Below are 72089 nucleotides of genomic sequence, written 5' to 3' on the forward strand. Positions count from 1 at the left end.
GTGACTTACCAGAGTCACACAGCTCATAAGTATCAGTCAAGTTTTGAATTCAGGTCTTCTTGATGTTTAGTCTAAGATGGATTATCTTACAGTTTTGTTGGGGACAAGGGTGCTGTTTGCTCCCTGAGTGAACTAAAGTATGGCAATATTTCATTTTTCTTTTTACTATATTACTATATAATCATCTTGAAGTCAGCCAGATCTGCGTTTGTTTCCTGCCTCTGATTCTTCTAACCTGTATGACCATAGTTAAATCACCTAAACTCTCCACTTCCCTCATCTGTTACATGAGATGGTTGGACTCAATGACTTTAGAGGTCCTTTCCAGCTCTATAAGCATTATCCTGTAATCCTCTGTCATACCATTCTCTCCCTTACCCCTTCCATCTCTTTTTACTTCTGTTTTTTTTTTTTTTTGGTATTTTGAGTATTTAATTTTTCACCAGTTACATGTAGAAACAATTTTTTAACATTTGTTTTTTTTTTAAACTTTGAGTTCCAAATTCTCTCCCTTCCTCCCCCGTTGAGAAGGCAAGCAATTACATATAGGTTATATATGTGTAGTCATGCAAAAAAAAAATCCATAATAGGTTGTGAAAGAAAACATAGACAAAAAAAATCTCAAGAAAAATAGAGAAAGTTTTAAAAAAGGATTCTTCAATCTATATTCAGACACCATCAGTTCTTTCTCTGGGGATGGATAGCATTTTTCATTCTAAGTCCTTCAGAATTGTCTTGGATTGTTTTATTGCAAGAATACGTTGCTGATTGTCTTAGAATACTGTGGTTACTTTGTACCCAGTACATTTCACTTTGTATCAATCCATGCAAGTCTTTCCAGGTTTTTCTGAGAGCATCTTGTTCATCATTTCTTAGAGTACAATAGTATTCCTTCATAATTATATATTATAACTTGTTCAGTCATTCCCCAATTGATGGGTATCCCCTCAATTTCTAATTCTTTACCCCTAGACAAGCTGCTATAAATATTTTGTACATAAAGGTCCTTTTCCTTTTTTTTTTTTTATCTCTTTTGGGATACAGACCTAGTAGCGATGTTGCTAGATTAAAGAGTATGCATAGTTTTATAGTCCTTTGGGCACAGTTCCAAATTGCTCTACAGAATGGTTGAATCAGTTCACAATTCTACCAATAGTACATTAACAATTCATTTTTTTCCCACATCCCCTCCAACATTTGTCATTTACTTTTTCTTTCCTATTAGCCAAACTAAAAAGTATGAGGGAGTACGTCAGAATTGTTTTAATTTGCATTTCTTCAATCAATAGTGGGTTAGGTTAGAATATATATTTTTTTCCATATGGCTATATATAACTTTAATTTCTTCATCTGAAAATGGATTCTATCTTCTGATCATTTATCATTTGGGGAATGGCTCTTATTTTTATAAATTAGACACTGTTCTCTATATGCTAGAGAAATGAGGCCTTTGTCAGAGAAACTTGCTTCAATTTTTTTTCACAGTTAACTATTGCTAATTGTGTTTCCCTCCATCTTATTCCCCCTAAGCCCATTTATTCTATTCTCTCTCCTTTTACCCTGTCCCTCCTCAAAAGTATTTTGCTTCTGACTACCCCTTCCCCGAATCTGTTTTCCCTTCTATCACCTCCCCCTGCTTTCTCTCAACGCCTTCCCCTTCTACTTTGCCATTGGATAAGATAGATTTCTATACCCCCATTGCCTGTGTATCTTAATTCCCTCTTTGAGCCAATTCCAGTAAGAGTAAGGTTCACTAACTCCACCTCACTTCCCCCCCACTTCTCCTCCATTGTAGAAGCTTTTTCTTGCCTCTTTTAGGTGGCATAATTTACCCCATTCTATCTCTCCCTTTTTCTTTCTCCTAGTACATTCCTCTCTCACCCTTTAATTTCACTTTTTAGATATCATCTCTTCATATTCAACTCACACGTGTGCCCTCTGTTCATATATACTCCTTCTAACTGCCATAATAATGAGAAAGGTCTTATGAGTTATAAATAGCACATTCCCATGTAGGAATATAAACAATTTAACCTTATTAGGTTGGATCAGTTCACAGCTCCACCAGCAATGCATTAGTGTTCCAATTTTCCCACATCTTCTCCAGCATTTATCATTAGCCAATCTGATAAGTGTGATGCAGTGCCTCAGATTTGTTTTGATTTGCATTTCTCTAATCAATAGTGATTTAAAGCATTTTTCATATGACTACAGATAGCTTTAATTTCTTCATCTGAAAACTGCCTGTTCATATCCTCTGACCATTTATCAATCGGGGAATGACATGATAATTTCTTGAAAGATGATGTCTAGGCTCTTTTTAGTTTCCTAAAATATCAATTTCAATACAAAACAGAAGAGAATTATTCTCAGAAGAGTAAATGAATTCCATTGAATTTATTCACTCATGATAGAGGTTCTTAACTTGGGATCTACAGGATTCTCAGATAGATTTCAGAGGTTTCATGAACTTGTATAAGAAATAAATCACATCTTCATTTTCACTGATGTCCAATTGGAATTTAGCATTTCCTTCAACCTTAAGATATTATTCTGAGAAAGTGTCTGTAAGCATCACTAGACTGCCACAAAGTTCCAGGATACAAAAAAAAATTTAAGAGCTTCTCCCCTAGAAGGATTATTTGGAATCCTTCTGAAGGGGGCTTATCCAAATCCTCATTATTATGTAATCTATGATTTGATGTCAAATATAATTCCAGTTTGGCTTGTGTGGAGAATCATACCTGAGAACTCAGGGACCACAGGTGGACCACAGAATGGGAATAAGTATGTCTCCCAAACTTGGCAGCTATCCTTTATACTATAGCAATATCCAATATGATGGGAATATCCCATATCTTGTAAAAAGTCGGATAAGATACATTTTCACTCCTTGATGAAGATTTTTAGTGCTGTGGCTAAGGAAATCTTTTGGATTCTACCACCAGGCCATTATTACATAAGCAATTTTCAGGTCCATTTTCCCCACTAGAAAACTCTCACTGCGCTAGAGTTACTCTCATAAACTCCAGCCCCCCAAAATAAGTAAGATTTTCAATCACTTCATATCATCATCCTGTTTAGTAAATTCATGCTTTCCTTAGAGAAATCCTCTTCTTTTGTATCTAGATGAAACTGAATGGCAAAATCCTATCTTTTCTGGGAAACTACACTTATAGACTTTATTATTTTTTTTTCCAAAAGAAAAATGTACTTTCAATAATAGACAGTCAACACTGCTATCACAAACTGGACAAGTGCCTAAGCTCCTGTCCCACAGCCTATCAAGGATTATTTTGCTCTTCCTTCATGACTCATGAAATATCAGCATCCCCATAAAATGATTTCACAAACTGACAGTGATTGTACCTTCATCATCCTATACCCCGAGTCAGAACAGCTCACAGAAGACAGTGAATCATATTTCCTCATTTAACAGGGTAGGAAACAAGCCCACAAAAATCAGCAAGGAGGAGTACAATGGAAAGGATATTAGATTTTGAGCTGACGGTCCTAGGTTCAAATCCTAGCTCTTCCCTACTTGTGACCTTGGGTATACTTGTTAACTCTCTAAAGTTTCAGTTTTCTCATCTGTAAAGTGAGGGCCTTGGATTAAACAATCTATCAATTTGCTGCTAACTCTAAAATCTATGATCCTATAAGCTGGGTGATGTAGTGGATAGAACACCGGGCCTGGCATCAGGAAGGCTTGAGTTCATCAGACGTTTACTAGCTGTGTGACCCTAGGCAAGTCACTTACTCCTGTTTGGCTCAGTATCCTCATCTATAAAACGAGCTGGAGAAGGAAATGGCAAACCACTCCAGTATCTTTGCCAAAAAACCCCAAAATGGGGGACAGTAGGACATGACCGACATGACTGAATAACAACAAAGGTCAAATAGGCAGTGGAGGTAAAACTTTCACATATCCATCTTGATTATTCAATTGACATTTTTTTTCTTGCATTTGTCCTTTTTTTTTTTTCCAGTCTGTCTTACATTGTCGCAAGCCCCATGGTTACATGTCAAATAGACCATTACAGTGTAAATTTTAGGTAGGGCCAGGATTATGCCACTTTTAATTTTATATCCCCAGGACCACACATACTGTTAAATACGTAGGAGAGATTTACTAAATGTTTGTTAAATTGGTTATCTCAGGCAGTTAGGCTTAGTGATAGAGGACTGAGATCTGGATTCAAGTCCTTCCTTTTGACACATGGCTATGTAACCCTCAGTAAATCACGTATTCTCTAAGCGTTCTCAGCAACAACCTGAGATGATAAGTTACAGAGAAGATGCCAGTCCTCATTTTTATAGGGAATTTCTTCACTCTAAGCTCCCTATACCAATAAAATCACTCATACATTCCTTCCTATGTCAAAAAGGAATTACTACAGTAATAGTCTTAAAACATTGGTCCTGACTATATTATTCCCCTTTTCAAAGAACTGCAATGACTCCCTACTCACCCTAGTTTGACATTTAAAAGCCCACACAATCTGGTTCAAATAGAAATTAATGATTCCCTGAAATTCAATCTAGCCCAATCAGACTTAATGCATATTATACCCCTTTGTACACTCTGCAATCCAACCAAGTAGGTCTGCTTGCTATTTCTTTCTTCATTCACCAATTTTTACTGCTCCCATCCCGCAAAACTATTTTGTATTGCCTTTTACATACTTAGTATTTCTTTTTATATGAACGTTTTGTACAATTCACCTTCTGCACATTGTACATTTTACCTGATAACGTAAGGCCCTTGAGGGCAAGGAATATTGTTGGGTTTGGTCTTTATATTCCCAGTCTAGCATGGTATTCAGAACACAGGAGGCACTTGCTTGTGGTTTGAATAATAGGGAAACCTAAAACCATTTCAGATTGGAAGGAAATAATTTTCATCAGCTTCCAGATTATTGTTAGATTTTGGAAATTTCTATAATCTCTCTCTGTTGGGTGACTGATCAAGTCTCTCTTGATCTATTCAGTCCTTCCAACCTGTCTGATGTGATTGTAGGATACAAGGGTATGTGATAGGCAATAAGGTATTAAAGATATGGCCCCTTTCAGGTGAATAACAGTTGTTTCTTTCAGATTTTGAATAAATATTGCTAATTAAATGTGACTTTGATCTACTACCTTGATATCCATTTGGAAACCTTATTTTCTGAGATTTTGTAATGTATTTTATATCAGTTGGAGGACAGCAGGGTTAAAAGGGAAATGGCACTATGATTTCAAATTGATACTATGTTATATTGTTTATTCAAGTTTACTCATATTCTATCATTTAGGCTATTTTATGACAAGGAATAAGTAGCACATGTACTATTCATTTAGAGAATAAAGATTCTGCCTTCACATCCCATCTCAAATTCTTAAAAAAAAAAATGGCCCCTTCTTCAAATTCCCCTGGAGTTATTTTATATGTCTAATTGCCCCCAATCTCCCAATGACTCGTCACTCCCTGCTTGGAAGTATGGTTATTTAGTTATGCACAGAGTAGATTTTAAGCTCCTTGATAGCACCATTAAAAGAAAGGAAAACACTACACACACCCCAGACACTCAGTGTCCCACACATAGTAGGTATTCAATAAATATGAAATATGCATCAAATTGTTACATTGAAGGAAAAAAAACACAATTAAAAAAAAAACCTGGGATTATTTTGTTATCATCCTAAAATTGTGTTTCTGTATCTTGGAATAGCAATGTGGAAGAGAATTATTTATTTGGACCTAATTAAAAGGTGTCAGTTTTCTTTTAACCTTTGCTCCAACCAATCCTTCTGATGACACACTGGGAATAGATTTGGAAATGAGTCACATTTTGATAATCAGTCAGTTCTTGACTATTGAATTATATTTAAATGTACTTTTTAGCTTCATTTAATACAATTAGCAAGTTTGTGTCAGTAGGGTAGAATAGAATTCAGCGTATATGATGTTATGATTCATAGTAAACATGCTAAAGTGTAGATTATATATACATACATATATTTATACATATATGTGCCTATAACATTTGTATATAAACTTCTATACACATTCTTTCTTGAATATTGCAGGCAGTATGATAGAGTTTCTAGTATATTGGACTTAGAATCAGAAAAACCTAGCTTCTGATCCTTTTTCAGACTATGTTACTAGCGATGTATTAGCTATCCTGGGTAAACCATTTGATCATTTAGAACTCAGTTTCCTTATTTCCATCAATAAAATGAAGGAACAAATAATATGTATATCACAAAACTTTTATAAAGCTCACGTGAAACAATGTTTCACTAGCAATTGCAAATCAAAACATTTTCCCTGAAGTTTTATTCTGGAATGAATCAATTACCCCAAGACAGAATGTAAAACTTAATCCCTTCTTCTGGGTCAACTCCTCTCCCTGCCATGAAGATAGATCTGCATGAGTTTAGATCTAGAGTTTTTTGTGGGTAGAAGACATTTGGGTTGCATGTTGCATCTGTAAATGTGAGCTGTTATTATTAGGTATATGATATGCTTCTGACAAAGATATAGTGTGCCAAAGTCAAGGCAGAGTAGACTTTAGAGTGAGAAGATCTAGATTCAGATCCTGCCTCTGATACTTATATGTGTGTGTGTGTGTGTGTGTGTGTGTGTGTATGTGTGTGTATACACATAATATGTAAATACATTTAAATATAAAATAAATTTAAATATACACACATGTGTAGATGTGTCTCTGTGTGTACATACACACACATATGCAGAGTAAAAGGAATATAATTTTAGAAGGGGTAATTAGGTGTCACAGTAGATAGGGCTTGGAATCAGGAAAACTCATCTTCATGAGTTCAAATCTGGTCTCAGATGCTTACTAGCTTTGTGATCCTGGGCAAGTCCCCCGACTCTGTTCGCCTCAGTTCCTCATCTGTCAAAATGAGCTGGAGAAAGAAATGACAAACTACTCTAGTATCTTTGCCAAGAAAACTCACAAAAATTGAGTCACAAAGAGTTGGAGATGAAATGACTGACTGTCAGAAAAATCAGAAGAGGAGGCTCACATGGCAGGCCAAATAACAATGGCCTCTTGTAGAAGGTGGTCTTTGATTTTTTGTTTCTGTATCCTCCCGGAAGACCTAGGAATAAATGTCTCTAACACATACTGGCTTTATGACCCTGGGCCACATACTTTCAGAAGAGAAAAGGCCAATGTGAATTGGTAAAGGGACTTTCCTCATCTAGGAAGTTTCCTATCACAAGAAAATCAGAGGTATAGTCTCAGTCCTTATCCCTAACATTTAACACAGTGTCTGACAAAATAGCACGTGCTTAGTAAATATGTAGATTGATTGATCGGTAGATAATAGAGGTCTTAGGAGACCATGGGTTCTTAACCAGGGGTCTGTGAGCTAAGATGTGAAAAAAAATAATCTTTCTTTTCATTGAACTTCACTTTCCTTCACAATCTTATGCATGCTATCTTTATTCATTTAAAAACATTCTTCTGAGAAGAGTTCCATGGACTTCACTTGACTATCAGAGTGATTCATAGCATAAAGAAACTAGGTTAAGAATCCCTGAAGTAGACACATCTAAAGCTCCAGTATATCACCAAAGGCAGAGAAGAAGAGATGAGCAATGGGGCAAAGTTCAGAAGGATCATTTTTGTTATTGTTGTTCGTCCTTCATTATTGAAGAGGACCAGTCACATCAGCCAGGTGATGACTTGCAAGTGAATTGGATTTAAGTGAGGCAAGGCTGTGCAGAGTCATCAGCCTCACTCTCTCCTCCAGAGTCATCAGAATCCAGTGGCATGACACAGGTCAAGACAACTGGCAATGGTCCCAATGCAGTGGGAGCCCTTGGCCTTTTTAAGCTAAGGTCTTTCCTAGATCTCGGTTTGTCTGAGGCAATGCCAATTCAGTAGTTAAAGGCTAGGTAAGAACTGAGGTAGAAGATGGCCTCATTTACCTTCCCAAAAGAATCAGCTTGGGAAGGGAAGATCCTCAGAGTTTCTCAAAGATGGTCATTACAGCAACAGAGATCAGAGAAAATGAGGGAAAATAGGGGATAGGGGTAGAAAAAGGAGGCCAGGCCCAGACATAAAAGGGCTGAGCAATGTGACCAGCACTCAAACTCAGAATAGACAGAAGCAACTGACTCCAGGACCAGGGAAACTGAATTACATAGGACAGACAAATTATTGGTATGTCATATGGGTAGCAATAATAAAACTCATCAGGAAGAATAACTTTTATACTGAAAAACCTCTTATGACTCATCGACTCCTTGTATGTTCCCTGGATCAGGTCGGAAGTAGGGTCAGAGTGGGCAGAAAGAAGTCAGCGTCAAGTTGGTACACTGGATTGATGTTAAAAAGTTAAGGGGTGAATAGCCATGACACTCTTGCCTTCCAGTAGAAAAAAAATGAAAATACTTCTAACTCTGAAAAAGGGTGATGAAAAAACAACATCATCCAACAAAGATATAGGGCAAGACATGTCATTTCAATCTTTTGAGGATCCCGAATGTGAGATGGAGAAAAAAAGTCAACAGTCAGCTGTTAATTAAATTCTCAACATGACTTCTAGCTTTTTTTCCCCCTCAAAACAAGGAGAGTAGGCAAACACTCCAAGCCTGCCAATAGGCTATTGATGATTTTTCAAGTGACTCCACTCTCAACCATCCCAGAGTTTACATTTACAATGTATGTTCCTGTCCTTCAAGTACCCAAACCAAAACGATGGTTCTATTCAGTCCTATTCCACTTCATGCTATTAACATGGATTGAAAATATAATAAAAGATAACTGTTCCCAACTGGGTGGAATTCTTCCCTAGAATGCAAATTATATATCACCATCCACTAGTCTAATCATAGCATATTAACTATCTTTCCTGATAAGCAAGAAAATTACAGAGGAAGATTTAGATAGATATGATTAATAGACCATAGACATACCCAAAATGTATTTTCTATGGGCTTGTAATCATAGGGTATGTTTTTCTGCAAGCCTTTTTTTTTTAAGGAGATTAATTATTATGTGAAGAACACTTTCTTATCCATCATAATGAATGTTTGCAGCACGTGCATGCTGTTATTAGTGTAAATATCGGGGTGCTACAATGATCAGAAAAGAAACAAGTTTATTGTGGGAGTCCTAAGATGTAAACAGAATTTACATCCCACAGTTGCTGACAAATTCTTAAGAAACAGAAACTTTTACAACATTTCTAATGTCTATAGCTATTAATGGGAGGGATATTTCTGACCTAGAAGTTTGCAAGTATACTTCAAAGTACTTTGCTGCAAGTCTTCAAACCCATTTTTTCGACATCTTTTCGCTGGCACTATTTGCACTCAAACATTGCATGTCCCTACCCCCATTTAGTGAAACTCAAATAGTCTGTTGGGAGAAGCATTGTATTTGGTTAAAGGGAGGCAGCACGGTACAATGGGGAAAAACAATTGACTCAGGAATCAGAGGATACAGGTTCAAATACTACCTCTAATATTTATTGCCTGTGTGACCCTGGGCAAGTGGCTTAATCTCTGGACTTCAGTGAACCTGTCTGTAAAATGAGGGGGTTGGAATAGAAAGTTCTGAGGTCTTTTCCAGCTCCACATCTATGATTTTCTGATTCTGCCATTGCTTTGATGTAAAGGATAAAAAATTGTAACCTTCTTCAGATGTGAAGATGATCATTTGTTAGCCATTAGACAAGATTAAGACCAACCAGATGTGGATGACTTAAAGGCATTGCTGAAGAATTTTGTAAAAATCTAAATTATTTTCCCTCTTCTTCTTGAGCTTGTTATATCATTAATCATCAAAGGGAGGTAGGAAATTATGATGTCAATTAGGAGCACAGGGCAAGAGGTGGAGAGAGAGGAGTGTGAGAATTGCTGAAACTTTGAATAAAATTATCCTATTGTTTTTTTTTTAATAAGCCCTTAAAACATTTCTAAAAATGTTCTACTTTTCCTATGCCTATGTAACAGGCAAGGGACTCTGGTTAGAGACAAGGAAAATAGAATTATGTTTATTCCCTTTTCAAGCCTGATTTAAGTCTAATTGCTGGCATAACATCATAGCAAAACTAATATGCCTCTTGGTGTAATTCACAGCTACTTAGTGTAGGCCTGGAAGGGGATAAAGAATAAAGGCGTTTCATATTTTTTTTTAAATTTTGTTAATTAATTTGATTCTTCCCTATTAAAGGACAATGTTTAGATTTAAATTTTCACCCCTTGTGTTCTATGTTTATTGAAGTATGTTTTTTGTTGATGCTATGAAGTTCATAACAAAACATTTAAAACAACAATTTGCAAAATGAAATTGATATCAAATAAAATAGATCAATATTAAGAAAATAAGTCACAGGGATCAAAATACAGATTGAATAGATATGTATATCCATATATACACATATCTTTACAAATATATCTGACTGTTCCATGTACTGGCCATTCCCCCATCTCTGTCCCTCTCCTCAGGCACCCCTATTCCCTGAGATATAACAATATTAAATTAGGCCAATTAATAACCATACAATGGCTTCTAAGTGTTCAAATGAAAGGAAGATTCAACCGTTAGGCACACTTCATTGTGGTCTTATTTTAAGAAATTGCCACAGCCACCCCAACCTTCAGCAATCACCACTCTGATCAGTCAGAACAGCCATCAACATCTAGATAAACTCTCTACCAACAAAAAGATTATGACTCGCTGAAGGTTTGGATGATGGTTAGCATTTTTAAGCAAGAAAGTATTTTTTAATTAATTTGTTTTTGGTTTTCAATATTCACTTCCATACACTTTTAAGTTTTAAATTTTCTCCCTCTCCCTCCCCAACTCTTCCCCTGAGACAGCATGTAATCTGATATAGGCTCTACATATACATTCCTATTAAACATATTTTCAGATTAGTCATGTTGTAAAGAAGAATTAGAACCAATGAAAGGAACCACAAGAAAGAAGAGAGAGAGACAGAGAGAGAGAGAGAGAGAATAAGTAGTATGCTTCGATCTGCATTCAAACTCCATAGTTCTTTTTCTAGATGTGGATAGCATTTTTCATTATGCGACTTTTGGAGAAGTCTTAGATCCTTATGCATTGTTGAAAAGATCTAAGTCTATCAAAGTCATCAAACAATGTAGCTGTTACTGTGTACAATGTTCTTCTGGTTCTGCTCACTTCACTCAGTATCAGTCCATATGTGTCAAGAAAGTATTTTTTTTTAATTAAGGCATTTACATTGTTTTATTTTAGATATAATACTACTCTGTACTTAATAGACAGTAGAATAGTATAAACATAACTTTTAGATGCCCTGAGAAACAAAAATATCTGTGTGACTTGCTTTGTTAAGATATTTGCTTTATTGAGGAGGTCTGGAACCTCACCTGCAACATCTCTGAGATATGCCTGTACTTAGAATCATTGATTTAAAGCTGGAAAAGATCTCAGAGTTTATCAACAATAATTTTGTTATTGTACAAATGAGAAAATGAGTCACACAGAGATCTGAAATGACCTTCGTGAGGTCATCCAGGAAGCAAGTGGCCAAACAGAGGGACTCTACCTCTTAAGCCAATGTTCTTTTTACTGTGCCATAACACATCTTCAGATAGACATGTGTCATAGAGCCATTATGTGTGGAGATAAACATGTATTCAATTAGACTTGTTGCTGTATGTATCACCTGCATTTTTCACCAAAGAATAAGGCTATGTGCTGGACCTGTGATTTGTTGGGATGGGATCCAGAGGTGAAGGAATTCCCTCTATCAGTATAGGTCAGCATCTTCTAAGCAACTAATCATCAAACTAGTATTTAATTTGTACCTAGACAATTATTAGGGCAGTTAAAGGATAAAGTGCCAGGCTTGAAGTTAAGAAGACGTGAGTTCATATGCAGCCTCACTTACTAGCTGTGTGACCCTGTGCAAGTCACTTAACCCTGTTTGCCTCAGTTTCCTCATCTGTAAAATGAGCTGGAGAAGGAAGTAAAAAACCACTCCACTATCTTTGCCAAGAGAACTCCAAATGGGGACGTGAAGAGTCAGACGTGACTGAAATGACCCAACAACAACCACAACTGCAGATGAGTATTAGGATCAATAAATTTATTCTGAATTGTTATAGCAAACTTTTCAGTACCAGCGCAGCTATCAAAAGAAACCTGAACATCAATACAAAAAAAAAAACAAAAAACCCTTCATTTTAATCTCAGATCTATCAGGTCACTTATCATCTCTGGATCTCAGTTTCTTAATTCAGATGGTTAGATGGTATAATAGATAAGAACATTGGACCAGGAGGCAGGAAGCTCTTTGTTCAAATTTCACCTTAGTCACTTACTAGTTAAGTGACCATGGGTAAGTCACTTGACTTCTACCTGTCTCAGTTTCCTCATCTATAAAATGAGGGTAATAATAGAACCTACTTCCCAAGGTAATTGTGAGGATAATATGAGAAGTGCTTTGCAAACCTTAAAGTGCTATATAAATGTTAGTTATTATTGTCATTAATATTATCATTGTCATTATAACACATTAACATTATATAATATACATATTGAATAACATCACATATTATCTTATATATTACATATCACATATCAAAATATTACACATCTAAAGATATTAATATATAACATTATTATATATAATAATATCTAAAATGACAAGTCTCTAATCAGTTTTATATCTATAAGTACTGCTTTACATAATCCATTTGCTTGTTTTGTTTGTTCCCACTGTAAATTTGACATGCTCTTCTCTGGCATGACACCCGGCCAAATCAATGTATGCATTTGAATTTGATGTTGGATAAATGGTATGCATTTTAAATTCCCACAAATTTCTATACCTTGAATCTGCCATTTTTACTGGTGTACAGGTGTATATGGGGATCAAAGTTAGAATAATATTCAATTTTGCAGTAAGATAGCAATGATCATTATTCCAATGTTTTGATAATCTCGATTACCAAAACTAGAATTATCAATAATGGTTCCCTTAAAGCTGTTGAATTAATCTGATTCCTAAGCTCATTGCGATTTGATAATTACACTTTTTGAACTCTTTTTTCCCCTTGTTCATCTTTCATTTCTAAAATAATAAATCTCCTTTAGTCTTTCAAATTCATAAAATTAATAAAATTGCTTTTCCCTAAGGCTGAACTTCTATCATGTGGCACTTTCAGTCACGTTTTTAGGAATGACCAAATTGAAGGAATTCATGACTTGCGAATGATTTTAAGACAAAGGTTGCTTCACAAGGCCTATCGTGAAAGATTCGTGTTTTTTTTTTCCCCAGCTCATCTTTTTGAAAATGCAACTGTGACTTCACAATAGAATAAACAAGTTGTTTTGAGGCATAGAAGAGCTATTTTAAGGAAAGGATGTACTACTGTTTATTAGTCTATTATTTTGATTTATCAACAATCACTTCCATATGCTTTTGAGTTTAAAAATTTTCTCCCCCTTCCTCCTGACCACCCTCCCCAAGATGGCGCACAATCTGATATAGGCTATACATATACATTCCTATTAAACATAATTAAACACAAAATTATTGCTATTATTCTAACAATACGTCTGTGGATCATGTTGAATGTTGGACTGAAATTCAAGGCCCTGAACGTTTATTAAGTGTCCACCATATACTAATCACTGTTGTAGGCCCCAGAGATACAAAAATAAAAGCTAAACAGTCCTTGCTTTCAAACAATTTACATTTTACTAGAGTGAAACAACACACATACAGATGCATAAATACAAAGTATATACACAAGGCATACAACATAATTTCAAGAAATAAGTAAAAACTTACAAGTGGGGGAATCAGGCAAGTCTTCCTAAAAGAACTCACACTTGCAAGAGTATAGTAGAGTCTGGACCTGGAGTAAAACAAAACAAAACAAAACAAAACAAAACAAAACAAACAAATTAAAAAAACACAACTTTGGTTCAAATTAGAACTCAGACATTTACTAAGCTGTATAACCCTAAGGAAGTCACTTAACTGCTGCCTGCCTCAGTTGTAAAATGGGGATGCTAATAGCATTTTCTCTCACATGGTTGTGGTGAAGTTTAAAGGAGATTATATTTGTAAAGCATTGAGCACAGTGCCTAGCATATAGTAGAGGCTTAATATATGGTTTCCCCTTTCCCCCATCCCTGTAGATTATAGGAGGTAAAAAGGGAGAACATTATGTGTCTTGGGCTGTGCAAAGGCAACAGGGTAGGAGATAAAATGGAATGTCAACTTGACAGTTGTGTGGAGGAGGAATTGGATAGAGGAGAAGATGTATATCAAGAGTGGAAATTGGATGCAATATCTCAGATGAGATCAGGGACTGAACTACTATGGTAGCTGGGTGAGTACAGAACAGAATTGTGGAATGAATGAATGAATAATGAATTTTTTAAGAGCTTACTGTGTGCATTAGCCAATGTGCTAAATGCTTTGTTGTTATTGTTTAGTCATCCAGTCATATCCTACTCTTTATAACTCCGTGGACTTAACCATTTGGGGTTCTTTTGGCAAAGATAGTGGAGTGCTTTTTCATTTTGCAGATGAGGAAACTAAGGCAATCAGGATTAACTGATTTGCCACACAGCTAGTAAGTGTCTGAGGTTAGATTTGAACTCACAATGATGGGTCTCCCTGACTCTAGGTCCAGTACTCTATCCACTATGCCACCTAGCTGCCTTACCAAATTTTCGGTGTGAGTATTGACACTTCAAAAACTAGCATAAGCCATCTCCAAAGGCCTCGTGATGGAAAATGCTATCCACATTCAAAGAAAGAACTATGGAATTTGAATGCAGTTTGAAGCATACTATTTGCTATTTTTTTTTCTCTTCTGTTGAGTTCTGTTTCCTCTTTCTGGTGGTTCCTCCTATTGTTTCTAATTCTTACTTACAACATCACTAATGTGAAAATATGTTTAATAGGAATGTATATGTATAGCCTATATCAGACTGTGCACCATCTTGGGGAGGGTGGTGGGGAGAAGGGGGAGAAAATTTTTAAACTCAAAAGCATATGGAAGTGATTGTTGATAAATCAAAATAAATTAATAAAAAATTAGCAAACACTATATATCAGACCTTAATTTGCTGCTTTATTGCTTGTCAAGACTTAAGAAAATAATGAAGAAAATGTTAATAGTGCAAATTTAATTTTAAAAGTGTGTCTTGAATGAATTTTTTAGAGTAATTGTTAAAATACTTCAAAGCACACTTCATGGTATACTTTATTGACAGCATTTCTCTCATTTATTAGTTTAGTAATCCTGCAAAAACAGTAGATGATTATAACCTGAAATGACCTGTTCTTCAAGAAAAATAAGAAAAATACTTATAAAATAAATGGATTGCCATATACACTAGTAGAAATATGATATATTAAAATTAGCCATGTAATAATAGCTCTTTTGTTTGGGTAAATTTGTGTTTATCTTTTTTTTCTGAGCAGATAAAATGATTTATGGATGCTTTTTAAAAATATTTTTATTAGTGTCTTCTGTTTTTACATCACCCACATTCCTTTGCATACCCCTCCCTCCTGCCTCTTCCAGATAATGAGTCCTTATGATAAAAAATAAAAAGTAGAATAAAATTCAGGAAAACTAACCAACATGCAAAATATTTGACATTAAATGTGCTCTTCCTTACCCAGAGTTCCCCTGCACTGTAAAGAACTAGGGAGGGATGCCTTCTTTTATCTATTAATGCTCTTTTCCTCCTTACCTATCACTTTTTGGTAAGCCAATGCCACCAGCAACTCCCAAATAGAAATTTTCCAAGGCTAATAGGGATATGTCAACAAAATCTAACATTTTTTGGGTTCTATAAAGTCAGAATCATTTTGAGAAATTTTCCAAATAAGTCATAGATTCCAAAAAGAATGGAAATGATCATGAATAGTATTTTCAACTAGTGATCATGGATTTATAAAGTATGAGTAACTCATAAGCTATCTCATACTCATAACATCATTATGCCATGGGTATCCTTAATGAAAACAATCAAAGGCAAAAAGCAGGTTTTTACATATTTTTCATAAAGAAAGCAAAATCTTAATTGCTGGACAACTCATTGAGAAATAGAGATACTATAAAATCATAACTGTGTGTGTATAAGACACACATATATACATATATACTTACTAATACATATGTGAGTTTTATACAAATATATGTATGTATATATTTATGTAATTGTGTGTGTCTTCCACAGATACTTTAAGATCATATGATAATCTAACATAGTTGGTAAAAGTAGGTTTCTGCAGTGAATGAAGGGTTTCTTTATACGCTTCTCTTCAGGGATGAAAACATACTGATGACATCATGTTCCAGAATATCACATGATCCTTTATGAGAGACTGACTCAGCCATCTACACTCAAAAAACTGAAGTGGACAAAATTGCATATTACCCTGATTACAATATACAGTTATATAGGGCTACTATCTATCTATCTCTCTATCTCTCTATCTCTCTATCTATTTATCTATATCACACATACATACATGCATAGATATATATAGATATAGATATGATATGATACATATATATAGATAGATACATAGATTTAGATTTAGATATAGATAGTGCATGTGCATGTGTGTTTATGTGCATTGTTTTGTGTCCACCATTACATATACCTTGGGCAGAGACAGTAGAAGGAATATTCGCTAGATCCATAAATGAATAGAAGAAAGAGATTGAACTAGATTTTGACAAGTGGCCGAACATTTTCACCCCAAACTGTTCATTACCACAATATTCCATCTTTTTAAAACCAACATTTTTTGAATGATTCTGTATAGGAGCAAGTCATAGAATAGAAATTTCAGGTGATCCAAGGGCAATGGAAAAATGAATCATACGTGTTAGAAGACTGAAGCATATTGCCAGTATCTCTATCAAATAGAATATAATACAGCTTAAGAGTGAGGTAATGAAGTAAAACAGCAAAGTTTTGATTCAGCACCTCCTTATGCACATAATATTGTACTAGGTATTCTAGGAAACCCACCCCCCCCCAAAAAAATAAATTTTGGAAAGTAGTAAAAATTATTTTGATTAATTTCTACTGGTTTGCTCCATATCAATTTTGAAAGAACATATTTTTGTTTCATTTAATCATAATTAAACATTTAGGTAATTGAAAATATTAAAAATGTTTTAGTGAGCTTCATTTCTTAAGGTTAAGTAGTTACTCCACAATCATTGTCAGTATTTTAAAATATATGTCTTGCTTATAGGACAGGCTGATAAAACTGTCATGCTGCCTTGGTGATTTTCAGAATATATATAAAGTCTCATATCATAAATTCAGCTGTGTAATATGAAAGTTGCTGATGTAGTGTTAAAGTGTTACTAGTCATAAAAATCATGATTAGGTAAGGTTGTGGCTAGTATTTATTTAAAGATGGGGTAAATTCCTCTTTAGGCAATTTTCCATCTTATTTTTACAATTTTGTATTCCAATCACAATTCATCCTTCCCTAAGCCAAGAGTTCCCTTCAGTGTGGTTATGCTTACATTAGTGTTGATTTTGTAAGCCAACATTTTTTCCTTGTGACACATATAAAAACCAAATTGTATTTGTGTCCTCATCTGTAGATATACTTTAATGGTTTTATTTTATATTTTTAAAAATAACCATAATGTGTTTTTTTATTCATAGAAAAAAAACTTATGACGTCTATGAAATTTAAATGATTATTATGTGATTTTAAGATCATATCTAAATGATAATTTAGAGACAATCATCTTGTTTTATACATGGGGAAACTGAGGCCCAGAAATGGGAAGTGATTTCTTTAAAGGTCACATAAGCAGTAAGAATACCAGAACTAGAATTTGATCCTAGCTTCTCTGATATCAAATTTAGTTCCCTTACCACTATACTACAGTTGACTCATTTAATTAATTTTAGAAAAGTAATCATGAATAATGGAATGAACTCAAAAGCAAGCAGATAAGAATATGGATTAGCATTAGGATCACTAAGAACAGAAATCTGTGATCATTGGCATTATAACATCATATGTCTAGATCTGGAAGGGAGCTCAGAGTGTAATCCAACCCCCTCATTTTACAGATAAAGAAACTGAGGTCCGTGGAATTTAAGAAACTAACCCAATGTTACACAAGTACTAAGTATCAGAGGAAGAATTTGAAGCCAGAGTCAGAGCACTTTTCAGGGTGCTACTACTACTGTTACATCACCACCACCACCACCACCACCACCACCATCATCATCATCATCATCATTATGACTGCTATTGTCTCAATTTTGACAACATAAAAGTTGTTTTCATTATTTAATTACATTTGTATTGGTGAAATGTACTTTTTATACATGTAGTATACATATTATATAGTATAAATATTTTATAAGCATACAATATGCATATGTGTATATGTATAGTATCTGTAGTCAAATGTGCATATGATGTTAAAAACTGAAATACAATTATATAGAAAATATGTATGTGTATATTTATATATATATGCATACAACATATATATCTCAAACCTACTAACAGATGATTAATACTAGTAATATTATAATATATAACAATATAAATCATAAATATCATAATATATAGCATATATAACAATATAAATATTGTTATATGCATATGTATGAGGCTTTCATGTATCTATAGGTACTTGGGTATATGTGCGTGTGTGTGTGTGTGTGTGTATGTGTGTGTGTGTAAAACATAAGGTTTGCAAATCGCTTTACAAATATTATCTCATTTTATCCTTATAATAGCCCTGGAAGAGAGGAATTATTATTATCCTCATTTTACTGAAAGGGAAAGTGAGGCAGATAGAAGTTAAATGACTTAGCCAGGGTTACACTGCTAGTAAGCAGTGAATAAATAGAAAGCAAAGCATTTACACTATGTACCAGCCCTTGGTCAGCACATTTTTGGAAGACTGAGGGAGAAAAATGAAAGATTCATTTTTATCAACATTTATTAGGCACCTAACTTACAGTGTCAGGCACTGGAGATAGATTCTACCTCATGCAATTGTTGTGAGGATCAAATGAGATAATATATGTAAAGCTCTTTGCAAACCATAAAGACCTATATAAATGCTAACTATTACTATTATTAGAGGAAATAAAATACTCTCTCAAGGACTTACTTTGGAGGAGATTGGAATCTAAAAGTGATTTGAGCATATGTTTAATCTCCCAAAATTCAAGGCAAAGCGTATTGAGTACAAAGATGCAATCTAAGCAAAATACCCTGAGAAAATTAAAGACAGAAAGATCACTTCCTGGGGTAGCATAGCAATGTTTTCCAGGAGGAGGTGTTGCCTCTGAAAGACAGAGATAAGGGGAATCCATTCCAGGCATTTTGACACAGTAAAGGCAGGCACAAATACAGGAGATAGCTGGAGAATGGAAGATGGCCTGTAGTTCATTTTGTCTTGGATTTAGAGTACATCAATGTGAGTAATATAAAATATGACTGGAAGGGTAGATTGAAGTTTTACTAGAATAAGAAATTTACACTTCATTCAGGATGGAGTAACAGGATATTAAACTTTTTTCTCTTTTTAAGTAGAGGAATATTTAGATCCCATTGACTAATTAGAGGTGTTTTTGGACAACTCTATGAAAAATGGATTTGTAAAGGAAAAAAAAAACCAGAATGAGGAAGAGTGGCTAGAAGGCTATTGCAGTGGTGCAGCAAAAAGGTGAAGGGATTAAGTGTTGGAAAGAAGCAGAGAAAGAATGAGAAAGTATATGACCAATAATATTCCCAAAGCACAAGTCTGGACATGTCACTTCCCTGCTCAAAACCCTCTAAGACCACCCTTTTATCTTTAGGATAAAATATAAGCTTCTCTGGTTGACATTTAAACCCTTTCTAATCTGGTTTCAACTACAGAAGAAAACAAACAAAAATAAACCTTCTGTATATACAACATTTCAACAGCTGTTTGGGCCTTTGCACTGGCTGTCCCAAATGATTTTAATGTACTCCCTTCTTACCACCAACTCACAGAATTCCTAACTTCTTTCAAAGCTCAAATAAAGTTCTAATTATTAATAACATACCAACTACCGGTCTCTTCACCCCCGCACCTAAAAATGACTATGTATATATTTTATATTTACTTTTCTATTTTGTTGTATACCCCACCCCAGCTCCAGTAGATATGAGTTTCTTGAGTGTAGAGAGCTATTTATTTCTATCTTTGTATCCCTACTGCCTAACAATGTCTGAGGCAGAGAAGGCACTTAATAAATATTGCTGAATGAATAAATGAAATATTTGCTGAATGGCTGGACGGATATTATAGAGATCAAAGAAAGGAAACAGGGAAATGATTTATTATTTGGTGGGTGAGTAAGATTGAGAAGCCTAGGAAGTCTGAATGACCTAGAAGATGATGGTGGTAACAATATTAATGATGAAGTAAGGGGTAGGTGCAGAATTTTGAGGAAAGATAAGCTCAGCTATGTCTGAGATGCTGGAATTACATTCAAGAGAAATATTTAATAGTCAGTTAAAAATATAGAACTAGAGTTGAGGGTAAAGTTTTTTTTTTTTTTTTAGTTATCCAAATTAATGTGATAATTGAAGCCAGAGGAATAGATGAGATCATAAAAGGAGAAACCACAGAGAGTGAAGAAAATAGGGTCAAAGAAAGAGACTTGGGAGATATCTACATATTTTAAGTGGCTATAGGATCTGTGGGAAACAAAAAAGACTTTCTTAAAGAGGTGGGAGGAGGATTCACAGTATGTAGTGTCATGGAAATTAAGAGAGAAAAGATGATCAAAAGAGAGGGTTTGGTCAGTGGTATCAGATGGTATTAAATGGTGTATTGAAGTCAAAGAAGATAAGGTCTAAGAAAAGGTCTGTGGATTCCAAGACTAAGGAATCATTGTAATTGCAAAATTCACTAGGAGAAGCAAACAGTGGCCATCAGGATGCCCTGTCCCAGTAGGATAAGGAAAGACAAAATGATAAACTCTTCTCTGTTCAATCTAGAAAGGTTTCTTGGGGAGAGTTTCAAGAATTATTTGAATTGTTGGGAGCTAGTTTGACAGAAGAAGATAATTCTAAGCATATGATACTACTGCAAATTAAAACAACCACTTAGAGGTGGGCCTTACAGTGGTCAAAAGAGATGTTTATTAGTAGCTTTGTCTGAGATGAGAGAAAAGCATGAACTATGGGAGTCCAAAAATCAGAGTAATTTACAACTTAGTTAAGAACCTTCAAAATGAATGTGAGGATATGAATTTGAATTGTCAGATGGTAGGAAACAAATGTCATGTTTTAAGTGGATAGATAGCATGATAGAAAAAAATCTGAAGAATGCTTTGGTAGCAATAGAAGGATAAATGAGAGGGCAGGGCACTGTAGCAAGGACAATGTAGAAAGGAGGAATCTTCCAGATATCACAGTAGAGGTTTAAAAAATGATGGGTTGTCAATGGTAACAATACAGACAAATAGATGATAAGACATGTATGTCAGATGTCTAGAAGAAAGTGAAATGATTAGGCAACCAACTATTAATGCATTAATTAGGAGAGAGATGAATAAAGTATTACTGTAAGAACTGGGTTTGAATACAGCTTTGTCATTTGCCACCTCTAAGAACATCAATATCTGAGTTTAGAACAAGGATCCCCTTCTTTTTTAATTCTCTGCCAACTGCCTCCCTTTAATGTGGGAAAGCTTGGCATAATAAAAAGATAGTCAGCTTTCAATCCAAGGAGACCTGGATTTAAGGTCTGTCTTTGATACATAATGGCTTTGCAACCCTCAAAAAGTCATTTAAATTCTCAGTTACCTAGGAAACTGTCTAATATGGTAAATTATAGAGAAGGTGCTTACCTGCATTGGTAGATGGAATTTCTTCACCTGGGAATTCTCAGGTGAAATTTCAGGTTTAGTTCTTATCCTCTATGACCTTTGGCATGCCAACAACTTAATAACATTCAATACCCTTGTGTGCATGATGAAGTGGTTGAAATTGATGATATCTAAAATCTTTTATAGCTTTACATATTATGATGCTATGATATCTATTGAAATTGTCAAGAAATTATTGGAAACAGGGTTCTCAAGGTTGAAGTTACCAATTTGTTGCTATCCATTAAGAGTTAATGAGACCATTCCAATTGATGAATGGTAAAGGATATGACCAGACATCTCGAGGGAAGACATAACTAACTATATTCCTACAAAAAGAAAACTATAGTCATACAAAAAGAAAAAAAAAAGATCCAAATCACTAATAATTAGAAAAATGCCAACTAAAACAATTCTTAACTTCTACTTCACAGTTATATTGGCAAAGTTGACAGAAAGGAAAGTTGCATGCTGGAAGGGTGGTGGGAGATCTGGTACATTGATGGTTAAACTAAACTGGTCCAGTCATTCTGGAAAGCAATTTGGAACTATTCCCCCAAAAAGTTATTAACTTTTGCATACACTTTCAAAAACAATGAGACTATGCCCCAAGGAGTTCAAAGGTAGAAGAAAAAGGTATTATATATTCAAAGGTATTTATAGCAGTTCTTTTTTATGGTGGGAAAGAACTAGAAACTAAAGGGGCACCTGTCAACTGGGAATGGTTGAACAAATTATGGTATATTAACAGAATGGAATAATACTGTGCTATAGAAATTTTTAAAAAAAATGTTGGTTTCAGATAAAGGAGGGAAGACTTGTATGGTCTGATGCATAGTGAAGTCAAACCAGAACAATTTATAGTATAACTTCAATGGCATAAAAATGAACAATTTTGAAAAAAAAAACCTTAAGAACTCCGATCAATTCAATAAATAATCATGATTTGAGAAGATGAAGAATGCTACCAACCTCCTGAGAGAGGGGTGAAGGATTAATATGCAGAATGAGATTTATTTTTGCATATAGTCAATATAGGGATTTATCGCGTTGATTATTAATTTTGCTTGACTATTTGTTACCAATTATTTTTTCTTTTTTTTCTTTCTTAAGAGTGGATGGAAGGGAGAAGAAATAAATGTTTGAAAATTGGTGAGGGAAAGTAAAATTAATGAAAATAAAAATAAAAGAGTCATTTTGTTTTTTAATAAGTTATTGAGATTACTGAGTAGAAGAGAAAAAAAATAATTAAGGATAGCATCTTTCTTTACTTTCCACTCCTTTTCTGTCTGGAAGAAATTAGAATATAGTGGATCTGGGAAACAAAGAGTGAATAAAGATACTACCATGTGCCAACTGGGGATGAATCTCCTTTGCATGCTCCCATAGATTTCACCCACATCTGAATCGAGTAAAAGCTGATGGAGTGGACATATTCTCTGTACTGTTTGGGGTTTAGGAAGGACACTGGTGTGTAAAAATTTAATAGACACAGAAATTGGTTACGTGTGGTGATCTAAAGTGGGTTCATCAAAGTGCTGTACTAGTTGTTGTAAGGTATTTGTTGAGAAATTTTCAAGTGTGTTTTATGGGTAAGGCTGAGGGCTGGCAGAGGCTCTACTTGTGTGTTTGTTAAGGTGTTTATTGCTCATTTTTTTGTTCATATTTGTTTTTCATTCTGATATCTTCCTTCATAGGTCTGTTATGGTTAATTAAAGTATTTATAATAGTGAAAATGACTTAGCTACTCAAAATTGTTCTTAAAACAATATTGCTTTTACTATTATATATATATATATATATACATATATATATATAAAACATTCTCTTGGTTTTTCTCATTTCACTCTTCATCATTTCATGCAACTCTATCCATGTTTAGTTTTGTTGTTTTTTTTTCTAAAATCAAGGAGCTCATTATTTTTTATAGCATAATAGTATTCCATCACAATCATATACCACAACTTGTTTGTTGAACCATCCCCCAAATGATGGGTATCCTTTCAATTTCCCATTCTTTGCCACCACAAAGAGCTGCTAAAAATATTTTAGAATTAAAGTTCTCTTCCTTTTTTTCCTAATCATTGTTGGAAACAGACTTAGGAGTGGTATTTCTGGGTCAAAGGGTATAGATAGTTTAATAATTTGGGAGGGTTTTATTTCAGTGTGGAGATATTCACAGGTATTTATATCACTTTTGGGTTTGCCCTGAGGTACCTCCTGGTATCTTCCAGAATTGGTAGTGAGTATACGTATGAACATACAAAGAACTCACAAATGATAAAATTTCTTCTACCAATTCAAGTCCCAACACCGTCTTCTCTTCCATTTACAATTTTAAGGATTCATTTCTGGCACCAAGAGGTTTAATGGCTTCTATAAGTATATATCAGAAGTAGTATTTAAAGCTAGGTCCTCCTACCTCCAGGGTCAGCCCTCTATCTACTATATATTTTTTTCTTTTATAATGAGGAACATGGGATAATCAATATCCTACATCAAGTCCAGCCTAGCACTGTTTCCCTGAAGGATTCCAGCTAAGCTGTTTCATAATTGCTGTCCCTAGATCCAGATATTTGGAGGACAATAGGCAAAGACAGGACATGGGTTTCATAGTTTTATATTGGCAACTATGTTTCCTGTCACCACCAAGAGGAGAAAAAAATTATAGGAGAACCAAGTAGTCACTTAATTTCTTTGGGCCTCAGTTCATTCTCCTGTAAAATGAATATTTGGACTAGACGGCCTCCAAAATCCCTCCAGCTCTAAATCTGTATAATGCTGTGAGTCAGAGATACGCATCAAGTGATGAATTAAAAGAGACTGGATTGTATATAGCTCTCTGAAGTTGGGAAAAATTTAAAAAGGCTCCCAACTTAAATATATCATTTTAACTTGGGTCTTCCATCACCTATTTTAATTAGATCTTCTGGATACAGGTCAGTCAGCAGAACCGCTATTAAGCAGAATGGAAACCCTTGTTCCCTGTCCATGTATAGGGGTCCCATGGACCCATTCAGTCATCACTGTAGTCCATAGAAGTAAATGGAACAGAGACCTTACAGCCAACCCTCAAAGATGAAGAAGGACCAGAAAATAAAACAATTGGTTTGCAAGTGGATTACTCCCAGAAAGACTCAAGAGGGTATCATATTCTGCTTAAAATATCAGGGTAACTTAGTCATTGATCGGGCTAAGCCCATGCCCTTTCCATTATACAAGATTGTTCATGTTGCCATTTGAACCAACATAATATGTTTTATGTGAAAAGGAGAAAGAAGATGCTTAAGAACAAAGAATTCTGAGTGAGAAGACTGAAAGTTACTACATTAATGGATATTTGGGTTTGTAGGGCTTGGACTTACAAAAAAAAGTTAGTTTCAGGAAATGAAAACCAGCGGGTCAGGGATGATGACAGATAGATAAAAGGATGCCTAAATGTCCTTCTAGACTTTCTGTGTCAAGTAGGAGGTATCAGATAATTCAATTCCTTATGAGTAGCAAAGTAAAGAATGCCCCCTGTGGACTATTGAACAGTTAATGAAGTATTCATGGAAGCAGTGTTGTTGATTATTAATAACCTAGCTGCTTATAAATGTAATAAAGTTGAAGGGTATTTAATTCTGTCTTTTCATGGATTTCTGAACACCTAGTCCCATCTGTTCTTGAAAAGATGATGACATTAAATGATTATATTCCCTTTTTTGTATGTGCCTTAACTCGGTTCACAGGTTCATTGATAAAATAATAATAGCTAATAGCCAGAATTTATGTAGTGCTTCTATATGCCAGTCACTATGCTAAGGGCATTACAGTTATTATCTCATTGAGCTTCACAACAACTCTAAGAAGTAGGTGCTATTATTATTTGTGAGAAATAAATATTTCTCATATTTAACAACTTATAGGACCAAGGTTTTTCCCCTTTTCTACTTCCTCATCCAGAAACCAACCAGTGTGGGAAATCTCTCTTAAAGATTTACCCAGGCCAAGATCTAATCAGATAGTAAAATAAATTAGAAGTTTAAGCTAATAGATGTATTCCTGTTCATTGTCTTTGCTCAGACCTGTCTGGGGAAGTGTTGATTCTCCCTATTATTAAGACAGGTGATATGGAAATTTATATCTCTTTGACCAATACTTGATCTAAGAGAGACATTCAAATTACCATCCTTTTATTAATAACCTGCTGCCCTTATTAATAAAATGATTAAATTACCCAGAAACTGTCTATCGAACTTTTTTAAAATATTACACATTGTTGATGATGATGACGATTTTGTTGTTGTTCATTTGTCTCCACTCTACTATTTTTTTTCCCCCATGGGATTTTCTTGGCAAAGATATTAGAGTGATTTGCCATTTTCTTCTACAGTAGATCAGTGTTTCTTTCTTTTTTTTTCAGAGCCCTTCACTGTGACCTATCTTGGGTAACCCTGCAAGGCTCATAGCTTCATTAAAATATGAAAGCCCCTCTGCCACACCAAGACAGTGAAGCTAGAGGGGTTTTTTAGCCAAATGGGTTGAGCAACTCACCACACACCTAGTAATTGACTAAGGATGGATTTGAAACCAGGTAATAATATTTATATAACACTCTGTGTGTCAGGCATTGTGCTAAGTGCACTGCAATTATTTTCTCATTTAATTTTCATAATAACCCTGGGAAGTAGGGTGTCATTGTTATCTTCATTTCATGCAAGAGGAAACTGAGACAAATAGAGGTTAAGTGACTTTCTCAGGGTCACGCAGCTACTAAGTGAGGCTGGATTTGAACTGTTTTCCTGCCCCAAGTCCCAGCCCTCTATCTATTACACCACCTTGCTTTCCCCCTGTTGAACATCAAGTTCAACTTCATCATTTTGCAAAGAAAGTAATTGAGGCCGAGAGAAGAGGAGTGACTTGTCTAAAGTCATACAGGCAAGAAGTTGCAAAGATAGCATTGAAAACCAAGTCTACTAATTCTAATTCAAACCAATGCCCTTTCTACTATATTAGATTGTACATGTACATGTACATTTGAACCAATATAATGTTTCATGTGAAAAGGAGAAAGATGATAAAGATGAAAGAATTTTGAGTCCAACAATCAAGAAAACAGTTTTATGAGGTTGTCAGTTAAACATTTGTGAGGTTTTTACCAAGTACTCTATGTAGCTTCAAAAACTCAGGAACTTAAGAGAAAATTGTTTCAAATGTGGGGGTGGGGAAAGGGGAGGATTAGCAGGAAATATAAATTCAATCATAAAAATGGGCTTGAGGTTTTAAAAATATGTTCAAACACAGATTGCTCATCTTAGACTCTCTGTCACTGAGTCATGGATACAGAGCTAAAAGGGATGTTGAATATCATCTTGTCCAAATATTATAGATAAAAAAGAGGTTGAGAGGTTGTTACTGAATTATAAAGCATTATAGTCTCCAACTAGTTGAAAATAAACACCTCTCAGAGAGCCAGGGAGGTGTGCATGATGAATGTGAGCAGGTTCCAACACAGAGCAGAAAGGAATTATGAAGGAGAACAGGAGTATAAGATATCTCAAAGAAAGGTATGTAAATAGAAGAAGATGGATCAGTGAGAGTGAGGGATAATCAATGGATAGCTCATGTACTTGATAGATATTCTTGTAAAGTCAAGAGAAAAGGAAAAACCACTGTGCTGAACTTATGGGAGGGCATGAACAGGAGGTGCAAGGGATAATTAGATAAAGATGGGTTGTGATTGCTTGGTTGAGGGAAAGCTCAAATGGATGAATACACAGATCAATTAGGGCATTGAGTGCTCTATTGGGTGGTATAATAGATGGAGTCAGATGGCTTAGTAAAAATAGCACCTTAACTTAAAACTTGTCTCTATGACCATCAGTGTGACATTGGGCAAGTAAGTCAACTTTCCAAGCTTCAGTTTTCTAATTTATAAAAATGGGGGCTGGACTAAATTACCTCTAAAGTTCTGTTTGGTGAAAAAAAAATACTATGACCCTTTGATGAGTTGATTTCTTTTTCATGGCATTCATTTTATAAATGAAATGCTTGTGCATATTTATTGCCTTCTTAGGATGGAGAGAAAGTGCTTTGGTGGGAAAATTAAGAAAAAAATACCATAACCTGAATTCAAATCCATTGCTTTTTAAACGTGAAGCTTATAGGCCTCATTTATCATATAATATTACCGGAAAATTGCAGGTGATAAATTCATCACAAGTATTGAATTTCTAAAACAACAGGGGTTAACTTAAGGAGACATTAAAAATTACTGGAAAAAAATCTAATAAAAATAGCATACTAAGTAGTGGTAATATTCATGCAAAGTAGTCATACAGTTGATACCAACACTTGGAAGATGGAAATTGTATGCCTGTTTAACTTCTATCAGGGGAAAAAAGCAAAATTTTTCCTTTAGATTAAATTTCCCATTTTAGTTAGGCAAAATGTATTGATTCAAGTCTAAATATATTAAGAACTAGTTACTGTAGAATTTATGGGAAGTATGTGAATTAAAACAATAAAGAAGGTGGCTAAGTTTAATTAGCTTTGTACTCTGAGTGACAAAAGGTTTCCTAAATAAGTTAACGATGGAAAAAAAATTGCAGTAAAAAATGTTATGCACTTAAAAGAAACATTTTAAAATGATTTGGGAATACCATTTTCAAATAATATCTGTCATGTATGTCACCCATGACCCAACTCTTCTCTCCATTTCCATCCCCCAACTCCTCAAAGCCCTGTTTTCAGAGGCAGCTATGTTCAATACTAGAAATCTGACCTCCAAAGAAGGTAAATGACTCTCTCTGACTTTGATCTTCCCTGGAAAGAAATCTCTTAAAAAATGATTGGCTATGGCCTTTCTCTATGGTTCCCTTAAGTGCGGGTAACAATGTCCATCCCAGCAAAGGTAGTAAATATCTGATTTGGGTATCAGGTACAGGATAGCCATTTATTGCTTGTTAAGCAATGAACTTAAAAGCACAAAATAGGAAATACAGGAAACATAAACTACACAAGTAGCCTGTTACATACATTTACCCAGAAGGGAAAGACAATTTACACTGAACAAACCGCCCCATTCATTTCAAACATACATCATTTTAGCAAGTTATAGCAGTATCATAGAGAGTTGACAAAGTCCAAATCACTTGTCCAGACATGTCATAGTTTGAATGAAGAAAAATTGTATTAAGTGCTTACTATATGTCAAGCACTATGGTAAAGTGCTGGAGATGAAAAAACAAAAGCAAATCCTTTCCTGCCCTCAAAGAGCTTACATTCTAAAAGAAGGGCAACCCATATAGGGTAGTGGTAACAATAGAGGGCTGTTTTGATTTGGAAAATTATTGAGCTGCTAAGTGGAAACATGGGGGAGTAGACATCCTTGTGGGGAATAAAGGTAGTATAGACTCAGTTGTGGTTCCAGAATCAAAAGTAAAGTGAGAGAAGGGGGGAGCATATGCACATGGGTATGCTCATGCTCAGAAAATGGATCATGAATCAGACTTCTGGAAGTGAAGAGTTAAATCCTGAGGGATTGATTTCTTATTCTTGTGAGAAGATAGATGGATAGAAGATGAATTGGACTTTTGACCTTAGTTATTCCTTCTCTTGAGGTCTTTTTTTCTTCTCTGAGGTACTCACTGTTAAAGTATCCTTTTCCGCAGAAGGATCGGAACTAAATTCTCAAAATAAGTAACTTCTGAGATAACCAACCTCAAAGAAGGTTATGTCAATCTTCAACATATGGTCTCTAACCTATGTTCAGGATAGGAAATAGAATATGGTTGTCAGGAATTGGTGGGTCCAGAACCTCCAGGTTCTGAATCATTTTGGCAAGTATATGGCATACTTGTCATGTGCTTGCCATTTTTCTATTGCCATCCATCTGCCTTCCATCACTCCTGTTCAGAAATCTAGGGGAGAAAAGAGGAAAAGGGAATAGGGCCACAGCATGGTTCACTCTTAAAATAACAATGAAGGTAGTTTTTCAAATAAGTATCAGTCCTCCTGGATCTAAATCTAATCATTGAGATCACAGGCCTGTCAGAGAAGATCATTTGTCTTCTCTGACAGGGGCAAAATCACATGCTTCTCAGAAGGAGGCTATGGTCCCAAGTCTAGCTTCATAGAAGGTGTACCCTTTCAACAAAGGGTACAACCTGTTATCTCATAAAATTGATTGAGAAACTCAGCAAATTGATCAGAGGTCCTTCTGGTCATGCCTCCAAAAATTATGAATTCTTATTTATTTGTTAATGGTGAATCTTGACTACTAGGCAACCCTTTGTTTAATTAATTTTGAAAGTAATAAAATTATATTTCTCTTAATATATCTAAACACCCAGTCTTATTGATGAGGTCAGGTTGTGTTGTGGCAGGATATCTCCAAAGAATTTCAAAGACTCAGGCTAACTCCAAGCCAGTTAGAGAGATTTATTATGGTTGTGAGGTTTTGTGCTCTGGTGAGTGCCTAAGTTCCTCAGAGGAATTAACAACTTGAGTAAGGCAAGACAAACAATTTTATAGAGTATATGATGCTGATTACATAATCAAAAGTTACGTAGACTATAGGAACATGATTTGTATTAAAAAGGCAGGAGGGATTTGTTAAGGGATAGGTAATAGAGGAGGGGTCTCAGCCTCAGTGGAATTGCACATGTGGTTACCCACAATGCATACAGAAAAAACTGCTTGGGGGGTTTGTATGATAATGATATTATAATAAGCTTCTCTATGTCAGTTTATTCTAGATCAGTTCTTTACTATTACTGCACAGGTGCTATCGCTATCTTAGGATAGTCCCATTTTATGGTTTGGTGGACAAGCAGCCTGTACTACATCCTGGTGGTGCTACTTTCTGATTGGCTAGCTATTGTGCTCCTGTCTGGTCAAGACGGATGATTTGGTTGTGTATGAACACACCTGTTTTTGTGGAAAATATGTAAATTGGCTCTGGGGATAGAGGCTAGCTAGAGGATTGGGTCTGGGCGCAGTGGCTAACTAGGAACAATGGGTCTACTGTTCAGTGAGGCCTATGATTGAGTTTGGGGGCATGTGATATGGTTAAAGACTGGTTTTGTGGTCAAATCAGGGCATGTCTGCTGTTCAGTAGGGCCCATAAAGAAGTTAGAATATTGGACTTGGGGGCAGCTTTATTAGGATTCCATCATTATCACTAATTTAGGTGGACTTTCCCTCCCTTTCCTTCATCATCATCTGAATTGATGAGGTTTTACTGAACAAATATTAATACAGAATCTTAGATTCTCAGAGTATAAAGGAACTTAGAGATCATCTTGTCTATAGCTTACTTATTTCCTCATAATCTTCCATTTGATATCTTGCATTGCATGCATATCAGTGGAGTACGTAAGCTGTCCATTGGTTAGCCTTCCCTATCTCACTACTTGATTGGCCCATATTATTTTTCAGTCATATAGCTCTCTATATACATCTTCTTCATGTCATTTCTATTAAATTTAGCTATCATATTATAAATATAGTTGGACATAAGCCCAAAAATCAAATGGTAAAATGAGTATGAACAAGATATTAAGATTCTATGAGTTTTTAAATGTCTAAGGCAGTTTTATATAATTAATTTTTTTCATTATTCCTTTATGAACTATAGAAGAAAATTGGTTATTTTCCAATAGTCAATTGGAAAACATTTTGTAAAATGTCTGAGTTTTCTGCTTTCACTTGGAGTTCATCTTTATTTTATCCAAAATAAAAATAGCATCTTTCTCATTGGAGCTTGTTAAGACCAACGTGACTTGTATTTACTTATCCACTTACCATGCTTACTTGAATTTCAAACAATAATTCAATGTCACAATTCTATGACCTCTGACTTTTGGGGTTCCTAGATCTTTAATGGAAGTATACCTAGATGAATAAGAAAGAGCTCAGAAGGTGTGAAAGATGCAATTAATAAAAGTGTTGCTACAAATATCTATATCAAAATATTTTATGTTTCCTGAGCCCAGAAATTCAGTTGATAGAATGGTCCAGCACTCTAGTCTTCCCAAGAATCTATATCATGGGGAAAACAAAAACACACAGGGAAAATGACCTAGCAGCAAAACAAACAAACAAAGAAAACAAAAACAAAGAAAAACTCCTAGAAGCTACTCTGCTATATCATAGAGATCTTTATTTGTCACTCCCTTCTTCCAAAAGAATCAAATCAATAATGCTAGTAGGATGGACCAACATAGCAAACACAGATCCAGACAGTCAGCTTATCCTTGTTTTTTATGTTCAGCATGAAGGCTGGCCAACAGTGCATAACAGCCTGGTGTGGTCTTCTTGTTCAGGAAGATTGCTTACAGCCCCCAAAGTTTCCGTATATGCTAATGCTTTTTGCCTAAGTTCTTAAATCAGTATTAGTAGAATAATTTTTTTTCACAGATTAAAAAAAAAACTTATCCTTGATATTATTAAGAAATACTAACACGCTGGCATTTAATATTCATTTAGACTGCATGTACTTATTCTCAGTTGAGCACATAATCCATTAGAGGTGACTAGGGTGCTATGGATTTATGCCCTTGATTCTTTACACTGAATAGATTTAGATTATTTTGGTTTGGGCACAAATGTAATGAAGAAAAATAAAGAAATTGTAATTCAGAGCAATGACTATATCTGAGGGTGTTTTAAATATTTACTTCTTATTTTCATTAGATGTGGATTTTTTTTCCCTTTTCCTGCTACAGAAGCAGCATAATATTAGCAGAGAATGGAGGACAGAGCTGTAACCACCTATATTGCAATTATATGGTATTGTTCTTACTCTTCTGTAGAAGGAAGATAAATGCAAGTCAACAAGCATTTTTATGCACCTACTATTTGCCAGGAACTTGCTAAGTACTGGGGATACAAAGAAAGGCAAAAGACAGTCCCTGTCCTGAAGGAGTTGACAGTCTAAAGGGATGGACAACAAAAAACAATTAATTACAAACAAGATATGTGTAGGATAAATTGGAGTTAATCAAAATAGAATTAATGTTTAGAGACACTGGAAAAGGCTTCTTAGAGAAGAGATTTTATCTGGGACTTGAAAAAGCTCAAGAGTCAGACATGAGAAGAGAGAGAATTTCAGGCACGTGGAACAGGCTGAAAAATGCATGGAGTCTAGAAATGGAGTGCCTTGAGGGAGGAAAGGCAAGAAGGACAGTGTTTCTGGAATGCAGAGGACATAAATTTATATGCTTTTATAAGGAATTGGTAGTAGTAATTGTAGTAATAGTAGTAGCAGTACTGGTGGTAGTAGTGGTGGTAGTAGTAGTAGTAGTAGTAGTAGTAGTAGTAGTAGTAGTACTAATACTAGCAAGAGTAGCAGCAGCAGCAGCAGTAGTAGTAGTAGTAATAGTAGTAATAATAATAGTAGTAACCACTGTGATACAATGGATAGAACATTGGTCTTGAAGTAAAACTTGGAGTCAAGTCCTGCATTTCACATGTACTGGTTGTGTTTCTCTGAACAAGTGACTTAACCTCTCAGTGCACTAAGCAACTCTCTAAGACTCTGAGTTTCAGAAAATACAAGTAATAATGATGGTTGTGATTTACATAGTGCTTTAAGTTTTGCAAAATATTTATGTTATCTCACTTGATACAATGAGGTAGGAGTTATTTTAATCCATATTTGATAGATATTGAAAATGAGGCAGACAGAAGTTAATTGATTTGTCCAGCAGTCACACAGCTAGCAAGTGCCTGAAAAAAGAATTTGAACTCAGGTCTTCCTGACATTGAATGCATCACCTAGTTGTCTACCTTTAATAGTAGTTTTCCCAGCTGAGATTTCCCTGTATTAATGAAATCACATGTCTATTTCCTATTTTTATAAGGAGGTGATATAATGAGGTTGTACCCTAATAAATTCATTACCACTGTCACTTAACCCAAGTAATATGGTTTGTGCCAGGTAATAGACAAGTAGTTAATTTTGTATATTCACTTTGTGTTGATATATTTGTATTCCAGTTAGGGTTAGACATAAAATCAGGCTGACCCTTTACAAAGTTAATTCCCGGGATCATGAACCCATTTCAACTCAGTTGCTTGACTGAAATCAATGAGTTCATGAAATCACTGAAAGACCTTTAGAGCTGGCTCATAGAAATTACTTCATTGAATTAACAGCAGAGCCAAACAAGGTGAGAAAGATAACCTAATTGAATAGGGAGCTAAATTCAGGAGAAGAGAAAAGATTTACTCATAGTAGAATGAATGCTTAGAGGGTCAATTTACCAAGAAACTAAATAGAAGTAAACAAAATGCACACAAGATGAAAGCATTTCCTTGTGACAGAGATGCTTCTGTCTCTTTCAGAGACTAGCTGTTTGAGATTCCGAAAGGAGAAGCCAACCAGAAAGGGGTAGAGGTCTTCCTGACTTTGCTATTCCCACACAGAGCAGTAGGTAGTTTAAGGACAGTAAATAATCACTGCCCATTTGAAATCCACTTTTGGGGGCAGCTGAGTGACTCAGTAGACAGAGCTCTGGCTTTGGAGTCAGGAGGACCTGAGTTCAAATCCAACCTTAGACACTTGACACTTACTAGCTATGTGACCTTGGCCAAGTCACTTACCCCTTGCCTCATCAAAAAGCAAAAACAAACCGCCCTGCCAAAAAAAAAAAAAGAAATCTGCTTCCGAATAGGTCATGACTAAAAGAGAAAATGTGTCAGAGTACATTGGTTCTAAGTTCATTAGAAAAGACACTGATGGTGTTGACATTTTGCTTTCCCTTAGCTTGGCAATTTTGCCTTGTCTCATTGGACTAAATTAAGATAACTCCTATTTTTGTTTAATCAGTAATTAGCTTACTTTAAAGTGACAAAATATAGATTTGGTGATTATGTAGTCTTTTAAATCTTCATCACAATTGACCTTATAATTTGATATACTTATAGGTATATATTCTGTTTAGCTTCCTGAGGGTATCTATGGGTATATATACACATACATATACACATATATGCATACACGCACACATGCACATATATATGTGCATACATATATACACACATATACACATACAGATATACATACATATTGTGTGCATGTGTGTGTGTGTGTGTGTATGTGTGTGATTGCTTCTCTAGTATTTAGCACAATTCCTGGCACATGTTAGTGCTTAATATTAATTGACTCATCCAAATTTCATAGTCTAGGTTTAACCTTGCTTACTAGGTAGGATATATAAGATAAAGCCCAGATTAATGAGCCTAACATACAAGGTCTTCTCACAATTTGACCCCAACCTATCTATTCAACCTTTTCACATTATACTCCTAAGCAAAAACTTCAGCTGAGGTCATAATGACCTACTCACTGTTCCTCATAGGGGCCCCTTGCATTTACACACCCATACCTTCGCTCAGGCCATTCCCTCTACCCATAGTACCATTCCAATGTCCCTTCCTTTATTCAACTAATTATTCACTTTCCTTTAAGGTCTAGATGAAGTTTCACCTCCTCTAAGACAACTAGATAACAGGGGGTATATTAATCAAAGTGCTGAAATCATAGGCAAGAAGACCTGAATTTAAATCCTGCCCCAAATAGTTGCTACTATGTGAGGCTGAGGAAGCCACCTAATTGCTTTGTCTCTCAATTCTCTCATCTTTACAAATGAAGGAGCTATATTCAGTAGCTTCTAAATCTGTGATCCTATAATCTTTCTAACAGAGTCTGTAGCAAAATTTTTCTTTTCTTTCTTTTTCTTTCCATAAAAAAAAACACAAAACTAACAGCCCTATCATTCTTGTAGTAATAGATGTGGATTCAGATATTTACTAGCCACATGACCCTAGGCAAGTCATCTAACCTCTGTCTTGTCTGTTTCCTCATCTGTAAAATGAAGATAATATTATCGCACCTATCTCAAGAAGTCATTGTGAGGATAAAATGAGATAATACATGTAAAGCACTGTGTAGACCTAAGGTTGCAATATAATTGGAAATCAGCTGCAGAGAGACAATAAAATTGTATATGTAGGAGTTGATGAGTTCACCAAATGAGATATTGTATATTGAAAAGAAGAAAAGGGCCCATAATAGAGTTTTGGGGGACACATAGTAGTTAGAAGAGATGCTATGGATGAAGAACCAGAAAAGTAGACTGAGAAGGAGCTGTAGGGCAGATGGGAAAAGAATCAAGAAAGGCCAATGTCATGAAAACAAAAGAGGGAAAATATTCAGAAGGAGATGGTGATAGTTTCAAATGCTGTGAAAAGTTGAAGGATGATCAGGATGGAGAAAAGGCCCTCAGTTGTGGCAATTAAGAGACCATTAATAAATTTAGACAAACCATTTTCAGTTGAATGATGAGGTCAGAAGCTAGACTGCAGCGGGTTTAAAAGCAAGGGAGAAGAAAGGAAATGGAGACACCATTTGTGTAGATGGCTTTCTCTGGAGTTTAACAAAGAAAGGGAAGAGAATTATAGGATGATAGACAGTGGAATAGTGGGGCTAAATGAGGGTTTCTTTTAAAGTTTGGTTCAGAAATAGCATGTGTTAGTCAGTATGGATGGAGCCAGTAGATAGGGAGAGACTTCAGATAAGAGAAAGAATAATGGGGATGAAAAATAGGGCAATCTGTTAAGGGTATGGGATCAAGAAAACCTATAGTAAGATTTGCCTTCACAAGGAGAAGGGCCACTTTTTACTGTGGGATGAGTTGAAGAAGGAAATTGTGAGACATAGTCCAAGTTATTGGGTATGAGGAGGAAAGAAGAGGGAGCTCTTGTTGAATGGGATAAATTTTCTCAGTGAAATATGAGGCTAGGTCTTTAGCTAAGAGGGTGGGGAGTAGAGGGAGAAAACTGTGGGAAATGTGAGGATGTATGAAAAGGTTTAGAATACTTGCTTTGGCAAGTCTGATAGCAAATTAATTAGGGAAAATAGGCTGTTTTCCTAGCTGCATTGAGAGCCCAGTTGAGATTATATTACATAAATTTTCAATGGATCCAGTCAGCCCAGATTCATGATCTCTCTAGCTCCATTCAGCAGCATTTGAATAAAAGAAAAGGAGGTATGTGCTGGGAATAATGAAGGGTTGAGCTTGGCAAGGCATAATTTACAAGAGAACTAGGATGCAAAGAAATCAAGGCACACAGCACGGAATTAAATTAGTTAGCCCAGGGATTGAAATTGGGAAGAGTGCAAACAGTGTAGGAATGATGTCATGGGAAAGAACTGGGAATGCAGAGAGGGAAAGGTCATAATAAGAATGAAAAAAAAGATTAAGGTAATAAACCTATGGGGAAAGATAGAATCATAAAAAGTAACATCAAATAAAGGAATTTTCTAATTCATGAACATGGAAGCGGGAACATTCATGGATGATGGAAAGGTCAAGAGTATGAGGATCATTGTAGCTGAGGCAGAGTAGAAGAATAACTCATACAAATTGAGTAGTTTGAAGGACTGGGAAGTTAGGTTATTTGATAGAGCATAACTATGTATGTTGAAGTCTCCTTCCTTCCCACTATAATCAGAAAAGGAGTTGGTGATGAGAGAAAGGCTGTGAGTTAGGCACTGAACTAATTGAGGAAGGAAGGAATATCTTTGAGGTTAATATATAAAAACCACCTCCATCTGGCTTGAGTGATAAATCTGGACAGAGTAAACCTCAAAGGAGAAGAAGTTCTTAGTGAAGATGGTCAAAAGTGGGTTTAAAAGTAACTAGGGTATACAGTACAGAACAAAAGAAAACCTACAAGGAAACAAAGAAAAGATGAAATGACTTACAATAAGATGCATAGTATTTAACATACAGGTTTTCTTGAAATGAAAATTTATTGCTATGTATTTTAAATCCTCTCTTATGTTCTACTGTTCACATGATATGTTTTTTCTTTTCTTATTTTATATTTAAGTTTTAATAATTAAATTTATATGTTTCTCTTTTCTTATGTATTTAAGTTTTAGAATTCAAGTCTAAAATTTAAAAAATGATTTAAAAAAAAGTAACCAGGATTATCTTGTCTCCTCTACCATGGTCAGTGAATCATAGGATATCATAAATGGTGTGAGCAGCACTGGAAAGAGTGATAAAATCCACCATGTTGTTGAGAGAGAGAGCCTCAGTGTCTCAATGATGGCTTATAATAGTGAACATTTATAGAATGCTTAAAAGTTTACAAGCACTTTATTACCCCCATTTTATAGATGATGAAATTGAGGTAGAGGTTAAGTGCTTTGTCCAGGGTTACACAGTCAGTAAGTGTCTGAGGCTGGATTTAACTCATGTCTTCCTGACTATAAGCCCAAAGGTCCATCTTCTGTGCCACTAGATTGGAAAATGGAGGTGTGTAAAAGAGGTGTAACAAATATGTTAATTATGTTTCAGCTATTCAAGAGGGCACAGTGTAAGGAATGGACAGATTTTGAATGGGATATTATAGTACATATTGAGATACATAGTCTTGAAGCAGACAAGTAAGGATAACAAGTTCTATATTTCAGCCAGTGGGATTCACAATGTCTGAGATAGAATGAGTTTAAGGGAATGAGAAGATGCTAACCCATCAATGATTCCAACCATAGTATTATTAGGGGTTGGAGAGAAGTTTATTTAGTGAATGACAAGATTAAACTCTTCATGTCTGGTCTTGAGATTCAGCCTCTTGGCAGATGGTGATGTTTACCCTTTAAAAACAAAAAACAAACAAACAAACAAACAAAGACATCACAGTAGGCAGGAACAGCCAAAGAGATAGGAATTTGGTCAGGAGGCCAGAAAGCCTTATTTGTCTGGACCAGGCACTGGGGAGCAGAAGATGGAAGAGAGTGCTAGTAGAGAAAGTGCTGACCTGAATTGATAAAGACAGCTTCCTTGACTAGGGGAAGGTGATATAAAATTACAGGTCCAGTCACATCCCCTATTAATTCATAATAATTTTTCTTAAAATGAAATATTTTTTTTAATTTGCATTCCATTCTGGTAAATGAAGTAAAAATACAAAGGTCAAAGGGAAAAGCACATTAATCATCCAATTATTCTTGATTTGTACATTGATTAGGCTATAGTAATAGCGCCTATTTCTCTAACACTTTAAAGATAATCACTTTCAGCAACCTTGTAAGGTAAGTAGGGAAAGTATTATGTCCCCATTTTACAAATGAGGACACTGAGGCCCTGAGAGGTTAAATAAATTGCCTGTGAAAACACAACTCCGAAGGAACTGAGGTGGTATTTAAATTCATGTCTTCTGGCTACATCTCTAGCAATCTATCTCTGAGTCCATATTCTCTATGATGAACTGTACATGAGGTATTTCAGTTTAACCAAGACATATTCTAAGGTTGACAGCTAAAAAATGCTCAAATAACAGAAAGCTGGTCTTAACTACAAGTAGGGTAAGTCATATGCAGGACATCACACGAGGATCTACCCAAGACTTTGTCTGCCCTCCAAATAATTCCTCCACTGACCTGCCATAGAATTGTCCATTCTTCACATTAAGCCTGAGAGCTCTGGCATAGGAATCGCTCCCTTTAACAAAGGTAATATAAGATGTCTTTAGATGGTCAATGTATTGCTATTACACTGTGCTTATATTTACTGGTATGGGAGAGTGGGTAATAGAATAGTTGTTCTAGAACTGTAAGGAATCTCAGAAACCACCTAGTTCAACAATTTTGGGGTTATAGATGAGGAAATTGAGGTCCATAGATGTTAAGTAACTTCTTCAAAGTCACTTAGATAGTAAGCCTTGTAGATAGTATTGGAACTCAGATAGTCAAATGCCAGAGAGAATTCTCTTTCCTGTGTCTCACACCGCCTCCCTAGTGTTTTCCTTTTATGCTATCCCCAAAACACATAGCATAGCCTTGACAATTTGTTCCTTGGGAAACAAATTAAGATCATTAATAAATAGCTCAACATATCAAGAATAGTTATAGACATGAGCAGAACAAACCTGGGCATTACATCTCAGTCATGGGTTGCTAAAAAGGGAGGTGGACACTGAGAAATGTCTTCATTTAACTTCTAAGGATCACAGATCCCTAGAGTTAGATCAAGAATGAGACCTTAGAAAAGGCTCCAAGTGTAAAAAAATATTCATAGCAGCTCTTTTTGTGGGGGCCAAGAATTGGAAATTGAGGGGATGCCCATTAATTGGGGAATGGCTGAACAAGCTGTGGTATATGAATGAAATGGAATACTATTGTGCCATAAGAAATGATGAGCAGGTGGACTTCAGAAAAACCTGGAAAGACTTATATGAACTGATGCTGAGTGAAGTGAGCAGAACCAAGAGAAAATTGTACACAGTAACAGCAACATTTGTGATGACTGACTTTGATAGACTTAGCTCTTCTCAGTTATGCAAGGATCTAAGACAACTCCACAAAACTCAAGATGGAAAATGCTATCCACATCCAGAGAAAGATCTCTGGAGTCTGAATGCAGATCGAAACATACTATTTGCTCCCTTTTTATTTTGTTTTGTTTTGTTTCTTCTTTCTCATGGTTCCATTCATTCTAATTCTTCTTTACAAAATGACTAAAGTGAAAATATGTTTAAAAAGAATATATATGTATAGCCTGTATCAGATTGCATGCCATCTTGGGGAGAGAGGAGGGGAGGGAGGTGGAGAAAATATAAAACTCAAAAGCTTATAGAAGTGAATGTTTAAAAGTAAAGATTAATTAATTAATTAATTAAAAAAGAAAGCCTAATTAAAAAATTTAAAAAGAATGAGATCTTAAATTTCAATTATTCTAATCCCTTCATTTCAATAATGAAGATACAAACAACAATGAAGATAATAGCATTTATAATATATTTTCAAAACACTTTACAAATATTCTATCATTTGATCCTTACAACAACTTTAGGTCAGTGCTATTATTATCCCTATTTTGCAGATGAGGAAACAGAGGCTAGGAGAGGTTAGGTGATTTTCTCAGTTTTACAGAGCTAGTAATTACCTGAGACAGGATTCAAATTCAAGGTCTTCTGACTTCAACTCCTATACCCTTTCCATTAGCTGCCTCTAATCAAGAAAAATGATGGAAGTCATGTGATTTATTCATGATCCCATACTTCTTATGTTTTCTTGAGTCTAGCACTTGAATAACCCTTCAAATGATGGAAAATACATAGATAATTTCCTCAAATCATTTTAATGATTAGTATTTTTGATAAAGGAATTTTGAATCCATTCATTTCTTCTTAATCACAAACTACTGTTTTATCACTGCAGCATATGTATGCTCCTCTGCTGTAATTATTTTTATTCAGTAGAAATGCTAACTTCAAAGCATCATTTGATTTGTAATTATATTCTGCCTCTTTTCCCCCTTCACTGTTATTCAGCTATGATTTCATTTATATAGAGAAGCCCTAATACATTAACTCCCTCCTTCAACTCATATAAGCAACTTATCAGTAACTTAACAACTTACCTAGATGTTGACAGGTTACATGATCTGTTCATGATCACAAAGGTATGTGTCAGTAGCAAGCCTTGAATCTAGCTCCTCCCAATCCCCAGGGCAGTCTACTACTTCATCTTATGCCTCTCTACTTTATTGTGTCATCTTTTAAAAACGTATTTAATTTTTTTTTATTTTACATCATTTTTTAATCTCCTTCCTCTTCCCTTTCCCCATTCAAAGAGCCATCCCTTGCAGCAAAGAATAAAACCAAGAGGAAAAAAAAAAGGTCAGTTCAGCAAAACTAACGAACATATCAAATGAGTCTGATTTTATATATGTTCCATATCCATAGTTCCCCTACCTCCTCAAAGAAGGGAGGGAGATGTGTGTGTATGTGTGTATGTGTGTACATATGTATGTATGCCTTTATGTGTATGTATGTATTATATATATATATGTACATATGTATGTATTTGTGTGTTTATATGTGTGTATAGTTTCTGGTCATTATACTATATGTGTGTATAGTCTCTGATCATTATAATTTCATATTGTTCGCTTTTATTATTTCCATTTATATTATTTCTGAAACAATTGCCTTTTTTTCATTGTAGAATTTGTGTTAAGAGAATAGAATGATTATCCTACATAGTAGAAAGAGAGTTGGGCCCAGAAACAGGAGAGACCCCAACTAAAGTCACCCTACTAATGCTTACTAACTGAATGGCCACAGCCATGCCTCTTAACTATCCTGTTTCTTGCTTTTCTTATCAATAAAATGGGGATAAGAATGCCTGTATTACTTGTGTCAGTGGGCTTGTTGCTCCAGGTAGATAAAGAATGTTTGTTTGCTGGATGATTATAATCATGATTCCACGAAAAATGAAGCCTGGTGCTAAGGTTGCACAATCTTTATTTTAGGAGTGCAAATTAGCCAACATTTGTCATTGGGTGGTAATGATTGCTTTTGGCTAAGAAAACTTTCCCAGAATTTGCATTCATGGAAGAGGAAGTTCATAGGTCTACAATAAGCTGTAGAATCAAAATGATTTTTTCAGTGATTGTCTTCTGGGATTTTTTAAAATTTCTGTAAGATTTTCAGAGATTCTTGCAGCAGTTAAGCTTGCATGGCCACATTAGTTCCAAGAGTGCATATCTCCAGCTGTCAGTGAGTATCTGTGTGATCAGGAGATATCCCATAGGGGAAGGAAGGGCAGAGTAAAGGTTATGTACATGTTGATTGTACCAAACTGAAGCTGCTGTTTATTTTGTGAAGGGTGAGAATTTTATGATTTTTTTCCCCAAAAAATGCTGCTTGAGCACCAGAAGGGAATCTCCAGCATAGATTCCACTCTTCCCAGAGTATCCCCAACTGATGGTGAGATGTATGGGGCAAAGGGTAGAAAGGCAAAATGAGAAGCATGAACCAGAAGCTGTGAGTTATGAAAACAGTAGTTTATATGTAAGGGAGCTGGGCAAGGCAGGGCAGGGCAGGGCAGGGCAGGGTGGGGAAGGACAGGGGAGCATCTCTTGGAGGATTTGAGTGGAGATGTAAACCAATGTAGTCACATTAGAAAAGATGCCCTTTGAAAGAAAGCTGTGATAATCATAGAATGATTACAGGATAATAAGATAAGAATAGGAAATATTTATACCAGACTTGAAAGCATATACATTATCTTATGGGAGCATCACAACAACCCTCTGATATAACTACTACCAGTATTCTCAACCCCATTTTTTGACTTTAGGAGACAGAGGTTCAGAGAGGTGCATTTACTTGCCCTGGGGCACACAGCTAATTAATATCAGAAGCAGGATTTAACCTTTGGCATCCTGACTCTAATTCTAGACTTTTCCTTACTAAGTCATGTTGCTATTTTGTAATCCAGAAAGCAGATTGGATGAGAGGTAGCTTCACCACTAACTAGGTGGTTATTATGCAGAGGGGTGAGATTAGCCATTGATGTGAAGGAAAAGATTGACTGGCTCTGTGAGAAAATAAAAATATAACTATAGATACAGATATGATTGCAGAGTATATATACAAATATATGTATACATATATACATGCACATATACATACACACACTGTGTATGTATGTATTTATATATGTATATGTGTATACACACATAGGACTACAGATATACAAGTGTATATATACATACATATATGAGCATATATATGTACTATAAAGTGTTGACATGTCTACAATTATATATATACAATTATGTATATATATAAATATATACATATATGCACTTATATATTTATATATGTGCTTATATATTTGTTTGTATATACTTATATATACATAGTTATATCTATAATTATAGATATATACTTGTACATCTATATACAAATGTGTATACACATATATACATAAGTCAACATTTGTATACACTTGTGTATCTATGTATATATATATACATATGTATATACATATCATATTCATATGTGTACAACATACTTTTAAGTTTAATTTGCATTATTCACATTTTCTCCATCACTTTCTCACATCTACACAATCAACAAAATAATACATCTATCTCTAATTTATGATAATTGCCAATTTCCAAGGTATAAATACTTACTCTGAAAATGTAACAACTGGCTCCTAGTTCAAGCTGGCTCCAGCACACCCTTTGACTTAACTAAATTACACTAAACATAATCATTATTTTCTTTACAAGGAACCAATTTAATCAATGGAGAAATGTCTAATACTGTGTTCCACATTGTTTGGTGAAAGTGTATAGCCGTAATTCTCCAGGAGTTTACAATCACTTGGGTAGATAATACTTACTTATGCATAATATATACCAATCTACATGATTTCAAGAACAGCTGGGAGGGGGTTAAAGTTTATTTTCTTATCTCTTCTTTAGAAATAAGCTTGGTCATCATAATTAGAGAGTTTTCAATTTCATATTTCTTTTTTCTACTGTTCTTCATTTACGTTGAACAAATATTTTAACGTTAGAAGGACCAAGAGTGTCAATTAAGGCAAAAATTTACTTGGTCCTTACAGGTCTACCTAAATTTCAGTCCTTTTTGCTATTAAGTGAAATGCACTAGGAATACAAAGATAAATATAAAATTATCCCTACCCATGTTGAATTTGATGTAGTGGAAAGACCACTGGCTCTGGAGTCAGAAAAAATGGATTCAGATCTTTCTTCTGACACTGCCTTTGTGACCTTGAGCAAGTTATTTAAACTACCTTGGTCTCAGTTTGCTCAATTATAAAATGACGGTATTGTACTAACTATCCTCTGATTTCCAATCTAGCTATAGATATGTTATAAGTAAATGTAAAATTTGTGAAAAGAAAGTCAGCTTAAAAAGGAGAGAATTCTAAAAAAAAAACTGGAGGAATCAGGAAAGACCTCTTGTAGTATTTCACACATAGTTTTTGCTTTGAAGAAAGATTAGGATCCAATGAGATAGAGAAGTAAGTGGGGAGTAAATTTCAGGAAGGAGGGAGATCATAGGATACAGCAACAGAAGGAAGTACTTCCATCAAAAGTTCTACCTTAGTACTAGGAATCGCTGATGTCTATATTATGGGCAAATAGGATGACATCAGGATATCATACCTATTTAATAGTTACATTTCAGGACTAAGAGTCAGTGGATTACTGTGCATCTGGTGATTCAGTGGGAGTCAAAGGATCATCAATCAATCAATGAAGAGCATTTATTAAATGCTTACTATATGCCAAGCACTGTGCTAAGTTCTGGAGTAGAAAGAAAAGTCAAAAGAATGGGGTACTGCCTTCAAGAAGCCAACATAAAGGGGGAGGTAACAGTAAAATAACTAAGTACCTACAAAATTTCACTTCTCCAATATTTTTAAGCATGTGTGTGCCATTGGAGCTACCAAGCTAACAGCAAATGAGGTAACAATAAACTTCCTCCAGAGGGCAATATTAGGAAATCACATATTCTTGATTCTTTAATATCAAATCTAAACTTTAGTTTCAGAAACAAGCCAAAAATAAATATGTATTGTTTGGAATCCAAATAAAAATAAATACTGACAATCATGCAGTATTTTAAAGCTTGCAAAGCACTTTGCATTCTTCATTGCTCTTTATTCTAGTGACAACCCCAAGAGCTAGGTCCAAAGATGCTATTATTCTCATTTTATAAGTGAAGAATATAGGTTTAGAAAGCTGAAATGACTTGTCCCTGTCTCCATAGCTAGTGAGTTTCAGAGGTCTGCCTCTCCAAATCAGAAATTGATTAAAAATATTGGTAGCTCTAAAAATCAGCATTTCAAGATTTGTTAGATATTAAAATGAAACTATTTTTCTTATGAAAAATTATCCCCATTAATGTCACTCATCATACAACTATTTTGTTAATCTCTTCTTCTGCTTGTGAAAGCCATGAATATATTTTAAAGTACCTTCAAAAATTATCACTTAAATTTGTATTTAAATTGCTCATATGACATATATCATGGGAAGCCATTTTTTTTTACTCTTCTGTAATCTTTTCTAAACCTACATTCTGGAGGTTCAGGAGCAGGAACAAAAAAAAATGGCACGTATTGTACCACTATATCCCTTCCTTCCATTGATCTGTCATTTCATGCCTAAATTTCTTTTTCTCTTTATTTTTGATATAATAAGAGCTAATGAAATTAAGGATAAATCAACATTGCTTGCAAGAGAGATAGAAAAAAAATCAACATTAATTTTATTCAGATGAGATGATTTGTATGCAAGCTGATCAGGCTGTAAGCTTATCTCATTACAATCTCAAGTCTATGAACTTGTCATCCTTTATTCAGATGCCATTAAGTTTAATAATATGACTGCCTGCATTGTGTATTAAAAATGTTTCACTGTCCTGTGATTTCTGGGTAATTGTGACATGTTTGTGAATATTTATCACCAGGCCCTCATGCTCTCTGATTTCTACTTAGGTAACTCACTTAATTTTTGGTCCTGGACTAATTGCAGTATTTAGAGAACTTTCTACAGTCTTCTGTAGATGCAAAGATAATAGACATTCAGATTTTTTTTTAAAGTGTAATAATTGACAGGAGAAAACTTCCACAGACATATAATTGCGGTGAGAATGGAAACTCTGTGGGTACTCTTGGGCTCCTGCAGGGTCAATTAGCCATTCATCCTTCATTCTCAGAATCTAACTGGTCAGTCCTGCTGATAATTAAACAGTTGCACAGGCCATTATTTGCATTTCTAAGTTTGTGTCAAGAAATGATGGTAAGTGCACAGTTCACATGCCAAAAATGATGTTTGCTAGAATCCCTTGATAAATTGGTCCATGCATGCATTTACCCTTTTTTCTCATCTCCATTTTAATAAATCAGTATGAAGTACAGCAGATGAATGATGCAGCCTGAACAAAATAAAATATCAGAGTCAGAGGATCTGGGTTCTGGTATTGCAAATATCATTTACTCTGTGTGAAACCTTGTTATTACACATCCATTAACTTCTGTTTCCTCATCTTTAATGAAGGCACATTAAAGAACCTCTGAGGTTCTTTCTGGCTCTAAATCTATGATCCAGTTACCAGAAGTAACTTTACTCCTCATTTTCTTTTTCTCTTCCATTTCTTCTTCTTTGCAAAACTATGATAATGAAGGGCTTTGCATATATGAAGACTAGATGAAGGAACTGGGTTTTTTTTCCCTTAAAAAAAAAAAAAGACTTGGGAGACATAAAAGATGTACAAGTATTTAAAAGACTGTCATATGAAAGAAGGATTAGACCTGGTTTGTTTTACCCTATAGGACATACCAGAATGAATAGGTCAGAATTACAAAAAAAAAAATCAAATTTATACTTTATGTCAGGGAAAAAAAAACTTTTAAAAATTGGAATATCCATAATTAAAATGAAGTCCCTCAAATGGTGGAAGCTTCTCCCTCTGGGATGGTTTCTTCTCTTATGGAGACTTCTGTAGGGCATAGGTTAAATTACATAGCAAATGAGGTCATTCACTGTATTTTGTGATTCTGTGAAATCACTAAGATTTCATCATTGAAGAATGAGCTTAGAAGTAAAAGAGAAGGTTTGAATCCCAGTTCTTTTACATTGAGCAAATCACTCTCTAAATTCACTCTGAATAATTGAGTGAATGAAAATGCATTTAGTAAGCCATTGCTATATATCAAATGCTGTGTTATGCAAGGTGTTAAAGATATAAATACAAAAGTAGAATTATTCCTTGTATATAAGGAACCAGACATTTCAATCATTCTAATGGAGGAAACAACATGTATATAGGGGTGGTGGTCGGGAAAGTAACTTTGGTCCAAAAAATTAGAGAAATTATAAAAGAGACCATAAGGACCTAGACTGACACACCCCATCCAGGAACAATGACAAAGTTGATTTGATTTTGGTTCATGACTCTAGAACTAGGGGAAGGGGAAGTAAGGTCAAAGGCTATGGAGGAGACAGTTTCAGAGGAAAGAGTGAAGTGAAGCTTGGCTTTAATGTTCTTGTCCAAATAATGATCTGGAAAAAGAAACCACCAATCCGGGGAACAAGGAACCAAAGAAAAAGTTAGTTGCACTTTTCCATACATATTCTAAATACTATCCATAAATAACAGTGTTTGCTTGATTCATAGTTGTGTGGTCAGTACTTCTGAGAATAGAGTTAGGGATACAATTAAGCATGTTATAGTCTTTGGATCAGAGACAGTGTTTATAATTAGAATCATAGATTGCAGAGTAGTTGGTCATTTGATAAACATTTTTTAAGCCCCTAGTATGTGCCAGGCATTGTGTTAACTGCTGAGGATATAGAAAGAGAAAAAAGAAATGCTGTTTTAAAGGAGCTCACAAACTAATGGATAGTATGTAACCCTGGAAATAATTTATTTCAATCACCACCCAAAGCATGAATAATATCATCTAATAGCACTTCAAGTGATTATTCAGTATGTACTTTCACTGAAAAAGCCCATTCCATTTCCAAACTGTTCTTAATTGTTATATTTTTCCCTTAAATTAAGTCACAAATCTGCATCTCTTTCACTTCCTTCTGACCATTAAACTTCTCTGCCTTGTACAGCCAAACAAACTTAACCCCTCTTACATATGAAACTTTAAATATTTGAAAAACAATGATGATGTCCTCTGCCCTATCAAGTCTCCCATTTCTGAAGCTAAAGACCTCAAGGTCCTTCAACATTCCTGTGACACAGTCTTGATTTCCCCATTCATTCTCTTCTTGGTGAGCATGCTCCATCTGTCAACGTCCCTTTGAAAATATGGTACCCAGAAATGGACACAATATAGCAAGTGTATGCTAAACAAGGCAAAGTAAGGAGAGACTATAGTCTCTCTTATTTTAAATGCTATATTTGTATTAATGTAGTATGAAATCTCATTAACTTTTTTTTTAGGCTGCCATGTTATACTGCTAATTCAAATTGAGCTTGGAGGCCATTTAAGTACTCATATCTTTTTCATGTGGAGTGCTCATGTGTAAGATTTTTTTTTAACTCAGATTAAGATCTTTTCTTTTTTACAATTCTCTTCCTAAACTAGACTTATACTCTATTTGACATTATGAAATTTGTCAGAATTTGTTTTTTTGTGATCTCAAATCTACATCATCTCAGACATCTCATCATCTTAGATCTGCCCTAACCCTGATATATGTTTACATTCTCTTTCTGCTCAGAATTTTATTTATCCATCACAAGATGGAATATTTACACTGGGAATTTCCTGAACCAATGAAACATAGAACCAGAACTCCTGTCAAAAAAGAAAAAAAAAGATTGAAGAAAAGTGTACTCTGATAACATGATCCATTAAAAGATAATGAATCAATGAAATATTCTCATTTTTAATCATTAATTGTAAAATATAAGGATAGAGTCAAAAGCATTCCATCTCACCTAGTTCCTATATATTGATTTGGTGAAAACATATCCTACTGGTTCACTAGGAATGAATAAGTTACCTGGACACCTCCACAGGTGAGACAAGAAGTTTGATCAGATTAGCTGAGGGACTTGTTCATACTCTCTGAATAAAACAAATGAGATGGTTGGAATCAGAGATTCTATGGAGCAGAGAACCAGGAAAGACCATTCCAGTGAAACCATTGGGCAGGATTCCCTTGGAGGAAGAAGAACACTTTGGCCTTTGTCTCTCCTGCACCTTTTTGGTCAGAAGAGAACACTGCTTCAAAGAATGTGAAGGATTTTGGACTTCCCACCTTTCATCAAATATCATAAGGCACGTCCTAAGAACCACTGACAGCAGATATGTATTGGGAATCAAAGACAGTTGTCAAACACATCTAAAGCTCAATGAGGGGTTGGTGGGGGTGGGGGGAGACAACAAGAACAATAAAACAAAACAAAACAAAATAACACACACCATATGAACATCTTGAGGACTCCAACAAAAGGATTTCCAGGACTATGCGTCATCCCATTGCCACATGTGCCCTCTAAACTTGAGTCTATTTTCTCTAGACTCTATGTACTTGAGGGAGAGTGTATCAAAGACTTTTATGGAAATGTTTATTTGAACTGTCTTTAGTATATCACCCTAGTAAATATCCCTTTCAAAATACTAATTATCTGCTGACTTACCAGTGCCAAATGATAATCATAATGAGTATACTGTTAGGGCCTCATGGCCTGCACCAATAGTATCAAAATCAAATAGAAACAGATACCTGCAGGCCACATATTGACTTAAAAAAAACACAAGCTAACCTTATTTATGATATAATGCATTTTTATTAATTTTGTTAAACATTTCCCAATTATACTTTAATGTAATTCAGGCCACACTGTTGAGTTTTGGGGCCAGTTTGAGCCAAGAGTTTGATACGTCTTATACCATATTTGAAAAGACAATCTCGTCATACCCTCAAACCCTCATAATTACCCGTAGAACCCTATGGATAGATGTAGTAAACATGTTCTGGGTATGCAAATTGTTAATATAAGTAGGAATTGAGATAGTAACCTGAACCAATAGTACTTTTGTTGGTTAGTGTTCTACTTTATTAAATGTATCACACAAACCCTGAGTACTTAATGTATGTCACAATTTACTATATTCTTTAAGGCTATGTCTATATGACATATATATGATGCCTATTATAATCCTTAAATAATGTTAGTTGTAGTTATTCAATCCTGACAGCATAACATAGATGTGATAGCCATCACACTATCAAAGCTCTACACATCACCTTTCATTGATTCCATCATTATTTTCACTAATCTATATATACAATCACATTTTATTTCTTGACCTGATAATCTATAGAGTACCCCTCACCAAAATCTATAGGAAACAACTTATATCAGAAACACAAATGTTTTCTTAACTAAATAAAAAAATTATATTTCATTTGGGTCAGTGGAAGTTTCAAACTCTGTTCTACTAAGTAATTAATGTTTAATTATGGATAATCATGATGTTTAGTGATGTGCACTACCCAATTTATTTTTTTGCACCAGAGCCCAGGCCAATTATACTCAGGCCACAACTGTCAAGATTATCAATAAATTAGATACTGATTGCCAAGACTGTTTTATAATGGTCTCCTACCAATTTGAATAAAGCAACTATGTGTTTAAACATCCCTTGTTCCACTGATAATTATCCAGTTACTGGTAGTGGGGACAGAATTAAAGAGAGTTTAGAGGGGAATGACATTAAGATTTCTAGAGATGTGTGCCTTAAAATCATTTTAATTTTAATATATACTAAAAGTGCCTGAAGTACCAATCTCACACATTTGATAGGAGCATGGACTTAGATATTTAATCTAAACACTTCACTTTACATATAAAGAAACTGAGGTTCAGAGAGCTGTTAATTTAGTTAGTCAATAAGCATTTAATTAGCTAATTACTATGTACCTGGCATATACTATAGAAATACAAGCAAAAAGAAAGACAATTTGACCCTCTGAGAATTTATGTTCTAATGTGGGAAGACAACATATTAGAGGAATCTGAAAGGGGATAGGAGTGGGGAGATAAAGGTTAAGAAGGTCCAACAGAGTAGGGAGGGGAATGACTTAGCTGGTCTGGTCAGCCTCCTTAAAATGAGGATTCTGGGGTGAGGGGGGCAACTATCCAATCAGAGAGAGAGGCTGCAAGGACGGCCAAATTGTGAATTGAAGGACTGGAGTGAGACCTGGATGATGAACAAGAGCATGGGAAAGGAGGTCTGGATTCTGGAGAGGAATGACTTAAATGACATCCCCATTATTAAAGAAATAAAAACTGGCAAAATCCAGGTTGTTGTGAGGTTCAAATGAGGTTATAGATTTAAAATGTTTTTTTTCAAACTTTGAAATATTATATAAAGCTCAGATATTTTGTGATGATTCCCATAAATAAAGGAAAGGTTAAATAATAATTCCTATTACAAAGATCCATTTCTTCAGTGGACCTCAAGAGTAGTATAATATGGCCTTCAAAACAAAAACAAAACAAAACAACAACAAAAAATGACCTTTTGTCAATATGCTAACATTTGTATTTTTGGTGGGGGTACATACTCCTGTTAGAACAGATTTTTTTTTTAAGTGCAAGTCCCTATAGCCAATCTGATAACAAACCTCTTTAAACTTATCTGTCTGAAGATGGCAAAACACAGGTTTTATCGGGTCTAACTCAACACATTTCTATCCTAGTTGGACTTACCAAGGATTGTTCCCTTTGAGAGCCCAGAATGATCTCTGTGACATAATTTGGCATTAGAGCAAGATTTTAGTTGGGGCAGGGGCAGCTAGGTTGCACAGTGGATAGAGCACCGGCCCTGAAATCAGGAGGACCTGAGTTCAAATCTGACCTCAGACCAAACACTTGACACTTGCTAGCTGTGTGACCTTGGGCAAATCACTTAAAAAAAAAAAGATTTTAGTTGGGGAATGCCATCTTATACTATATTGAAAGGAGCAAAGTTTCCAGATCAAAGGACATAGTAGTGCCACTATAGTCCTCCCTGATTAAATCACAATACTGTGTTCCACTCTTTTCACCACATTTCAGAAAAGACATTGGCAAATTAGAATGTGTCCAAAGAAGGTTGAGTAAGGTCTGTAGGAGACTCAGAACAATGTTATCGGTGGATTGATTCTAGAAACTAGGAATATTTGGCATTATCAACATTGCTTTTGAGTACAAGGTGTTCTCAAAGTCTGAATGCAGTTTTACTCTTAAAACTCACACCTGAACTAACATTTGTGGGACACATTCTGTTTGAAGGGGTGATATGTGAAAAGAGGGAATAAACCTATCTTTCTTCTCACCATAGAGCAGACTTAGGGACAAATAACATGAAATTCAGAGATGGATGTTGGTTTACTATGAAGAAAAACTTCCTGATAATCAGAGTTGCAACAAAGTGGAATGGTTTCCAAAGGAAGCAGGAAATTCCCGACCATAGGAGGCCTTTATGCCTTTATGTAAATGACCCCTTGTGGAGTATGTTGTAGAAATGATTCTTACTCTGGTATACTTTGGATCCAATGATCACTGAGGTCTTTTCCATCTCTTAATTTTTTGTAATCTTTATAATTATTTTTTCTTTTACATCTCATGTTTTATCCCATCTTTTATAAGAAGTCTTTCCCAACACCTTGTCATTCTGATGCCTTCCTTTTCTTAATTATTTCCTTTTTATCTTGTATGTAGCTTGCTTTGTGTATATTTGTTTACATGTACTCTTCCCCCATTTGAGCATAAGCTCTTTGAGGACAGGGCCTGTCTTTTATTTTTTTTTTTTAATGCTCAGTGCTTTAATAAAGTTGATTGATTGATTGATTGACTGATTGATATCCCTTAATGCATCGCTTTACAATAGCACTTTTAGTTATAAAAAGTAACAATTTCACATTTTTATCCATTCATGTGAATAAAATGTTTCCACAGATCATGTTTGCAACAAGAATGACTTTTAAATTCTAGCCCCCTCTTGTCTCCCTTTTGTGTAGTCAGTAATTGTGACCACATCATCATACAAAATGGAAGTCTATCAATATATATATCAGTATTCACTCTGTAACTTATCATCTTAAAGAGTTTCATGAGGTCCTAAGAATTTAAGCGACTTTCCCAGGGTCTCACAGCTAGTACATGAACCTTGAACCAAGGTCATCCAAATTCTGAGAAGTCATTCTTCTACTATCACACCACACTGACAATAAAGATAGCAAATAGATGAGAATCATCTCAATAATACCCACAGTGTGGGATTTCCAGGGTTTGCTGAAAGGTCTCAGACTACTAAAAAGGCAATATGATATAACAGATAAAGTGTTGGCTTCATAAGATTCTTGTTCACGTTTCATTTTTTGAGATAGAATGTCTATTTATTTAATAGAACCATAGATAATGAAATAGCAATTTTTTGTACACCTGGAATGTGTGAGAAACCAATGCAGTATGGTGAATAAGGACCTAGCTTTGAATGTATTAAATAAGCCCTACCTCTGACATATACTGGCTGTGTGACCCTAGGCAAATTACTTGACCTCTCTGTGTTCTAGGAAACTCTTTAAAATAAGTTGCAAAGAAGGTACTGTCCTGCATCTGTATAGGGAGTTTCCTTATCCTGTAGTACTCTGTGTCAGTGAAATCACAGATCTAGTACCTGATTCCATCCTCATGACTAACTGGGGTGTGGGGAGAGAGAGAGAGAAGAGACAGAGAGACAGAAGAAACAAGAGGAGGAGGAGAAGGAGAGGAAAGGAGAGGAAAGAGTGTTCTAGGGAAAGTCACTGAATTCTCTGATACTGAGTTTTATCATCTGTAAAATGAGAGGATTGAACTTGGTGATTTCTAAGGTCTCTTTCAGCTCCAATAGTTAAAAGGCCTTTGTTCCCCTATGTGGTACATTTATCTAAACTTATTTTTACAGAGACAACACCCTAGGTCATTGAAACTCCATGAATTAAAATATAAAAATCCATAGCGTTCTATAAGAGTAATTACCAGACTATACCATACAGCGATGTCATTGAATCTATGCTGCTCATTGACTATGCTGATATATTAGACATGAGCCCTATTTGAATGTTTCTCAGAGTGAAGGTATCTGGGCTTATAATTCATTGGGACAAAAACCTCTTAGAGTGGAGCAATCTATCATCCCAGTGGCAGCCTTTGTAGTGATAAGGAATTCATGATCTCCTCCCCCATGCACAGCAGTCCTCTTCTGAATTGAAGAATATTGCCTCGCCATTTTAATAATAGAGCAATGATTCTTGTCATCATGGTTCAAACAGATATAAGGCCCTTACTTAAGGCTATCACTGACAACATAGTCTGTATTAGGAGAAGTCATCAACATCTCCATCACATACTAGATTCCCTAGCCAAGGGAATATTTCACTTTCTGACATCTAAAATCATGGGTCTGTATGTCCTGCAATACTATATAACGATGAGGGACTCCATTCAATGTGCATTTATTAAAAACCTTCTGCATACCAAACACTAGTGATAAGAAGACAAAATAGAAATAACATCAGCCACCAAGGAACCTTGATTCCATTGCCAAGATAAAACGTATATGGATAAGATAATATAAAGTAATTTGAGGAGGGAGAGGGCATTGATGGGGGGGGTGTGGCTCAAGAAAGATCTCTATAAAGTGGCACCTAAGTTAAGTCTTAAGATAGAAACATCATAGATTTAGATATAGCAAGGACCTCAGAGGTCCTCAGTTCCAACCTCCTTATTTTAGAGACAAGGAAGCTAAGGCCAAGAGAAGTCAAGGGACTTACCCAAAGTCTCAAAGGTAATAAACATCAGATGTGCAATTTGACATCAAGTACTGTGAATGCAGATTTAGTGCTCCTTCTTGCTTGAAAGTAGTTAGGAATTCTAAGAGGTGGAGGTGAAGACCAAGTGCCTTTCAGGCATGAGTAACAGCTTAGGTAAAGGCAGAAGACTGCAAAGTTTGAGGGGGAAAGAATCTAGTCCAGGCTGGCTAGAGCAAAGAGTCCATGACGGTTACCGATTTAAAAATTATAGATGAAAGCCAAGACATGGAGCATTTTAAATGTGGGCTGAGTTTTTGCTTCCTCCTAGAAACGATGGAGAAAGGGAGATATGATAACTGAGGCACAACACCAAGTAGTGGAATGATCCCTAGACTAAGTAGTGAAAGAGATGAAGTTCATTTCCAGGGTTCCTTCCTTCCCCATCCTATATCCTCTGCTCTTGCGTCCCTACCCCAGGGCCTCTCTTAGATACCCACTGCCTTCCATGCTGTCTTCTGGTTTCCCAAGACATCCCACTGCCTATTACTTCAGCAGGGTTCCATGCATCAGACGTCCGTTCTCCCAAGTAATTCAACAAATTATTTAAGTGTAGAATTTATATTTATCTCTTCATGTAAAGATGGGGAGAACTAAGAAATGAAGAATGTAAAATAGCCTTCCCTAATCCTCTTGATTCCGGTGTTTTCCCTCTTTTAATTATTTCTGTTTATCCTGTATATAGCTTGCCTCATATATATTTGTTTACATGTTGTCTCCCCTATTTGATTATAAGCTCCTTGAGGGCAGGGATTGTCTTTTGCCTCTTTTTGTATCCCCAACGCTTAGCATAGTGCCCAGTACATAGTAGGTCCTTAAGAAATGTTTATTGAGTTGAATTGAAACAAAATGAATTTGACCCCAGTAAATTATTGTCAAACATAGAAATAGAACTCTGGTTCCCTTTCATCAGTCCAGGTCAGTTTCATTCATACCATGTTACCTCCATATATTTATGAAAATGTATTCTTGCAAAACATGGTTATGGTTTGTCAAAATGGCCTGTCTTGGATTCTTTTCTGAATCAGGACCATAGGAAAATAGAAAGGAATCTCCAACGACACCTACTCCATCCTGTTCATTTTATAGATGAGGAAACTAAGTCCCAAGACGGCTGAGTAACTTTCCCAAAGTCATACAGAACATAACAACAGGAGGCATCAGAGGTGAGATTTGAAAAAAAGGAATTGTTGGTCTCACTCCTGGGGTGGGGAAAAATTTTAGGTGGAGATGGAGGACGAACATCCTGACATTCAAAAATCAAATACCATAAGTGGCTGGCCAGTCACCTTCTCTTTCAACAAATGCCTAGAGGGAACAATAACCAAATAGAAAGTGTTGTAACAAGAACCTAATGCCAGGGCATCACAATTCAATAAAAACAAAACTAGGGCAAATGAATCCTGAGCGGTTTGTTCTGGCTAAGCATCAATTTTAGTGCAGGACATTACAATAAAACCATTCATTTCTAGGGATTTTAACCTAAGGCCTTATTAGCAGGCCTATCTTAGCTTTGAGTTGTTTTATCTACGTGACTTAGATTATATGTTTTTAGCTATTAAAAATTCATGACATCTGAAACTTCAATCCATTCTTTAAAACTGTGAAGCAAAAGTTGACATGGTAAGTGCAGCTGATTATTGGTTAAGTGTGTTTTGGCCTTCTGATTTAAAAAGTGTAGGTCGTTCTGGAAAAAAAAAATGCCTAAAAAGCCCATTGAGAGCAGCTAATGGAAAATGTTCAGTTCAAAAACGGTCCTTTAAAAGTGAATTGAAATCATCATTTTGAACTGATAAAGGCATAGGGTGCATGCTGGTATTCTGCATGTGCCCAGATACAGGAATGTGATCTATAATTTCTTCTAATTCAAAATGACTTCCCCCCCCAAAATGGCTAAAGTAATATTATATTTATATACAACATGAGGAAAATTAACAGATTTTTATGCTATTTTCAATATATTGTAACTTGAAGTGTTTACTCTACAAAGACTACATGTTTGTAAAAGCTCCTTATTTTCTAGAATTGAACCATTAACATTTACCTCTTACAAAGGCAGCACGGGATACTGGAAATGGAGCAGAACTTGAAGTCAGGCACACCCGAGTTCAAGCCACTGAAGGCTGTGTGATCCCATCATTTGTCATAATGGATCTTCTTAGAGGGCAGGTTTAACTATGTCATTCTCCCCACCTTCCCATCCAATCAGTAAATTCCAGTGTTTACCCATAACCTATAAGATCAAATCTAAAATCCTCCGCTTGGCTTTAAAGCCCTTCATAACTGAACCCCTTCCTGCTTTTCCATTCTTCCTTCACCTTACTCCCTTCCACATACTCTGAAATGTAATGACACTGGCCCCTTCTTGCAATACATTCCATCTGCAGACTTCATGCATTTTCACTGCCTGTCCATGCCTGGATTTCTCTCCCTGCTGATCTCTGTGTCCTGGCTTCCCTGGTTTCCTTTATGCCTCAGCTAAAATCCTATTTTCTTCGAAAATCCCTTCCTGATTCTCAGTTTGACTGCCTTCCCTCTGAAAACATATCCAATTTACCCCGTATGTACCTTGTTTGTACATAGCTGTTTGAATGTTTTCTCATCTCTTATACTATGGATTTCTTGAGAGCCAGAACTGCTTTTCTTTTTGTTTGTTTGTTGCTTTGCTTTTTATTTGTTTTGTTGTTTTTGTCTTTCTTTGCAGCCCCAGTGATTAGCCTAATGCCTGAGACATAATAGACAATAAATGCTCATTGATTGACTATGACACAGAGCAAGTAAATTAACTTCTCCATGCTCTAGCAAACCAAGGTATGTTTGAATGTTGATCTGAGTCAGATAAGGAATTTTCCTTTTTTGGGAACTCCCTCCACCAATGTTTGTTCAGTAAAAGAAATACAAAATGACCTTGAGTCAAAAAAGGAAAATATCACGTGTACATAGAGATAAGATTCTCTGAAGTATATTTTTACTTTCTCTAACAAAGATCTTCATTAAGGATCAAAGTTGGCTTCATGGCAGATAGGTAGCTAGTTCTGAGAAATATGAAATGTATCAGAACATTAAAAATATAAGTAAATCTTGATACAGAGTTAGAATGATGAAAAGAAATGAAGTTCATTCAAAAGAAGTCCTCAATTCATTAAAATGCTGATCTTCTTATGATAAAGAACTCTGAGGCATTTTATTATACTCTAAAAAATGTCCAATTGAAAGGTGTACTTTGAGAAAAGGCATATACTTTAGAAAAATAGTTACAGTTTTTCAAATGAATGTTTGTTTTCCAAATTTTTGTTAGGAGTGGGGAAATAAGTAATTTCTTTTTCTAAGTCATCACAATATTTGCATACTTTATCATTAAAAAAAACCCAGATTGATATAGGTGATGCAATAAATAAAGTGTTGGATTTAGAGGCAAGAACACTTCAGTTTGAATCCTGCCTCTGGAACTGCTAGCTGTGTTACCCTGGGCAAAGCACTTAATGTTTCTCAACCTCAGTTTCCTCATTTGTAGAAGGAGGAGTTTAGACTCTAAAGTCCCTTCCAGCTCTAAATCTATGATCCTTTGTGAATGCCATGTCTTATAACATATTATGTCATCTATATATTAAGGTTTATTGTAATTCACCTAGTTTAATTATAATAAGGCATCTTCATTTATAAGGTCGGTGCCTAAAGGAACCTTGAAAGACTTAGGAAACCCAATTCTTTTCCCTCTTTTTGCTTCCTATAATCTTTTCAATCCCACTCCACCTCTAAATACATCTTAAAACTCCAGGTTTCAGAACAGGACATACACTCCTTGTTAAAAAGATTTGGAGGCGTTAAGGATTATTAGCTTGTAATTGAGGCTTTCTTCCTAATATGATCAGAAGAACAGAAAGAGCATTGAAAATGAGAGAGGTTTGGAGAGAAATTTTCAGCTTATATAAGAAATTCAAGGATTTGTTCTTTAGTGAGCCTTTTTGTGGGTTTAAGATGGGGCATGACACAACTAGAGAATATATTATTTGGAAATAGAAACTATACCAGAGAATAACATGTTTGGAAGGGAACTTAAAGGCCTTCTTGTCCAACCCAAACCTGAAAAGGTAGTCCATCTATAAGACAGCCGGTCAATGAACCTCACACTTTCAACCCAGTTTATAATAGCCTATAAAATATGGAGATATCTAATATAGATATAGATATATAATATAATGTATACTTGTTATTTCTTGAAAGCAAGGAGTTTTGTTCCTATACACTGTGGTGCATGGGGAAGAAAGCACTAGATTTAGAGTCAACTAGGTGATTCTGGTTGCAAATCAGCTATCCTGTTGTCCCTTTAGAGTAAAGTCAATAAGTAACCAAACATTTATTAAGCACCTACTATGTGCCAGGCAACTTGTGATGTTGGGGATAGAAAGGTAAAAATAGCCCTTACCTTCAAGGATCTCACAATTTAATAAGCCTTAAAATGTTCTGTAAATCACAATATGTCAGCAAATAATGGTGGAATAAATAACAATGATTACAATAAAAATACCAAAAATTATAAAGATTGAGAGTAAGAATAGATGGAGAATCCCCAACTGGTGAAAGATCAAGATTATTCACAAAAATATACATGACCACTGACCTGCATTTTGTGCTATCAGTTGGTGTATATACTTTCAATATGCTCTGGCCTCAGTAGTGAAGTACCCAACTCTAAAGTCTGCAAATATCTTGCTTGAAGTATTTCAATAACTTCCAATTTAACCTCCCTACCTTGTCTCTTTGCTCTCTAATCCATCCTCCACAAAACTGCTGCAGTGATGGCCCTAAATCATAGGTCTGCCTTCTTGACTCAATCAGCTCCAGAAATTCCCATTACTCATAGGATAAAATACAGACTCCAACACTTAGCATTTGAAGTAATTTCCAATCTGTTTCTAGCCTATTTTTCTATCCTTATTTTGCATTATGCTCCTTTGTGCACTCTGGGTCCAACTAAATGGACTTCCTTGATATTAATCATGTACAACAATTCTATCTCTCATTTCCATGCCTTTGCAAAGGCTGCCCCCTCTGCCTGGAATATACTTTCTCCTCCATCTCTTAGATATTTGGCACATAGTAGGTACTTAATAAGAATTTATTAATTGATTGATTGATTAGAATCTCTAGTTTCCTCCAAAGCTCAGCTGAAGTGTTTACTACTTCTTTTCCTGGTTCCTCTAGCTACTGTGTCTTCGTTTTTACTTTCTTTATATATTGCATTGTATATAATGTACATATATATATACATATATATATGTATATGTGTATGTGTGTGTGTGCTTGTTATTTCTTGAAATCAAGGACTGTTTTATTTTTGGGAAGAAAACACTAGACTTAGAATCAACTAGTCAATCAATAACCTTTAAAATTCCAACTCTGACATTTACTACCTACGTAAGTAAGTGCATTGATTTCAGACAAGTCTATTCATCTTGCTGGACTAAAGTTTCCTCATCTGAGAAATAAAGGGATTGGACTAGATAATTCTTAACATCTCCTCCATCTCACAATCCACGATTCCTTTGAACAGATGTAGCAAGAATGAGGGATAATTGATAGCCCTGATATTCCACAGGTACACAGGTAATATTAGGAAAATATGAATACATCTTTTTAAACATTGGATGAACATCCTATAGCAAACTTATTGGAGGGCATGGATAAAAAAATAGTTGCAGATGATGAGCAGTCAGAATTGGTGGGGATCTTCATGGTTGGAGGGAACATTTATACCAACATGAGGAGAGATGCTCTGAATTATGGGATTATTTTTAAGAACTTTATGACCACTCGACTGCCATCAACAGACAGGTTAGTCCAAGAGCCCTAGGAATGACAATCAAACCCTTCCCCCTCTCCCCACACAACTAGGTGGCCACAGTGGATAGAGTGCTGAGCCTGGAGTCAGGAAGACCATAATTTAAATCTAACGTTAGACATTTACTAGCTTTGCAACCTTAGAAGGATCTATAACTTCTGTCAGTCTCAGTTTCCTCAACTGTAAAATAAGGATAATAATAGCACCTACCTCTCAGGGCTGTGAGGATCAAATGAGATATTTGTGAAGTGCTTAGCACAATGCCTGACACATAGCAGATATTGAAGAAATGCTTGTTACATTCCCTGCCCCCACTCCAGACCAACAATCTTACTACCAGGCTGGTCCAACTAGCCGTTGTTCAGAAGAGCAACACTTTTGAAGATATAACCTGTCAACTGATTCTACAGATGCTTTGGTGCCTGTTTCTTTAGCTACTGAAGACTAAGAAAAGAAAGTCAAGTGAATTAACGTCAAAACCGTCAAATGAATTAATATAAGAAATAGGATTTTTATCAATGATAATGGCATTGGAAAAAGATGGTTTAGCATCTGGGGAACACTGATGCTTAGTTGCATACTTTCACACACTCCCCAGGACTTTTGTGAACAAAGAAGTTATGCAGAAGACGTGGAATAGTCTGAATTAATTTTGCCCACAGGTGAATTGATCTGGTACCCAGCTATGGGCCACTTGGGCAAGGATGCAAAATCAGCTCCAGAAGTCTGACAGTGGGCTCTTAAGTTCCCAGAGATCTTCTTAATCATTGCTTTTAACTGTTTTAGTAGTGGCTCTCATGTGTCTGGACTTCCTTTAACTGTCTTGTAAACTGCTTTTTTCTGGGGGCATTTAAATGTTATATTAAAGGAATTGGTTTTTTTTTTTTTGAACCCTCAGGGTTACAGTGATCTCTTTTCACCAGAAGAAGAACCAGGACTAGGACAGCCCCTACCCTAATCCCTAGATAGTGAGCTTCTTGCTTTTCTCTTTGTCTCCCTTGTGCTTAGTAGAGAATTTTGTACATGACTTGATGGTTTTCATTCATTCATTCATTCATGTATTCATTAGTGGGTCAGAGGTGCTCTTGAAGGCTCATTGTGGTATCTTTGAACTACTTTGTTCAGGGTTCTCAAGAATAGTGGAACACAAGCTCTATGAATTCTCCCCAAGATACAAAGTCTCAGAATATGAGTTTGGTGACAGATTGTATATTATCTGAATCTTAAGCTATTTAAGTTTGGGAAGGTTCATCCAAGGGTTACTCACAGAGTGATGAATGTTTTGGCTATATCACCTCTCAGAAGTCATCTACTACATCACCAATTTTCATAGGTTCAGATCTAGAATGGCCTTTACCTTAGAACATGTGGAATCCAACACTCTCATTTTACAGATGAGGAAACTGAGGCCCAGAGATGTGAATTACCTTTCTCAGGCTCAAACAGCTTGTAATCATCTGAAGTGGAATTTGATTCCAGGCCTTCCTGACTCCAAGTCCAGTACTCCATCTGTTATACCACATTGCCTTTCAGTGAAGATCTGCTTTAGTAGAAAGAGTACCCAATGCAATTATTGTTTTATGAAGTTTTAGAATATTGAAATAAGTGAGAAAAATCATAATGATAATAATAACAATGAAAACAACAATAACCATGATGACAGTGTCATAATGATGACAATAATGTTGAGGATAATAATGACGGTGGTGATCAGAACAATAGTAATTATAATGATGATGATGGTGATAATAAGAACTAACATTAATATAGAGCTTTGCAAAAACCTGTACATATATTAATTATCTCATTTGCTCCTCCATGTTATCACCATACAAAAAGAGATAAATGTTGAGCAGAACTTGAAGAAAGAAATAGTTCCCTGCCAGAAGCATTTTAATAGCATCATTCATATAAAGGATAAATAAAAAGGGGCTAAAAGAAAACTTTGCCACCCCCTTTTACTTACTAGATCTCTCCTCTGTTAATGAATTAGAGAAATAACTATTTTTTTAAATTCATTTGGAGATGAGTGTCACTGAAGCAGAAATAAGACATGCCCATTAATATTCATGGTAAATAACTGGTGTCATGAGTGCTATAAAAATGAGTCAGAACTACCTAATGGAAAACAGAAGGACATGAGAGGGCCCTGTATACTTTGAGAAAGCAATAATCAAAATGAACAACTGTCAATTGACTCTAAAGCCAGGTGGAAAAATTCATTGAATTTCTACCCATTTTAAAGTTCTTTTGGGATTCAATGTCCTCCCATGAGCTGGTTCTGACTTATTTGTCTTCTATAGCTTTTACTGCCCACCTTCTTATGCTCTAATTTCCACTCCAACTGGACTACTCGCTGTCACTGTTCTTGTCCTTCTCTTTCCCGTTGACATGTATTGATAATGCCCTCTTTCAAATGTTGATTTATGTCTTTGCACCTCCTCCCTGAAGCCCTCTTTGATCCCATCTAACTGGAAGAGCCTTTTCTCTGCTTAAATTCCTCAAAGTGCTTTGGACCCCTCATTTTCACTTATCACATTATGCATTTAATCTGAGCTTTTTCTTGTGTATGAGTTTGTATGCATAGGCCTCTCCTTCCTATTAGATTGCAAATTTATTTAGGGGCAGGGACCATGGCTTTTTTGATCTTTGTACCCCCTCTTGCCTGGCAGAATGCCATGCACTTAATGACTGCCTAATTAGTGTTGGTTGAATTTAACTCAATTAATAGAATACATGCAATGTACTTCTAGTATAGCAATTGTTAAAGTACTAGTTATCATAACGTCATTGCATGAATAAAATGCTTGATTTGAAATCTGTGTACCAGGGCAAGTCATTGAAACTCTCTGACCTTCACTTTTCTCATTTGGAAAATAGAATTAATATTATTTGCTCTAGAAATCTTATGCTGCGGCTTATAAGGAAAGCTCTTTATAAATAGTAGGAAATTAATATAAGTTGATTATTACCTAACCATTGAGAAGAAACAGGTGGGAAGAAAGCATATTCTTGATCTTTATGAAGCGGTTACCCAAAATTAGTTGCCAGTCAGAAATGCCAGTTGGAAAGACTATGTATGGTTCTAAAGGAACGTGGGGGATAGTTAACTTCCTTCTATCCTGTAGCTACAGATTACAAGTTTAACCTCAGATTTTTCTGTCAAATGTCAATGAAGAGTCTTTATTTAGAATCTACCATGTGCCCTGCATGATGACAATTATTTTTGTTCTTAAGTGAGATAAGCAAAAATAGAAGGATCAACACAAATCCTTCATTGCCAATGTAAAAACAACCCCAAGTATATGTCTTGCTGATGATGGGTAATACGTGACACTTTTATTTATATAGATTGAAATATTAATGTGGTACTGTTTCAAGCTTAGAATGGACATTCCATAGGATGTTGCCTTCTATCGATTTCATTATTAAAATATTTAGCACAGTACTATGCAGGAAACATGGTACACAGAAGAAAATTATTGGCTTTGGAGCTAAAAGATGGGTTCAAATTCCAACTCAGATGATTACTATCTATGTGACCTTGGGGAATTAACCTCATTGGTTGTCAATTTTCTTATCTGTGAAATGAGGAGATTGGACTATGATAGCCTCTTAGGTCTCTTCCGTTTTGAGATATATGATTCTAAGATAAATGTTTATTTTTAGAAATACCAATTTATAAAAACATTTCTACGGAACAAGTTTTTCTTCACTTTCTATGTACATATCTTTTCCCCCTTACTATATTATAATTTCTACTAGAGCAGGGACTGTGTCTTAACAATTTTTTAAAATTTCTCTTAGAGTATAGCACAATGCTATACACATATTTGGTGCTTAATACATGTTTGTTGAATACATTATTGATTACACCCACATTTAAATAGTATAAATTGAACTTGATTTAAAAAAATGTTTAGAGTCTTATAACCTGGAATAACAGAGTCCTACAACCTCTGACTTAAAAATTCTGATAGGAATATGGGAGGGATCAGACAGAATCATAAAATGTATTGCTGTCATTGATGTTTCAAGAAAGATTCCTCACAAACAAATCCTTTGGTGTTCTTTGTGCCCAAGACCTCAGGGAACTTAGAAAGCAGTTCACAGAGCCTCCCTTGAGACAAATACACACAGTGGAAAACCGAAACATACAAGAAAGCCATGTAGGAATAATTCCACTGGAGGTACTACCCTGTCTCACAAATCTCACCCCACTCTCTTTCACTTCACCTGTTTTTCAAGAATAAGTACCTCTTGATATCTAAATAGTGGGCCTGGCTAATAAGCACTAATCCATATGTTCTTGGTCTGCCTATAGATAATATTTAATAAATCTTTATCAAGTTGAATTGAATTGAATCCTACTACTTACAGGCATCTTCAGAGTTTGAGAGTCTGATGCCCCCTTTAAGATCATAGGCAGCGAATTCTGCTTCCTAATCCAGCAGTCCAGTTGTTCTACCTCTCTGATTGTGCCATCAACAAATAATGAACATGTAGTGATTATATATTATTACTGGCAAATATTTGGTCATGTGTGTTTAAAAAAAATGGAAGTTGTCCAAAGTTGTCTTCTAGACTTGTGAATTGGAGGTGTCTGGAAAAAAATAAACTCACATGTAAGGAGAGGGTTTTTTTTTTTCTTTTTTTAACTCCAGCTGAAATTTCTCATTGCAGGGAAGCCTGTGATTAGGCTTCACCCAAGACAAACTGCTTTCCCTTGAAGCACTCTCTCTTTTGGCTGCTCATCATCACATCCTTGGAGATCAGCAATCTTCTCCTTTGAATGCATTAGTCATTCTTGAATAATGACATAAAAGCTTAGCGATGGTAGAAAGAGAGCCTTTTATTAGATTTTTCTAACAACCATTAATGTCTATAACACTCAGCAGTTTTCTAATTTTCTTTTGTGAAAGGACAAGCTGTAACTACATGACAAAATGGCATGGGGTCCAAACTATTACCATTTTCATTAGTGGAAGGGGTTAGAAAGAAACAGAAAAAAAAAAAACAATGTTATAGTCATATCAGATAGTAAAACCCTCAGATGAAAAAAGAAATAACTTTTGTCAGTAGTTGATTTTTAAAATATTAATAAGAGTAAAAGCCCATCCTGGAAGAAAATTGTTTCGCCCTTCTCAATCTCCTGCCAAAATACAAAAATTGAAATCTACTTAAATCAAAGTTACAAAATAGTTTAGATAGTAAGAAATGTCCTCCTCCAAAGTCAGATTCCAATGTCTTATCTGCAGTGAAGTTAATCCTGAACTTTTGAAAGCTATGCCATCAGAGCTTATATTCTTATAGGTCCTACTCAGCTGGAAAGGTTTCAGGTATGTCATCAGAGATGAACTGTTTTCTGTTATCCATTGTTCTGAATGGCCCAAAAGCTTGTCACAAGAAGGTTGTCTACCAGGTGAAACGGATTTTTGTTTGTTTTTAGCCATAATGATTTGTGAAGACCTTTGACTAAGGGTTGGAATTAACATTGGTGAGGAAAGTACCTCTACTAATGAAATCAGGGATTCCGTGTGACTGCCATTACCTGGGACCACCCTACCTTTCTGAGCTTATATTGTAAAGGAGGAAATGTGGTTTTGCAAAATATATGTTGGCTCTGGAGTTAAATGCCCTCTGTTATAATCCTGCTTCTCATGCTCATTGCCTCTGTGACTTTGGGGTGATCATTTAAACTCTCTGAGTTTCACTTTCCTCACCTGTAAAATGAAGGGGTTGAACTGGTCAACCCCTACCATCCCTTCCATTGCTAAGTCAATGATCCTAAGTTTGACACTATGCCTGGAATACTCTCTTCTTTACCTGTTGATATGCCAAAGGTCAAAACTTAAATTAAAAGCATGCTCTCTCCCAAGCTACCTCCTTTATTGCCCTATCTTGTGATCTTTCCCCTCAGGCCTCAAAAGGCAGATTGTTCTATTACGTTCTGATGCACTTATGGATTATTGTATAACTTTCTAGGTTGGTGTCATGTTGTACTAGAATCTAATTTCCTTGAGAGCAGAGATTATATATTCCAGATTTTATATTTTATCTCCCCTTGTCATTGATGTTGTTGCTCTGTTGTTTCAGTCATGTACGATTCTTTATGACCTCTTTTGGGGTTTTCTTGGCAAAGATACTGGAGTTGTTTGCCATTTCCTTCTCCAGCTCATTTTACAGATCAGGCAACTGAGACCAACCTCATCTACCATAGTAGAGGAAAACTTTGTTGTATTATAATGCATTCAAAGAAGCATAACAGTAATTTATTTATTTGAACAATTTAATTTACCTATATTTTAATCTGACATGCAACTGAATGGGGAATTCTTTGAACTGGTTCAAAAATCTGAACATCTTGGTCAGAGTAAGACAAGTCATTTGGAATGAGGAGAGAATAGGGTGCATTTTCTATGGGATAGCGTACATTGTTTTCATCAAACAAGCTGCATTTGAAATAAATGCCTGTCCTTTAAACAACAGTATTGTTCTTATGATTCTATATGATCATGAATTTTAGAACATAATAATCCCTGAAGAATTAAATTTGTAGACAACCCAGAAGGCAATGGAGAGATATGTGGTGGATATAAAATAGTTTGCAGCATATTTTCAGTGAACATTTACAAACAAGAAGTACCATAAAAGATATTATCTGGAAAATTATAATATGAGATAGTGATGGAAAGAAGGTCATATAGTGACAGAGTTAAAAGTTGGGAGGTCTGAGTGCTGTAGTGATACCCATGTAATGGTAAATGACAGATATGTTTTGGAGAAGGGTGAGAAGGAAGATAAGGAGGAAGAAGAAGGTGAGGGAGAGGACAGAGAAGGATATGAAAGAGGAAGGGGAATAGAGGAGAAGTGGGTTAGGTAGAGGAAAAGATGAAAGAGGGGTATAGGAAAGAAAGCAGAGATATAGAGAAGAAAGAGGAAAGGGGAGGGAAGGGGGATAGAGAGGAGAAGGGATAAAAGGAGGAAGGAAACAGAAAAGGAAAGGAATCTGATCTTGATTAAAAAAAAGAAACACTAAAAGGATTAGTCTTTTAACATAAAGAAAGCCCATATTCCTTCTAATTTTATCTAATATAAAACTGCATTGCCTGAAATTAAAAGTCTTGTCACTATAGTCAAGTTTTCAATAAATTACTTTTGTTTTTAATGTAAGTCAGGGGGAAATGATCATAATTAAAAATATAATTGTGAATGATTCATTATAAATAGATAGGTATGTATAACAAGCAGAATTCAAAGTAGCTGTCCTTACTGTCTTGATTCTCCAGTCTTCTTTAATTTAAACACAATAGATAATACAAACCCAGTATACTCCTAGTAAGTTTTTGGTTGTTAGTGGTTGTTTTACTGGGCTTTTGGAACAAGGTTTAACTAATTATGAATCTTTTCTTTCAATTAGAAATTAAATACAGATTTGAGAACCAAATTGTTCATTATAGATCTCTGTTCCAGATTCAGAAAAAGCTCTATTTTGTTAGCTCTTATAATTCAATCTGCTTGTTCTCCAGGGATGGTGCTCTGACATGTAAAACCAGGCTATTAAGTAACTAATCAATGTCTCTATGTGACCTACGTTAAACTCCTTGTCTTGCTTGGATATTTATATAAAAGACTATTAAAACCAAAGTCTTCCTTGAATCCCAGGACTAGATTCTCGCATTCTTCTGGTTTCTTGCATTTGAGCAATCTCATCTGTTTCGAAAGGATTGAGAGCAATACCAAAGAACTTCAGAATTTATTTTTATTTTTCCCCAGAGTTTCAGTGGTGAGAGTGGAGGGGAAAGTACTGATCTAAAGCCGTTTTGGGCAAAATCAGAATAGTGTTTGTGCACTCAGAATGAAGAGCCTCTATTTTCAAGAGGAATTTTGTAGCTCTTTTGCCCCCTAGGCATTTTAATTTACAGTAGCCCTCCATCCACTTTGGGCACACCAGATAACACACCATTTTTCCTAGCTTCTGTTTCTGTTGAAGGCACTACTATTCTTCTAGTCATCCAAGTTTGTACCTTCAGACTTACCTTTGACTCTCCCATCTTCTAACCACTCATTTCCTTTCAATTACAAAATCTCGTGGATGCTGCCTTCACAATGTTGTCCATGCCCACCCTTCTGCTCCACTTCCACGAACCCTCCCCAAATTCTGGGCCTTATCATCCCACATCTGGGGTTGCAACGGCTTCCTAATTGGTCTCCCAACATCCAATCATTCTCTTCTCCATCCCTTCCTTCTCACTGTTGCCAAATTGAAATGCCAAAAGCACAGGTCTTAACCATATCCTCTCCACTCCCAGCCCCTACTCAAGAAGATAGAGTGGCTCTCTCTTTCCTAGAGAATAAAATACAAACTTCTGAGATTAGGGTTTTTTAAAATTATTTTTCAAACAAAGATAAGTCTCTGCCTCCAACTCCAACTCTTTCTCTGCCCCCACACCAAATTGATAAGGCAAGAAAAAAAAATTACACAAACATGCACACTCAAGCAAAACACATTTCCCATGTTCACTGTCACTCACTCACACACACACACACACCACACACACACACACACACACACACACATTAACTTTCTTCATCCACTCAAATTGGCCAACTTCCTATTCCTCATTCACAATGGATCATCTCCCACCTCTCTGCCTTTGCATGGGATAGCCACTGTGTCTGAAATTCACTTCCTTATGGAATCCCTGCTTTCTGAAAATGTTCATTTGGCTTGAGTTCTACCTACATAAGAAGCCTATCCTGCTCCCACCTACTCATACCCAGTAGTTAATCATCTTCCCCACAAGTTAATTTGGATCTATTTTGAATTTAAGTTTCTGAGGATTTGATGATCCTTTGTTCTTTCATTCAGGGCTGTGCGTTTGTATTAACAGTTCCTAATGCTGTCTGGCATATTGCAGATATTTAATAAATGTTTGTTGTTGTTATAACACTCTGTAATGTTTAGAAAGAGGAATTTTGCGCAAATGATCAGTTTGTACTACACAACATAATTTTGTGATCATTCTTAGCACTTTGCAACATTGATTAGTAATAGATATGGACTGTTAACAATAGTATTTTTAGTCTGCTAATTGACACATCTGAAATCAACTCCATAATTAGGGAGGGGTAGATGGAGTTCTGTTCTAAATCCCCCAGATTTAGAGGGATACTGGCAATAATTACATGCCCTTAGTATTAAAAATACCTCCACATTTGCACCTTGTTGTCAATAATAATTAGTTTAAATAGGAAGCCTCAGCTGCCTCACCTCCAGGTGAGCTCCTGTATCTCCACTTCCTTCTCCCAGCAGACCTATTGGCTTTATGGTGCTCTGGTTACCCTATCCAGATATTCCTACTTCCTGGCTGCTGAAGTTGTCTTAAACATTGACTTGGCGTTGAACGGTGACTTTTCATGATGCTTGCTCCGAACATCTCTTATAAAACTGGTCTAGCCAAAGAAAATGTAAGTTAGAGCTGTAAGTGTAGCATTTTTGTTGTTAATACATTTCTGTGGTCTTAATGTATGAAAAAAGGGTATGATAATTATGATAATAGTCACACAGGTTGGTAGAACTATAACTATGAGCAATGATAACTGACTTCTACATAGGGTTCTTTGTTTTTTTTTTTTTTTTTTTTTTTTTTTTAGTGAGGCAATTGGGGTTAAGAGACTTGCCCAGAGTCACACAGCTAGGCAGCTAGGAAGTATTATGTGTCTGAAGTCAGATTTGGACTCGGGTTCTCCTGACTCCAGGAACGATGTTCTCTCCACTGTACCACCTAGCTGCCCGTTAGATAGGATTTTTCTATTCCTCTTATTTTGTTGTTATGACAACCTTGTTTGGTAGGTTCTGTGGAGATTATTATCTCTATTTTTTAGATTAGGAAACTGAGGCATCGCAAACTGAAATGACGTCACACAGCTAGTATGTATCAGAGGCAGGATGTGTGCTCAGGTTGTCCTAACTCCAGTAGTAGTGGTCTTTCCACCGTACTAAGCTATCTCGATGTTGAGTTTGGCTACTGCTTCCTGAAGACTACTGTTATTTTAGTCTGTGGGTGAGGCAGAGTAGTAGAGAGCAAATTTCAGAGCCAAATATGAATTATAATTTAAGTCCATCTGATAATATATGACAAATTATCATTTGGTGAATGCTGCTTACCAGGTGAGACTTAAACATTTATTGTTTACTCGTATTTATTGTATACTTGTTGTGTGCCAAGGATTCTCCTAGGCACCCAGAGGAAGTGCTTCATTTATGAAAGACATTTTCCCTGTCTTCATTGATTTTAAAATCTAGAAAAAATTGTTTCCTTTTTTGGAAGTTCCATTATATTCTCTTCCAATTAAAAAAAAAAGTCCAACTTTGGCCACTATCAGGACACAGGAAAAACTTTTGCCAAAAGCATTATTGTTTGTAGTAGTGTTAAATGTATTCAGTGAGTATATAACAATTATTCTCAAAAATATTTCTGGATCCTTTTTTTCCATATATTACCATAAAATTAGCTAAAAGCTAATCAGATAAAATGAACAAGAAATCAATAATCAACAAGATTATATAAATATCCATCTGCATTACATACACATACATATGAATGTACTTAGTGGGCATGCCACTTAACCTCTACCTGCCTCAGTTTCCTCATCTATGGAGATAGTACCTACCTCATAGAATTAAGAGGATCAAATGAGATAATATTTTGTAAAGCACTTTAAAAGCTTACAATGCTATATACATCCTAACTATATGTATGTGTGTTTGTAATATAGAGGATAAGAGTTAGCCTGGTGTAGTGGATACTAAGCTAATCTTGGAAATGGGGACACCTGGGTTAAAGTCCCACCTCTGATGCATACTGGCTATGTGATCCTGGACAAGTCACATAACTTCTCAGCGTCCGTGGGTCGAAGTCTCTAATACTTGATATTGAAGATCTGCGTTGGTAGAGAAGTTCCTTTCTAGCAGCCCACTGACTAATAAAATCTTATTGTTTAGTCATGTTCAGCTCTTCCTGACCCCATGGACCATAGCCAGCTAGCTCCTTCTATTCTCCACTGCCTCTCAAAGTCTTTTCAAGCTCATTTTCACTGCTTACATGTTACTATCTGTACACCCCATTCTCTGCCTTCCCC

This window comes from Vombatus ursinus, unplaced genomic scaffold (genome assembly GCF_900497805.2).
Source record: "Vombatus ursinus unplaced genomic scaffold, bare-nosed wombat genome assembly UNPS02014874.1, whole genome shotgun sequence".
NCBI classification, from domain to species: Eukaryota; Metazoa; Chordata; class Mammalia; order Diprotodontia; family Vombatidae; genus Vombatus; species Vombatus ursinus.